Below are 71,521 nucleotides of genomic sequence, written 5' to 3' on the forward strand. Positions count from 1 at the left end.
TTATTCCTAGATATTTTATTCTTTTTATTGTGATTGCAAATGGGATTGTATTCTTGAGTACTCTTTCTGCTAGTTCATTATCATGTATAAAAATGCAACCAATTTTCTTTTTTTTTGAGGAAGATTAGCCCTGAGCTAACATCTGCCGCCAATCCTCCTCTTTTTGCTGAGGAAGATTGGCCCTGAGCTACCATCCATGCCCATCTTCCTCTATTTTATATGTAGGACGCCTACCACAGCATGGCTTGCCAAGTGCTGCATCAGTCTGCACCTGGGATCTGAATCGGCGAACCCCAGCCACCAAGTGGAACATGTGAACTTAACTGCTGTGCCACTGGGCTGGCCCCGAAATGCAACTGATTTTTGTAAGTTCATTTTGTACCCTCAAACTTTGCTGTAGTTGTTAATTATTTCTAATAGTTTTCTGGTGGATTATTTAGGGTTTTCTATATATAGAATCATGCCCTCCGCAAACAGCAAAAGTTTTACTTCTTCTTTTCCAATTTGGATTCCTTTTATTTCTTTTTCTTGCCTAATTGCTCTGGCCAAAATCTGCAGTACTATGTTGAATAGGAGTGGGGAGAGTGGGAACCCTTGTCTTATTCCTGTTGTCAGAGGGATGACTTTCAGTTTTTCCCCATTGAGTATGATGTTAGCTATGGGTTGGTCATATATGGACTTTATTATGTTGAGTTACTCTATACCCATTTTTTTGAGAGTTTTTATCATAAATGCAGGTTGGATCTTGTCAAATGCTTTCTCTGCATCTATTGAGATGATCATGTGATTTTTATTCCTCATTTTGTTAATGTGGTGTATCACATTGATTGATTTGTGGATGTTGAACCATCCCTGTGTCCCTAGTGTAAATCGCATTTGATCATGGTGTATGACCCTTTTAATTTATCACTGTATTCAGTTTGCCAATATTTTGTTGAGGATTTTTGCATCTATGTTCATCAGCAAAAGTGGCCTGTAACTTTCCTTCTTTGTGTTGTCCTTGTCTGCTTTTGGGATCAGGGTGATGGTAGCCTCATAGAATGAGTTAGGAAGTATTCTGGCTTCTTCAATTTTTTTTTTTTTTTTAAAGATTTTATTTTTTTCCTTTTTCTCCCCAAAGCCCCCCGGTACATAGTTGTGTATTCTTCGTTGTGGGTTCCTCTAGTTGTGGCATGTGGGACGCTGCCTCAGCGTGGTCCGACGAGCAGCGCCATGTCCGTGCCCAGGATTCGAACCGACGAAACACTGGGCCGCCTGCAGCGGAGCGCGCGAACTCAACCACTCGGCCACGGGGCCAGCCCCTAGCTTCTTCAATTTTTTGGAATAGTTTGAGAAGGATAGGTATTAAATATTCTTTGAATATTTGGTAGAATTCCCCAGAGAAGCCATCTGGTCCTGGACCTTTGTTTTTTGGGAGGTTTTTGATTACTGTTTCAATCTCTTTACTTGTGATTGGTCTATTCAGAGTCTCTATTTCTTCTTGATTCAGTTTTGGGAGGTTGTATGAGTCTAAGAATTTATCCATTTCTTCTAGGCTATTCAATTTGTTGGCATATAGTTTTTCACAGTATTCTCTTATAATCCTTTGTATTTCTGTGGTATCCATTGCAATTTCTCCTCTTTCATTTTTAATTTTATCAGAGCCTCCTCTCTTTTTTCCTTAGTGAGTCTGTCTAAGAGTTTGTCAATTTTGTTTATCTTCTCCAAGAACCAGCTCTTAGTTTCATTTATCCTTTCTACTGTTTTTCAGTCTCTATTTCATTTATTTCTGCTCTAGTTTTTATTATTTCCCTCCTTATGCTGACTTTGGGGTTTGTTTGTTTTTTCTAGTTCTGTTGGGTGTAGTTTAAGATTACTTATTTGACATTTTTCTTGTTTGTTGAGGCAGGCCTGTATTGCATGAATTTCCCTCTTAGAACCACTTTTGCTGCATTCCGTAAGAGTTGGTATGATGTATTTTCATTTTCACTTGTCTCCAGGTATTTTTCAATTTCTTCTTTGATTTCTTCCTTGAGCTAATAGTTGTTCAGTACTATGTTGTTTAGTCTCCACATATTTGTGACTTTCCCAGCTTTTTTCTTGTAGTTGATTCATAGTTTCATAGCATTGTGGTCAGAAAAGATACTTGATAAGATTTCAGTCTTCTTACATTTATTCAGGCTTGCCTTGTTTCCCAACACATGGTCTATCTTTGAGAATGTTCCATGTGCACGTGAGAAGAATGTGTATTTTGCTGTTTTGGGATGGAGTCATCTATATATATCTATTAAGTCCATCTGGTCCGGGTTTTCATTTAAGTCCACTATTTCCTTGTTGACTTTCTGTCTGGATGATCCATCCATTGATTAAGTGGGGTGTTGAGGTCCCCTACTATTATTGTATTGCTGTTAATTTCTCCCTTTAGGTCTGTTAATAGTTGTTTTATATCCTTTGGTGCTGTTGTGTTAGGTGTGTATATATTCATAAGTGTTATGTCCTCTTGGTGGAATGTCTCTTTTATCATTATATGGTGCCCCTCTTTGTCTCTCACTGCCTTCTTTATCTTGAAGTCTGCTTTGTCTGATATAAGTATGGCAACACCTGGTTTCTTTTGCTTGCCATTTGCCTGGAGTGTCATCTTCCAACCCTTCACTCTAAGCCTGTGTTTTTCATTAGAGCTGAGATGTGTTTCCTGGAGGCAGCATATTGTTGGGTCTTGTTTTTTAATCCATCCAGCCACTCTGTGTCTTTTGATTGAAGAATTCAATCCATTTACTTTTAGAGTGAAATTGATATGTGAGGGCTTAATATTGCCATTTTATCTCATTTTCTGGTTGTTCTATATTTCCTTTGTTTCTCTTCCCTTGTATTTCAGACTGCCATTTCAGTTTGGTGGTTTTCTGTGATGATTTTCTCAGTTTTTTCTTTATTTATGATTTGGGTCTCTGCCTGAATTTTTGTTTAGTGGTTACCATGAGGTTTCTATAAAAGATCTTGTACATAAGATAGTCCATTTTCTGATAGTCTCTTATCTCCATTAGCTTAAGCAGGTTTCATCCCTTTCCTCTTCCTCATTTAAGTTATTGTTGTCACAAATTATTCTGTTTTGTGTTGTGAGTTTTTGCCTAAAATGAAGTGTTTATAGTTATTCCTGATGCTTTCCTTCTCTTTATCTTTTATGTTATAATTAAGTGTTTGCTGACATATTCTGGTAGAGAGCTGAAACTTCTTGATTTTGTCTGTCTATTTATCTCCTTGCTCATGGATTTGTAAACTTTGCCTTTTTGTTTCAGGTATGAGGGCGTCCTTGATCATTTCTTGTAAGAGAGGTCTAGTGGTAATGAACTCTCTCAGTTTTTGTTTATCTGGGGCAGTTTTTATTTCTCTATCGTATCTGAAGGATAGTTTTGCTGGATGGAATATTCTTTGCTGGAAGTTTTTGTCTTTCAGTATTTTGAATATATCATTCCGATCTCTCCTAGCCTGTAAGGTTTCTGCTGTGAAATCTGCTGAAAGCCTGATAGGGGTTCCTTTGTAGATTATTCTCTTCTGCCTTGCTGCCCTTAATATTTTTTCTTGTCATTGACTTTTGCCAGTTTTACTATTATATGCCTTGGAGAAGGATTTTTTGCATTGATGTAATTAGGAGTTCTATTGGCTTCATATACTTGTAAGTCCAGTTCTTTCCCCGGGTTTGGGAAGTTATCAGCTATTAGTTATCTGAACAAGCTCTCTGCTCCTTTCTCCTTCTCTTCTCCCTCTTGAATACCTATAATCCTTATGTTGCATTTCCTAATTGAGTAGGATATTTCTCAAAGAATTTCATTTGTTTAGTCTTAGTTCTCCCTCCTCCTCCACCTGAAGTATTTCTTTATTTATGCCCTCTAAACTATTAACTCTCTCCTCCATAACATCAGCTCTGTTCTTTAAGGTTTCTAGATTGTTTTTTTTATCTGATTCATTGTATTCTGCATCTCCAGAATTCCTGTTTAGTTTTTTTTTTAAGAGCTTCAAGTTCTTTTGTGAAGAAGTCCTTCTGCTCATTAATTTTACTCCTGAGTTCATTGAACTATCTTTTGAATTTTCTTGTAACTCATTCAGTTTCTTTATGACAACTATTTTGAATTCTCTGTCCTTTAGATTGTAAATTTCTGTGACTTCAGGATTGATTTCTAGAGACATGTCATTTTCCTCCTGCTCTGGAGTGTTAAGTAGTTCCTCATGGTGTTTGATGAAGTGATCCTTTGCCAGTGCATAGTGGTAGTATCAAGTTGTAGATTCCACTTGCCACCGCTGGGGGGGGGAGGGGCAGGAGCTGTGTTTTCTGAACTTGCCAGGTCTGCTGGGAGTTGTGCCAATAGGGCTAGTCTGTGTTTGCCCACTGGTGGCAGCCACTAGGCAGGTCACACATGTATGCACAGGCACTCTGGTGCAGGTCTGCTGACTTGTCTGGGCCTGGCTAAGCTGGAGCACTAGGCAGGAGGTGGGGCGCACTTTATTTTGCACACGTGCAGGGCCTGCTATGCATTCACAGGTGGTTTGCCTGAGCTGCTGTGCTTGGTGGATGCATCCATGCAGTGGCTGAGCCACACCACTCAGTGTGGAGCATTCTTGTGAGCTGGGCTGCCACTCTGATAGTGAAAGCATTTGCATGCATGCCTGCCTGCTCCCCTGCCTCCTTTTACAGCCACACGCTGGCTGTTGTGTGAGGACCTGCAATCTAGATCACTGCTGTTGGGGAGAGGAAGGAGATCTGTCACCTCTTTCCACTGCTTCCTGGGATCCAGTACCCCTATCTTCAGATGTATGGCTGTGTGAATCTCTCAGACATCCTATTGTGCTTTGTAGGAAATCCTCTCTTGGTTAAGGAATGTCCGTTTGGTTGTAACTTAGTGGGGAAAGACTAAGGGAACAGCTCACTCAGCCATGATGCTGACATCACTCCAGAAATGTTATATTTTTATTGCCAATTTGAAAAGTATAAAGAGAAATCTCCAAATGTCAGAAATGAAAAACTCAGAACCAGAACTGGGTAGAGATGATGTGCCTTAGCAGCACACAGGGATTGCACACTTAGCTACAGATCCTGAGAGCTGAAGGCTAGGGTTCCACTCCACACTAAGGAGAAGGAGATGGGGCTTCAGTCCCAGCCAGGGGAGGGAGCTGGAACCAAGCCCCCTGCATAAAGCCTTGACGTAGGAAGCTCTGCCCCCTTCCATAAAAGGAGACTGGAAACACCGTGCCCGAGGGTTAGAGAAGTTGCAAGGAAGCTTGATGTCTGAAGAAGCCTTGGGTGGGGAAAAATGGCACTCATGGGAAATAGAAACCCCAATCTCTGCCAAATGCATATGGGGTTTAAATTTCTCTACCTCTATGTACAGGCACCTACTGAGATACGTTAACACAAAAATAGGTCCAGACCATTAAAATTCCTAGGTTTAGGCTGAAGCAAATTCAAAATAGCTCTGTAGGGATGCTATGAAACCTGGGCTTGCAGAATCCACTAGAAAAAAAAATCCCCGATGAAGATGCTCACAAAAAGTAACAAACCAAATGAGGAAGGAAATGACCAAAATAGAGAGTCAACAAACACAACAAACTAGAGAGAAGAGGGTAAAAACAGAACCAGCTGAAAGAGACTCTGAATTAGGATGATTAAAATAGACGTAAGAGAAGGAATAGAAGCCATAAGAAAAGAACCGAATAATACAAGGGGAAAAGAGTTTGGAGATCTGAAAAAGAACTATATAAAACTTTCAGAAATGAAAAATATAGCCATGAAAATTAAAAACTCCAAGGAAGGGGGCCAGCCCTGTGGCCCAGTGGTTAAATTCGGTGTGCTCTGCTTTGGCAGCCCAGGTTCAGTTCCCTAGCGTGGACCTGCACTGCTTGTCAGCAGCTGTGCTGTGGCAGTGACCCAGACCCACACACAAAATATAAGAAGATTGGCAACAGATGTTAGCTCAGGGCGAATCTTCTTCAGTACAAAAAAAAAAAAAAAAAAAACTCCAAGGATGAGTTAAACTACCTATTAGATTAGCTGAAGAGGGAATTAGAAGAGACATCTTGAGGACATCACCCAAAATGGAGTAAAAACGAGAAAGAGATAGAAAACCTAAAGAAGAATTTAAGAGAGATGATGTATAAAAAGAGAAAGTCAAGCATATGTCTAATAGGAGTTCCAGAAAGATTTAATAGAGGGAATGGTGGAAAATCATTATTAAAAATATTATAGCTGTATTAGGGTTCTCCAGAGAAACAGAACCAACGTATCTGTGTGTATATATCTATATCTATATAAGTTTGTGCGTGTGCATATATATATATTTACAGATATGTAAAATCCTATTATAAGGAATTGGCTCATGCAATTATGGGAGCTGACAAGTCCCAAGATTTGCATTTGGCAAGCTGGAGACCCAGGAGACCTAATGATACAGTTCCAGTCTGAGTTTGAAGGCCTGAGAACCAGGAAAGCTAATAGTGTAAGTTCCAGTTCAAAAGCCAGCAGTCTTGAGACCCAAAAGGGAGCTGATGTTTCAGTTTAAGTCTGAAGGCAGGAAAAGACAGATGTCCCAAATCCAACAGCCACTTGTAGGAGGAGTCCCTTCTTACTTGTGGGAGGGTCAGCTTTTTGTTCTATTCAGGCCTGATTGGACGAGGCCCACCCACATTAGGGAGGACATTCTGCTGTACTCAGTCTACCAATTTAGCTGTTACTCTCATCCAAAAACACCCTCACAGACACACCCAGGATAATGTCTGACCAAATATCTGGGCTCCCCATGGCTCTGTCAAGTTGACACATAAAATCAACCATCACAAAGGCTGATAATTTGCTGAAATTGAAGAAACATATCAAGACAGTCAATCAACCATTTCATAACTAGTCATACCCTGATGAAACTGCAACACTACAAGGCAATGGAAAAAGACAAAAGCCCTCAGTGAAAAGGGACGGATTACCAAAAGGGATGTTAACTACAACGACGGCAGACTTCTCAGCAGCAACAATGGAAACCAAAAGACAGGAGGATAATATCTTCAGAGTGTGGAAAGAAAATAAATCTCAAAACAGAAATTCTAGACACAGTTAAATTCATAAATGAGAGCCAAATTTTCAGACATTTTCAGACAAGCAAAGACAATGCGTTTACCTCACCTGAACTCTTGCTGAAAGAACCTAATGGATATACTTCAGTAAGAAGAAAATCCAATCCAGAAAGAAGATGTGAGATGCAAGGAGGGGGAGGCAAGTGAGGTGCTGGAGCCAGCTCACATTAGCACAGAGGACCAATGGTTAAAATTTCAGGAATTTTGAAAACTGGCTGTTAAACACAGTCATTATTACAAATTAAATTATATAAACTTACAATGAGATGAATTAGTCTAAAAATAAAGGTAAAAAATCCTCACAATGCATCACTCCTTAATTATTTCACTACAATTTCACTATCATCTATTGTCTTGAGGTTATTGCTATCTCCTGTATCCATAATGGTAGAACCACCATAGAATGCTATGCTACCGCGCATCTCTTACCATCTCTCTATTTCAGTGATGTCGCCTTGGCAACTTGAGTATTTACACCCCACAGATCAACAAATGCCACAAATCAGGCCCCCCCCCCCTTACCCCCTACAACATGAGAACAAGTTATTAAACAGCTATCAGCACACCTCTGGATACGAGAAATAATAGTTTCCACTCCTAGGTATAAATCCAAGAGATCTGAAAACATATGTCCACAAAAATACTTGTACGTGAATGTTCATAGCAGCATTAATGTATAATTGCCAAAAGGTGGAAACTACCCAAATGTCCATCAACTAATGAATAGATAAATAAAATGTGATTTATCCATACAATGGAATATTATTGAGGCATAAAAAGGAATGAAGTACTGATACATGACCCAACATGGACGAACCTTGGAAACATTATGCTAATTGAAAGAAGCCAGATACAAAAGGCCACGTATTATATGATTCCATTTATATGAAATGTCCAGAATAGGAAATTCATAGAGACAGAAAGTAGATTATTTGTTGCAAAGGACTGGGGATGAAGGGAATGGGGAGTGACTGGCAATGGGTATAGGACTTCTCTTTGGGATGATGAAAATGTTCTAAAATTAGATAGTGGTGATGGTTGCACAAATTCGTGAATGTACTAAAAACTATTAAACTGTAAAAGGGTGAATTTTATTGGCTGTGATTTATATTTCAATTTAAAAAAAGGACTAAAGAAAGGTAGGTAAAGAAATTGGTATGCAGGTTTGTAAATCTAAATAAATACTGGCTGTTAAAACATCTAATGGAGAGGTGAGTGGTTAAAGTAAGTTGGAGCTAAAATACTAAAAACCAAATCACTTGGAAGATAGAAGTGGGTGGAGGTCAGAAAGAAAGCATTCTAAAGATCCTGAAATCTTCACAATGAGCCAGAGATAGTGATTAACTCACCGATGTTCAGTCAAGTCTGCACATTAATAATGTAAGAACACCCACGGAAAGAACAGGATTAGAATGTATAACTTCCAAATCACTAGTGAGAATAAAAAGGGAGTAAAGAAAACAACCAAATCAAAAGACGACAGGATAAGAGAATAAAGCAAAGAAAACATACGGCAAACAAACAAAACAAAACAATGGGGGAAAATGTCCCCAATATTTCATAACAATAAGAAATATAAACCTGCTTAAGAAAAGACAAGCGTTCTCAGATCAGATTTTTAAAAATCCAGCTGTATGTAGATTGCAAGAATACGTTCATAAGATAATGACACAGAAATGTTAAAAGGACGGAGAAAAATATACTAGGCAAATACTAAGTGAAATAATGCAATAATAATAGATTTTAAGGCAAGAAGCATTATTAGGGATAGAGCCATATGCTTTAATGATAAAAGAGATAGTTCACCAGGAAGATACAATGACCCAGAACATCTCTGTACCAACTGGAAACACTGCCTCCAAATATGTAAGATGGAATTACAAGGAGAAACAGACAAATCCGTACAGTGGGAGATTTTAACACCTCTCCCTCAATAGCTGATAGAGTAAGCTGACAAAATATTTTAAGGCTACAGAAGATCTGAACAACACAACGACCAAGCTTTTTGCTTTCCGTCTTTCCGTGCTTACATTTCTAGGCCTTGAAAGTTCCTCGTCCCTGTTGCCGTACACAGTCAGCCGCCAAGCCTTGTGGACTCTTGTAGCACAGTGGATTGGTTCCCAGCCAACATGCTTTCACTCTCCAGCTAGTTCTTTGGCTCAGGCTTTGGTTGCCTCTTGCCTGAACGGTTGTAATTGTCCTTTAATTGACCCCCCTATATTTATGGAGAATTGCCCAAATGACATGTGGTTCAGTAGTTTCATTTTGATGCTATAAATTTTATCTTTGGATTAAGCCAGACCAAAGGTACTGCAATATTTCAGTCACAGTAGAATCACTTTTACTGAACTGAGCTCTAGTGTGAAGCTATTGGCTATCTGGAGGGATGGTAAAGATAAAATCCTGGGAAACTCCTCTGGCTGGTATATTATTCCAGGCACATACAGTATCCTCTTTATGAAGAATCTTGTGAGGAAATATTCTGAAATCTGTACTTGTCCTGTACAACCAGTTTGTATATATTTTATGGACACTAAATCTTGTAATGGATATTTCCACTTTGCTAGGGTCACTAGGAAACTCACAGCCAAATTTGCTGACCACTTTAAACAAGTATACAGAATAATAATAGCTAATATTTATGGAATGCTTGCTCTCAACCAAGCACTGTTCCAAATGCTTTACATTAATCCATTTAAACCCCATCTCATTCCAATGAGATAGGAGCATCATGATCCCCATTTTAAGATAAGGAAATTGAGGCCCAGAAAGGTTATGTAACTGGCCCAGGGTATACAGTTAGTGAGATGGAGAGCCAGAATTGAACCGAGGCAGTCTGGTTCTAGAGTCCATCCTCTTAACCACCATATGAATTACCTCTTTAAGTCTTAGGATATGCATGCCTGTGTGCTAATCACAGCCGCTGGTTCTATTAATTTCCTGTGCTTACACCGTTGCTTCCCACTGAAATGTAGTAATAGGGCCTAGATTTACCTTCCCACTTGAAGCAGCTACAAATCTGGACAAAATATATGAAACAATGGTTTTTTAAGACAGTGGCTATCAGGCAACTAAAGACAGTGATCCCTGAGAGATAGGAAACAAATGAGGCAAGCCCTACAAGCGTCCCTGCTCACCTCCCGGAGAGGCTTTCTAGGCCCTGGGGCTGAGAGAGCAAACACAGAGCCCAGTAGTTTCCCTGAGTTGAGGGGATGGAGTTAGGAGTCTGGGGAGGACAAAGTGGCAAGAGTTCACAGTGAATACCCCCAAAGAGAAGGGAGCTGCACAAGAAGCAAGCTCTGGCTATCTGCTAAGAGTTCCCCCCCAAGTCTTCAGCATGCAGGTGAGGAAACTCCCTGAGGCCAGAGAAAGAACCATCCAAAAGAATTAGAAGAGACAATTCTCAGAGATCACACAGGTCCAGTTCCTGTTCCCAACATTCAGAGGCAAGGCATGTTTCACAAGACATCAGGTGGGCTTTGCCACAACAGTGGGACAAAATTACCCTAGACTAATATTGTTCTGGTCCCATCTAACAAAGCTTAAAAGTAATAGCCAACAGCTGGTTCCAAAAAGCCAAAGGACCCATGCAAAAGGACCCAGAATGAGGAAAAAATATCACTCACTTGAAACTGAGTAAGATAGGTAGAATGGATAGATAAGGGCATTCAAACAGGTATAAACATATTCAATGTGACCAAGAAGCTAGAAAAAAGAGTACGCTTTTTAGTAAAGACATAGAAGATATAAAAAAGATCCAAATCCCAGTGGCAACAAACACATTCAGTACTCATATCTTGGTTTCTAAATACCATTCTCCAATAAAAGGACCAGAGTTCTTTAGAGAAATGTTTGATTGCAGATCTGGAACAGGGAAATGCAAGATGGTCCTGGAGTATACTATAGAACTAGAAAGTCAGGAAGTGCTCACAAAACAAAAGGATGGGAGCATGTCAAACAGACACAGAAGCCAACCTGAAAGAGCATTCAATGGCCAAAGCTTCAACAAAAGAAATAACATAGTACTGGATTATAATCCAAAATATTAAATAAATATACAAGAGTCCAAACTGATATAAATAAATGATTGAATAAATAAATAAACTGGGGAGAAAAGATAACTATCCCATATAGAAGAACTCCAAATAGTATATGCAGATACTGCCCCTCTGCGGGAGGTGGAACTTCATCACTACCCTCCCCTGGAGTGTGGCCTGAACTTAGTGACTTACTTCCAAAGGACAGAGTATGGAGAGGGAAAAAAAGTAACTTCACAGCAGGAAAATCTAGCAAAACTACCTTAACCAAGTGACTAAGGTTAACATCACCAATGATATCATGTGCCCTCTAATTTGATGTAATAAGAAAGACACTTTACCTCCATGTGAGTCTTTCCTCAAACCCATAACCCCAGTATAATCACAAGAAAAATGTCAGATGAACTCAAATCAAGGGATATTGTATAAAATACATGACTAGTACTCCTCAAAACTTTCAAAGTCCTGAAAAACAAGAAAAGACTGAGAAACTGTCATGGGTCTGAAGAAATTAAGGAGACATAATAGCTAAATGAAATGTGATATCTTTAACTGATCCTTGGAATGGAAAAAAAAGACATTAATGGCAAAACTGTTGAAATCTGAATAAAGTGTGGAGTTTAGTTAATAGTAATTACAAATGTTGGTATCTCATTTTGACAAGTGTACCACAGTAATGTAAGATAATAAAGTTAGGAAAAACTAAAGCTGGATGAGGGCCATATGGGAATGCTCTGTATTATCTTTGCAAATTTTCTGTTAATCTAAAATTATTCCAAAATAAAAAATCTATTTAGAAAACCCAAGTCAAACTTCCTGAGATGGAAATCACAATATTTGAGAAGAAAAGTATACAAAATAGGATTAAAACAGATTAAACATTTCAGAAGAAAGGATTAGTGAATTTGGAGACACAGCAATAGAAACTATATAAAAAGACACAAAAGAGAGGGGGGAAAAAGACAGAAAAAATTCAGCAGAGCATCAGTGAGCTGTGGGACAACTTTTTTGTTTTGAGGAAGATTAGCCCTGAGCTAACTGCTGCCAATCCTCCTCTTTTTGCTGAGGAAGACTGGCCCTGAGCTAACATCCGTGCCCATGTTCCTCTACTTTATATGTGGGATGCCTACCACAGCAGGGCTTGCCCAGCAGTGCCATGTCTGCACCCGGGATCCGAACTGGCGAACCCCGGGCCGCCAGAAGCGGAACGTGTGCACTTAACCGCTGCGCCACTGGGCCGGCCACTGTGGGACAACTTTAAGTGGTCTAATATAAAAGTAATTGGAGTCCCTAAAGGAGGCAGGGGCAGAAAAATATCTGAAGAAAAAACGGCCATAAACTTTCCAAATTGATGAGTACTTTAGGTCCTGAAATCCAAGAAGCTCAATGAATCCCAAGCACAAGAAAAATGAAGAAAACTACACCAGAGCATATCTTTTTTTTTTTTTTTTTTTTTTGGTGAGGAAGATTGGCCTTGAGCTAACATCTGTGCCAATCTTACTCTATTTTATATGCAATGCCACCACAATGTGCCTTGATGAGTAGTGCTAGGTCCACACCCAGGATCTGAACCTGCGAATCCTGGGCTGCCGAAGCAGAGCACACAAAGTTAACCACTACGCCACCTGGCCAGCCTCAACCAGGGCATGTCTTAATCAAATTGCTAAAGTCTCTAATAAAGAAAAAGTCTTAAGAGCAGCAAGAGAGGAAACAGGGCATACAGAGGAACAAAGATAAGAATTACAGCAGACTCTTCATCAGAAGCAATGCAAGCCAGAGGACAGTGGAGCAAAACCTTTAAGGTACAGAAAGAAAAAAAGAATTGTCAACTTATAATTTAAAATACCTTTCAAAGACAAATGTGACAATGGGGGAAGAACAGTCTTTTCAATAAATGGTGCAGGAGCAACTGGATATCCACAGGCAAAAGAATGACGTTGGACACTTACCTCACACCATATGCAAAAACAAACTCAAAATGGGTCAAAGACCTAAAACTATAAAACTCTTGGATGAAAACACAGGGATAAATCTTCATGACTTTGGATTTGGCAATGGTTTCTTAGCACCAGCAACCAAAAAAAGTAAATTGGGGGACTGGCCTGGTGGTGTAGTGATTAAGTTTGTGTGCTCTGCTTCAGTGGCCGGGGGTTTGTGGGTTCAGATCCCAGGAACAGACCTACACACCGCTCATCGAGCCATGCTGTGGCAGCAACCCACATATAAAATAAAGGAAGACTGGCACAGATGTTAGCTAAGGGACAATCTTCCTCAAGCAAAAAGGAGGAAGATTGGCAGCAGATGTGCGCTCAGGGCCAGTCTTCCTCACACACAAAAAACTAAAAATAAAAAATAAATTGGGCTTCCTCAAAATTAAAAACTTTTGTGCATCAAAGGACACTATCAAGGAAGTGAAAAGACAAACCATAGAATGGCGGAAAATATTTGCAAATAGTATATCTAATAAGAGTCTAATATTCAGAATATATAAAACACTCTTACAATTCAACAAAAAGACAAACAACCCAAATAAAATATGGGCAAAGGTCTTGAATAGGCATTTCTCCAGAGAAGATATACACATAACCAAAAAGCACATGGAAAGATGCTCAACATCATTAGTCATTAGAGAAATGCAAATAAAAACCACAATGATATTCCACTTCACACTCACAAGGATGGATAATAAAGAAAAAAAGAGAGAGAGAAAATGTGTTGGCAAGAACATGGAGAAATTGGAACCTTCACTTCATACATTGCTAGCGGAAAATTCAAATGGTGCAAGCGCTGTGGAAAATAGTCTGGTTGTTCCTCAGGAAGTTAAACGTAGGATTACCATACGACCAAGCAATTCCATTCCTAGGTACATACCCAAGAGAATTAAAAACAGGTGTTCAAACAAGAACCCGTACGTACATGTTCAGAGCAGCACCACTCATTAATAATCAAAAGGTGGAAACAACTCAAATGTCCATCAATGGATGAACGGATAAACGAAATGGTATAACAAACAACCAAGTATTATTCAGCCACAAAAACCAGTGAAGTACTCATGCGTGCTACAATATGGATGAATCTTGAAAACGTTATGCTAATGAAAGAAGCCAGACACAAGAGACCACATACTGCATGATTCCATTTATATGAAATTTTCAGAATAGGCAAATTCATAGAGCAGAAAGTTGATTAGTGGTTGCCAGGGACTGGGGGTACAGGGGGAATGGGGAGTGCCTGCTTAATGGATACAAGTTTTCCTTTTGGAGCGATGAAACTGTTCTGGGACTAGATAGTGGTGACGGAACTTGATAGTGGTGATGGTTGCACAACACTGTGAACGTACTAAATGCCACTGAAATGTACACTTTAAAATAGTTAAAATGGTGAATTTTGTTATGTGAATTTTGTCACAATGGAAAAAAAGCAATTACCATAAAAGTCTCTTAGTTATCTATCAAACATTTATTGAAGGCTTCCAGGCAAGCTTTATTCTGGATGCAGGGAATACAGAGAATAATCAGATGTGATCTTGGCTTTTGAGGAGTTCACGGTTGGTAGGGGAGGAAAAACATTCTGCAAACAATTAAGTGTTATAGTTTCCTTGACATCAGAACGTGCACTGCACACTGGAGGCGGCTGCTTTACCCAGGGGGTGCGGAGAACAGCCATGGCAAGGCTGAGGCTTGAGAGCTGAGTAGGATGGCAGCACGGAGGGGTTCTGGGCAGAGGGGGTGACTTGAGCAAGCTCAAAAAGCGTGTCAAAAAGCCTCTAGTCTTCAGCAAACTGTATACCAAATAGCACATATGCAGCAGTGTAGAGGATGGACGACAGGACAGTGAGGTGACAGGTGGGTGACTGCCCCTGTCTGGTTGCAGTAGGTGACACTAAGAGATGTGAGGGGAATGACACAGACCTGACTAGATGCGAGGGTCAAAGAAAGTGTGACTCCCAGAGTGGACCACGTGGTGGGTGGTGGTTACTGCAGGTCCCCAAGGCAGGCCTGCAGGACATTCTGTTCTCAGGGGACATCACACTAGAATTTACCCTCCACCCCCATCTCATGTATTTACTATTTTTAATGATTTTTTTTTTTTGGCATTTGAAACCCACTTCCCTTTTCTTTGGGCTTCCTCTGTTTTCCTGTTTGAAATACATGTTACTACGGAAATGTCATGGCACAGTATAGTGGCATTTACAAGAGAAGTGTAAAGAATTTTCAGAGCATCTAGAGACACAAGTCTATGGTTTATGAATCTAAATCCTAATGATGTGATAGTGTTCATGCCTTCAGATACTGCGCCATAAATATAAACACACCCGGAAATTGGAGACAGCAGAGAGGAGATAGTGGAGAATTTTATTAGGATTTATGTGCCCAGATTTTAAAAACGTATATAAGAAATATTAAAAACAAAACATAACACACTACTTGGGAAGAACATCTGGAAACAATGAATGACAGGATGCCAACATGTACTTATGAATACACATGTACTTATGAATACACACCTCTGGAAGTACCAGGGGGCCTGGACGCTACCAGGAGACTTGGAAAAACCTCTGTATCACCTTCTACAACATAAATATGTTTCCAAAAAATTACATGTAAATCAACTGTTGGTAAATCATATTTATCAATGGAAAATTGACTGCTATTTTAAAAATATCTTAAGAATGTACCTTTTAGTAAAGGAAATTGTTACCAATGGAGTAATGGAAAAAAAGTCACTGGACTGAGTGAAATTCAAGGTCCTTCATTATTATCCTGGCTCTGCCACCAATTAGATGTGTGATTCAAGAAAAGTCACTCAACCTCCCTGAGCCAATTTCCTCATCTAATCTGGGTTGTAATTCTGAATTTTCACTTATTAGCTTCTTAAAGCAAGGTATGGGGGTACTGGCCCACAGCCTAACATCCAGTTCTTCTGAGGGGTAATACTTCACTTTGAATCCTTGTGAACAGGACTCAGGGCCCTTCTTCCTAAGAGGAGCCAGGGACCATAGAACCAGCAGGCCAGTTACCACTGATCTGTGTGCCCTGCCTCTTGATACCCGACTTTCTCACTCCCACAATCACCCTAGGTGTCATGATTCCAACTTTTTGTTCCAAATTCTTTTTTTTTTCCCCTGAGGAAGATTTGCCCAGAGCTAACATCTGTTGCCAATTTTCCTCTTTTTTTGGTTGAGGAAAATTAGCCCTGGGCTAACATCTGTGCCAATCTTCCCCTGTTTTGTATGTGGGTCATCACCACAGCATGGCTGACAGTGGTGTAGGTCCATGCCTGAGATCTGAACCTGCGAACCCAGGCCACTGAAGTGGAGCATGCCAAACTTAACCACTAGGCCACGGGGCCGGCCCCCTAAATTCTTTACTAAAGCTTGTTCCTCGCACTGTCCTCTGGGAAAGATTGACAGTCTAAGATAGGAGCCTGTTCTCAGTTGTCTCTCGACCTCTGGCCCTTTCCCTATCCCACAAGGCTGGACACTGCCTCAGGGCAAGGGCCGTACCTTCTGGGCCTAGTACAGGTCCAGGCCTGAAGAAGGAATTTGGAGAATGACTGTTCACTGGATCTTTTTGAAGGAGGAAGTTGAGCCACAGGTGGGTCTGGTGAAATACCTGAACCCTAGGGGCGAGCTTTTGGTTGCTCCTTTAAACATTTCTGAACTTGCCAAATTTTCTACAAAAGGCAGAAATACCACAGGCCCCCTTACCCATGGGGAATACGTTCCAAGACCCCCAGTGGATGCCTGAAACCAGGGATAGTACTGAACCCTATATATACTATGTTTTTTCCTAACTAACGGGTTAAGGGGCAGGTAGTATATACAGTGTGGATACACTGGCCAAAGGGATGATTCATGTCCTGGGCGGGATGGAGTGGGATGGCGTGTGATTTCATCATGCTTCTCAGAACATCCCACAGTTTAAGACTTATGAATTGTTTATTTCTGGAATTTTCCATTTAATATTTTCAGACTATGGTTGACCACAGGTAACTGAAACCATGCAAAGTGAAACCACAGATAAGGGGGGGACTACCATATAAACAAACCACAAGCATTAAATCCTCCTTCTCCCGACTTTTTGTCAATGCCCTGGTCTCCCATAAATAATGCAAACTTTGCTCAGTTCTCCAATGTTTGGAATAGGACCTAGGGCACACATCTTTTCTTCAAGAGAAACAGCCATTACAGTCTCCTAGTCTGTTTTACTTAAACAGCAATGACACTATGCATTTGTCCTTGTGGACCTAACACCTGCCATCCAGCCCCGGGCAAGGACCTCTGCCAAGCGGCTGAAGAAAAGCCCATTTATCAACAGAGTTTAGGCACCACCTTGATTAATCCGCCAGAGAGGAAGTACAAAACACAACTGTAAGAATTCTTCTGTCTTCAGCTAAAACAGGTTTTGCCTTTATTAGCCAGCAAGGGATAGACGGCAATGGGTCAGGCTTTTTGCCAATTACTGCCATTTTGTAGGATAATTCAGGAGCTGTTAGGAAGACCAAAGAAGCAAAGGAAATGACTATCTATTGAGTCCTTACTACAGGCCACGTCTTGTGCTGGACACCTCACATACATTATTTAATATAAGCCTCACAGCTAATAATCACTCTCTAAAATACTACATTTCTACTCATTTATCTTATTTTTCGTCTGTCTCCCCCATTTCGATGTACGCCCAGGAGGAGGAACACTGTCTTGTTTATTGCTATATCCTCAGTGTCTAGCAGTGTCAGATACATAGAAGCACTCCATCAGTATTTGCTGAATGAACAAAACAGACAACTCCACAAGATAGGTGACGTTATTTTCCTTTTATAGGTGAGTAAACTGAAGTGCTCCGAGGGTGCAAATGAACGGCCCAAAGTCACATGGTTCGTTAAGGAGCCAGAACTCACACCCCAGTCTCCCTCTTGTTCTTTCTAGAGACCAAGAGACACAGACCTAGACTTCGGTCTTGAGGAGCTCTTCCAGCTGGACACACCTATAATCTCTGTGCCTAGGAAACGTATTCACTTCGCATGCTCATTTGGAAGTCTGAAATTTTACCAAGGAGCTATATTTGGCACTGTAACGACAAACATTTTGCTAAAGCAACAATGAAGGACACATTTTCCCAACATAACAACAATTTTATCCATGGATAGACACATCTACATCCTTTATCACTTTAAAATCCCATAATGTGATTCCTCTTCAGACATAAAGAAAGAGCATAGTAATCCTGGACAGCAACAAAATAACATCCGTAATCCTTAGAGTTTTATCAGTTACAACATTAAGATGACTAACGATCAGTGTGTGGTATGCTCCGTGCGGAATACCAAGACTCCCGTGGGCCTCCACGTTGCCCGAGGGTCCCAGTATGGGGGGAGGTAGACGTGCAACACGGGAAGCCATTCCTATCCTAAGAAACTATACGGAAGGCTCAAATATTCTTCAAGGATCAGCTGCAATAAAATTCATCTCGAGAACATTCATTTTGTATGAGAGAATGCAAAAATGAGGTTAATTTTACCTAGGAGAGTATTTCATAGCGTTTCCCGTTTGTCCGAATACACTTGATCCACTTGAGCTTTTACCTACCTAGGACTACACGACAGGAGCACGCCACTCGTGGCGCCTTCTCATACCACTCCGGTTTTTTGTAGGAATTCTGACCGCATGCCCTTCTCCTCGGGGAAGGCTCTTCTCCTTTTTGTCCCACTCCTGCTATCAACACAGTATCTATCACACAGCCTCTGTGTCGACCCAGCCAGTTAATTGTTCATTGACCAAACTCAGGTTTGGCCTCACTCTCTCCATTGCCAACTTTTGGAGCTCTTGTTTTACTCTGATAATAAAAGGAATAATATTTTGGAGAAATATTCTTTAAAAGATAAGAAACAGGACAATTTAAAAAACACTCATAATCCAGCCACCCAGAGTTAGCATATCCTTTCTAATCATTTTAAAAACATTTTTGGATTTACATATACAATTTTGTACATCACTCTTTTCACTTAACATCATAAGCATTTGCTACGCTGTTTTAACTCTTCACAAACATTAACTATGACAACTCCATCACAGTCTATTGCATAGTCATACTCTAACTTACTTCACCGATTTTCTACTGTTGGACTTCTGGATTGTTCAGCATAAATTCTGCTCATATTTTAGACTATTTCTCTAGGATAGATTCCCAGAAGTGGAATTTGAGGATCAGAAGACATAAACATTTTTAAAGCTCCTGATAGATATTGCCAAATTGCTTTTCAGAAAGCTGTTGCCAATTTACACTTCCAACATTGCCAGTGTATTTCTCTACCAATACAGATCCGTCTAAAGGAGAATAAAATTTAAGTGGAACATACAGTCCTCAAATTATTAATGCAGTTGGAGAGGCGTTATGACCACAGCGCAGAGGCCTGTGGCAAAGGTCAGACCTATTTCCAGGTTGGCATTAACAATGAGTTAGTGTAAGCACATGGAGCAGAAGTTTTGCAAAAGTAAAGAGTAATATAATTAGATGTCAGACTGTGAGATTGAAGGCCTATGTCTGTTTTGTCCATTGCTGTACCCCGGCACACAGGACAGTGCCTGGCACATACAGCCACTCAATAAAAATGTGTTGAATTAACACAGAATCTTCTTTTAGATGCATTTTTGCAGCAGCTGTAGGATTTAGTCACTCCTGGATTCAAGGGAAACATGACTGGCTGGATTAAACACACTTGTAAAGGTCTGTTGAATCTGGAGATTCCATTCCAACTTCGGAAAATCAATTTAAATAAAGGTGACACAATACAGTTGTCTTTCGGGGAAAAACAAGTAAAAACACCTAAAAGGACATACCCTTGGAAAAATTTGCAAATTATATATATATATATATTTTTTTTCTTTACATGCTTGTAAAGAAAATATAACTCAGTGAGTTTGGTCACTTTCATAGGTGACAACATAAACTTTTCAAATGCTGCCCATGGTCAAGGCAATTTGGAACCACCTTCAGTTCATTCCTTTATTGCTAGTTGTAACTTGGCACCATTTGCAGTATTGCCAAAATTGTTTTTTGAGATATTACAAGGACATAATATAGGTAGTAGTTTGTCTAATATCATTTTTAGTCAAAGACAGCACAAAACTCATTTTGTGAACCAGAATATGGTCAAGGTAAAATAATCAATCATTCGGCTTTAGTTCACTCTCCTGGCACCAGAAACATTCCCTTCAATATTGCACAATTTCTATGTAGTCAATTGTCAGATGCTGCTGGCTCAACAGTCAATCATCCATCATTTTATATACACACTTTATATACACTAGACCAGGGGTCAGAAAACTATGGTCCATGGGCCAAATCTGGCTCAACATCTGTTTTTCTACAGTGTGCAGGCTAAGAAGTCTAAGAATGCTTTTTTACATTTTTAAGTGGTTGGGAAAAAAATCAAAATATTTTGTGACATGTGAAAATTATATGAGATTCAAATTCCAGTATCCACAAATAAAGTTTCATTAGGACACAGCCATGCTCATCTGTTTCCACGTTAGCTATGTCTGCCTTTGCAATAAAATGTTGAATAGTTACAACAGAGACTCTATGGCCCACAAATCCTAAGACAGTTCCTTTACAGAAAGCGGGTTCTTGGAGGTACTGAAGTTTCCAACTGTAGGTTTTTGTTTCTGGATATAAATACTGGGAGAAGGGTGATGCAACTGGGACAGTGTTTGCAAGGATCTGATAAGGCAGAGACCAGAGAAGATAAATACACAAGGGTTACCTTATATAGGATGTAAAGCCTGGTAAAACCTGAGAGGTCTGATCTAACCAAGAAGCCATTAGAGAACGCAGGTTATATATATGCAGTTCCAGCAGCAAAGGAACCTCTTACTAATTGAGCCACATGGGACCCTGGTGAAACCCAATACCAAGGAGCCTAGTGAGACTTGCTGGCAATGATGTCTACAAACAGCAGGCTGGCTGGGCAGTTTATGTGATCCAGTGACAGTCAGTTCCCCAACAGTACCCTGCTCCCTTACTAGATGTCCTCAAGTCATTCAGCATCCAGACTTACTGGGACATCTCCAATGGCAAGTGTGAATTCTAAGAAGCGAATCTGAAAAGAAGGCTCTGGAAAGCAGGCCCCAGGTACGTGTTCTTCCCAAACAACATTTCAATGAATATTCAGAGCCAGGGGCAGAATTCAGAAGACTGCAAAACTATCCACATGTTTTTCAAAATCAAAGATTGGTGAACATTTTCTTTCTGTATTTGCTCATTACCAGTGGGACAGGTGGAATAAGGTAGGGCGGGGTGATGGGTGGAAGAATTGGATAAAACCAATGATGGGATGATCCTCCCTGGAAGGTGTCTGTTCCTTTTAGACTTCCAGCATATAACATTCCATGTGGATTTGGAACCAGAATGGGGAGAGAGAGGGAGATCAGCCAAAAAGCCAAAGACTGTCATTAACTGATTGTGTTGAGCCAGAGAATTGTGGTCAAGGTTTAGAGATGGCCAGCTCTCCTCCGGTCTTACAGAGCCAGGCTTCCTCTCCTACCGTTAGCTGGAGCTTCTCCTGCCAGGGAAGACACAGTCACTGGGAGAATGGGATTTGGATATTACATCTCTGAAAAACGTTCATGACTCCTGAGCACCACAGCTAACCAACTGCCCCCTTAAGAAACTACTAACACTGGTTGCCTCTGGGGAGTGGAACCCCTGCTGGCTAAGGGTGGGAGGGAGCTTTTTTCTTCCTTCTACGCCCCTTATAAAAAACAAAAACAGGAAGACGATCCCCCACGTCACCCCACCCCGCTTCTTGAGGACAGAAAGGCAACCTGGGGCCAGGGCAGGCACAGACAATTTCCTTACTCAAGACTATAGGGCTGAAGTGGGGAGCCGAAAGAGGCAGCCAAAAATCAGAGGGGAGAGGAGCTGCAAGTTCGTGGAAATCATGACCAAAAGGGCGATTCCAGATCAGCACACCAAAGTGGCCAAAAGCAGCTGCTGGAGGGCGGTGGGTCCAGAACCGGAAAACAAAGCACCAGGAAAGCAGAGGAGGGAGAGCAAACTGAAGGAGAAATAATCAACTGAGAGGTGTTTGAGAAAAGCCAAGGACAAGAGCCTGGTGCGTGATGATGGGGAGAGCACAGAGACTATAGGATCAGGAGCTCAAGAGGCCTGGGGAGCAGGTGCAGGCCAGGGCAAATTTCTATCAGCAACAAAATGGATTTGGTGGGTGGGCACATAAGGGCCCTGTCATGTAACTCTCTTGTCTGGAGACACGCCTAGATCATGTTCCAGCCTGGGGTTTACTGATGCTGAGCAGCCATGTTGAATGGTTTGCTCTGGACAAGGGTTAGGGCAGTAATTTTACTTCCCCCAAATATGAGGCATCTTAGCATTTACTATCTTATTGAATATTTTCTTGGAAGTCATGCAAATGGGCAACGACTTCAAGTAGTTAAGTTTGACCTGACCTCCATTTGGGACGTGATCTAAGATAATAAATGACATCCTTTTCATTATAGCTACTTGGAACAATTTGAATTCACACTCCTGATTACCTGCTTCTGGTTGCTCTGTGTCCAAACCCTGTCTGGGCCAACACAGCTTCTGGTACCCTACGCTCCAGCATGGTCTTGGTCTAGCATCTCTGGAAGGGTCACTTCAGCCCTGTTCAGAACAGGAATAAATCTAGCAGTAAATTCTCACAGGACCTCTGTGTTGTAATCAGGTTGGAGATAATACCTATAGGTACTTTGTGGGATCCTGGCTTGGGCCCAGGAGCACACAATTCGGCTACAATTACCTCTGGGCCTGAGCAGGGATTAATATGAGGTTCAGCCACAAAGTTGCAATAGCCAGTCGTGACAGCTTTGTTCCAGAAGTGCAGTGTCCCTGGTGGCAAGTGCCTGTGGGGAACCCAGGGTCTCTTCTGATGTAGGAAGACATAATGGTCCTGAAATATAATGTCTAGAAATTACTAAGTAGGCAGAAGTCTGTAAGCTGTTGCTGGTTTAAGAATGATCTTGCACAATTATCTTTTATTTGTAGGATAAGGTCTAGGTTTCAGGATGCCTCAAAACTGACAGGTATTAGTGGGGAACTCGTAATTTTTTGAAGGGGATAGAGACAATGAAAGAACAGAATTAAAAATAACTGTGTTGAATAAATAAGTGTTGAGCCTGTATACTAACTTACTAGTTAAATAATAGGAGCTGTTTTGTGTAAAAATCCCTGGGTAAAACACAGATATTGACCAATCCTGTGAAATGCTGTTACTAACCATCCCCCCGAACCCCCACACCTCCACCAGACATTCTGAGATGTTTCCAGTCTATGTGGTATTATTTGGAACCCACTTGGGAAAAGTTCCATTCCATAAATCCTGGCAGAGGAAGGAAGAGATGAAAGAGTTTGAACTTGTAGAGACTGTTTTGAGGGTTTGATGGGAAAATTCAATAATCAAATAAGTGTGTTATTATAAACCTATCCACAGACACAGGGGAAGCAATTTATAAACTACTGGCGTAGAGTTGGGGGCAGAGGACAGGAAGCAAATTATCCCAAATTGTTCATCTTGTGCCACATCATTATCTTCCTCTTTAGACTCTGCTATTTCAGCCAAGAATGCCATCATTTTCCTATTGTTGCAGGTTCGAGGCCTCATACTGTTCCACCCGCCAGGGACGCTTTCCCTAACTTCCTAGCTCCTTGTCTCATTCTTCCTTATGGACCCAGTTCAGGAACCACCTCATCCATGAAGTCCGCCCAGCCCTGGGTGATCTTGTTGATCGCGCTTCATAACCTCACACTGTCAATGCCCAACAGTGTTCTTAAAAACTGCAGGTGCTCAGAAATCACCTGACAACGTTGGTGTTGCTTACTAAAAACAAGCTGCCGTCTGAGAATCAGCACGGAGGCAGCACACTCCCTTAATTCAAGGTCTAGAGTGTCACCTGCTCTTCCTCCTCACACATCACAGCCTGGGCCTAAGTCCCCTGGTTGGTATTTTCTAGGACCAGATCCTTCTGTTCCAGCAGAGGGGATACCCAAATGGGGGTGGAGGGGGTAGAGTGCAAAGCACAGGACTAAAGGGAAGCAAACCCTGTTCTTCCGTGAGGGTCAGGTCTGTGAGAAGATCAGTATGGGTGTCCAACCCTTGAGTTCTGAGGGGCTCCCACTGAGTCGCTTGGGCTGGAGTGGCCCTGAGCATTGCTCACTAGGTCAGCATGCCACTGCCTTCTGTACCATACCTCAGGCCCTGACTGTGAAGCAGGTTGGAACAGTAGGCCTTCTTTTGGGGTCCTCCCAGCAGAGTATGCCTCCCTGGGCACAGACAGACAAACTCCAGGAGGTCCTGTTCCCACCTTGCACTGGTACCATCCCCGGAGGCAGAATGTTGAGAACAAAGGAACAGGACAGCCACAACAAGCTAAGGTCTGGGCAGTGAAGAGATCCAAACTTGTTAAGCAAAAGAAATCAAGAACAAGCAAGTACCAGAACTCAACAGCCAAAAGCTCTTCCAAGTTGTGGAGAACAGCAAAGAAGATCGCTCAATAGTCCAGCAAAGAGTACCTAGGAGGGCCATGACATGTAGGGAGGAGTGGCAGAGAAGACGGAAAACAGATGAGCAGCAAATGAAGGTGCATAACGGGGAGGCAGCTCTCCAGCTCAGGGTCAGCCACCGCACATTCCTTTCACCACGGTGTGAACCAATCCTGAGCTGCCCTGGTGGGAAGGCTTGTTGAAGATGAAGCCTGCAGAAGCTGGCTGGTAGGGCAGTGGATTTTGGGATGAGATACAGGCAGAGGCATTTCCCCACCAGCTTCGCACTGGAGATGACTCCATGTTTCAGAACTTGTCACCTTTTTCCTCGTATGTGAGCCATTTCTCCCAGTTTCCTTTGAAAGATCAGACCGAAAGTCAAGTTTTCGAGGTTTAGGCTCATCCTTCAAAATATCCGCTATAACTTTTGCAGAAACTTTCCTCATATTCAGGTTTTCTTTCAGAATGAGTCTAACGGTTTCTTTATCTAAATTTAACTCTTCAGCCATCATTCTCACCGTTAACTGCCTGTTTGAACAAACCAAGTCCCTGACCTTCTGGATATTTTCATCAGTCCGGTGGGTGACTGGACGACCACTTCGGGCATCATCGCGAACATCTTCCCGCCCTTCTTTAAACCTTTTATGCCAGTCAAAAACTCTGGCCCTTGACATGACTTCATCCCCAAAGGCTTCTTTTAAAAGATGGTGGGTCTCGCTTGCAGACTTGTTCAATTTCACGCAAAATTTGATACTAATCCTTTGTTCTAGATAGCGGTCGCTCATTTTGGCACTTAACACAGGAACGTTAAAAGGCCACCACCGTGAAGGGAAGACAGAGGGACCAATCTCTAGAGGGCTGCAGGTGGAACCATGTCGCTATTCTTGCTCCTCTGGAAGCCTCCCCAGAGAGGAGTAATTGCTTTTGAGTTTTCGCCCCACAGCTTGCAGTCGAGGCTGGGGATGACCGTTCTGAGTCGCTAACGCGGCCACACAGTAGCTGCAAAGCTGGGGGAAATGGAACCTCCTACAACCCACGTCTGCGTCCAACTCCTGCACGCAGATCTGCCGGGAGTGTGCAAATCAGTCACCAAGGTCGTCCCGATTCCGAGGCCCTTAAGAGTCTACGGCGATTTCTGCCATGGAGGCCTAAGTGGTGGCAACGTAACCAAGCAAGGAGAGATGCACCGGTGATGTAACGTGCAAGCTCGCCCCAGAGCTGCAGAAACCCGCGCACGCCCAACCTACCGGAGCGGCCCGGGACTCGCCTGCTCCCGAGTCCCGGGAGACACGACCGCATGCGCAATCACCTCCCATCGCGGGGGAGGCCGTGCGCAGGCGCAGCGCGGCAGCCCGCGGCAGGCCCCGCCTCCGCCGCGCCACGCCCTGGCCGGCGCGCTTCCTCGCGCGTGCCCGCCTGCGGAGGAGTCGGCGGAAAGGAGGGGGCGGGGGAGGAAGGCTGAGGGAAGAGAGGGCACCCCCGGGCGCCGGGGTGCATTGTGGGAAGGAGGCGGCAGCGTCCCGGGCGGGCGGGAGGTGCACCAGCGGCGGCGGCGGCGGTAAATCCTCCCGGCCGCTCACAGCACTGTGGAGCCGCGTCCCCAGCCCGGCCTCGGACCGCGGCGCCCCTCCTGCCCCTCGCGGCTTCTCGCCCGCCCGCCCCTCCCCCGGCGCGCCGGCCCTGCCGAGCCGGCCGGCCGGCCTGGCTCCCCTCCCCGGCCCCGACGGGCGGGCGGGCTGCCCTGAGGAGGCGGGGAGGGGAGGGCTGGGCCGGCCGGCGGGCGGGCGACGATGCCGAACTTCTGCGCTGCCCCCAACTGCACGCGGAAGAGCACTCAGTCGGACCTGGCCTTCTTCAGGTTCCCGCGGGACCCGGCCAGGTGAGCGGCGCGCCGAGCGGGCCGCCGGGCCCACCTCCGCGGGGCGCGCTCCCACAGCCGGCGCCGCGGACTCCGGGGCCGTCGACCCTAGCCCCGGGGCGGGCGGGCGCCCGAGGATCTCGGAGCACGTGCGCCGCGGGGGCTCGGCGCGGAGGGCGCCACCCGAAAGAAGGAGCGAGTGGGGCGGCGCGCGGGCGGGAGCGGGGCGGGGGGCTGGTTCTCGCCCTGTTTAGCGTGCTGTGTGACCTCGGGCAAGACCCTGTCCTCTCTGGGCCTCAGTATCCTCAGCTGTCAAAAGAGGGACTCGGGTTCTTTGATTGTGGTCACCGAGTCGCTTCCCTCTCCTTCCCTCCACCCCCGGGACGGGGTTTCTTTTTGGAGTCCGGCCACCTTCTTTGATCTCAAGTCACAACGACTCCCTCCTTGGGACTTGTTCCTGGTTCAGATTCTGACTCTGACCGTTACTCGTTATCTCGCTCGGTTCTTGTGGGGATAACGGCGCGGTGGGGGGAGGTACGCGTGCGGGCATGGCAATCACTATTGAAACCTCTTCCTTGAGGCAGCCCACACGCTCTGGCTTATGTTTAGAGGGTGGTGGCGTGGGGCCTGCGTTGGAAAGGCTGAGGATATTTCGTAGGCCTGTCGTTGATTCATTCATTTCGCCTCAGTACCTACTATGTGCCGAGCAGTGTTACGCGCCGGGAATTCAAAGGTGAATGAGGCAGTGTCGCTGCCTGCAGAAAGCTACAGTCCATTCTGGAGACAGATCGATAGGCTGGCGATAATGATATAGCACGCTGTTTATTTGTTAGTTCCGCAAAGGTTTATTAAAGGCCTACTGTGTGCAAAGCATTGTTCTGAGCACCGAGAGTGTACAGATGAGCAAATCAAAGACCCTTCTCTCTGGAGTTTACCTTCTAGTGAGGGGGATAGACAAGTAAATATACAGTGAGGCAGACGGTGATGAGTGCTATGCAGAAAGAGCAGATGTTGCGGTAGGGGAATGAGGAGTGGCAGGGGAGGCACAATTGCTACTTTAAACAGGGTGGTGGATGGAGAAGGCCTCACTAAGACGGTGAATTTGAGCAAAGACCAGACGTAGGTGAGGGGGCCAGCCATGGAGATGTCTAGGGGAAGAGCATTGCCAGAGGTGGAAAGTCAACGCAAAGGCGGGGCGTGCTTGTCAGCAGTACAGCCAGAAGTCCCTGGTCTGCTAGAGCTGGTTTAAGGAAGGAGGGAGAGGGAAAAGGTGAGCCCAGAAAGTGCGTGTGTGGCTATGGTAGGGGCACATTGTGTAGGAGGTCACAGACCATGGGAACCGCTGTGGGTTTTTTCTGAGTGGGATACAGAGTCCTGGAAGGGCTGGGAGCAGAGAGGCGTCTACTTTAAATAGGATTACTGGCTGCTTGTTAAATAGATTGTAGGGTAGCAAAGGTGAGAGCAGGAAGTCCGGTTAAAGGCATTTGTGATAATCCAGGTTAGTAGGGGAGCAGGTGGTTAAGTTGTTGCATTTGAGATAGGTTTTGAAGGTGAAGCCACCAGGATTTGTTAACGGTTTAGATGTAGATTGCAAGAAAAAAAGAGAAGTCAAGGATGACTCTAAGATGTTTAGCCTGAGCATTTACTGAGCTGTGGAAGACTAGGAGGAGCAGATTTGGTGGAAGAATATTAAAAGTTTGGTTTGGGACGTGAGAGGTTTGAGAGGTCTGATAGGTTCAGGAATAGATGTCTTTCCATACCATATCCAGACGTGAGCTCAGAATGGCCCACATTTACATCAGTGACCTAAATATTTAAGAGCTAAACTGTAAAAAGGTACACAAGTCCGGAGTTTAGAGACTTCTAGATTGGAGATTGTAAGTACGGGTGTTCTTAAAGGCGTTTAAAGCCATAATGCCGAGTAAATAAAGCAGGGTAAGTCCAAGGATTGAGCGCTGGGCTGTTCCTGTGTTTAAATTTCTGGGAGATGAGAAAGGAAAAGCTCTGAGGTTCTCTGGGAGCAGAGAAGAGGAGCATCTTAATCTGACTAGGTCTTACCTCCTTCAGCATTATCTTTACCCAAATTTAATCCCAAGGACATTCTTGGGAGTAAATTTTGCTTATATGCTTATATAGTGGTGCATATTGAGGGCACCACTAGTCAGTTCTGGACCGCAGGTCATTTGTGTCCACATGTAGTGAATATGCTTTTCATTATAGTCTTTAGGGGAAGTATGGCGTATAGGGCCTACAGTCTCAGATCTGGAAGGAGTCTTGAGATCTAGTGCAGTATCCCTTGAAATACTGGGATTCCCTCAATAGTAATGGCTTTTTAACCTTTTTTTGGGTCACTGTCACTTTTGAGAATCTAACATAAGGACCTTTACTTGAGAAACGACGTACTCACAATTTTGCGTTCCACCATCAAGGTATTTATGGACCCTTTAGGGGTCCTGTGTGTTCCTGACAGTTGGCCCTTTGCTGAAACACCTCCACTGATGGTTCTCGGCCTTGTGAGGGGAAACTTGAGGATTTTGGACAGCTTTGGCGTTTGTTTCTTCCTTGTGTAGAGTGGAAATACGCCTCCCTGTAATTTATGCTTCGGAGGTCCTAGTTTTGTCCCCAGGGTCACACTGAGCAAAGCTGTGCCCTTTGCTATGTAAGAACCCTCGGAATATTTCAACACCAAATCACAAACTTTTCTTAACTCTTTTTTTAACCATCTTTATTGAGATATAATTTTACATACCATACAATTCACCCATTTAAAGTGTACAGTTCAACGGTTTTTGGTATATTACATTGTTAATTTTTAAAACTTTGGTAAAATATATATAACAAAATTTACCATTAACCATTTTTAAGAGTATAGTTCCGTGACATTAATTACATTCACAATATTGTGCTACCATCACCATCTATTTCCAAAGCTTTTTTATTACCTTAAGCAAAACCATTAAGCAATAACTCCCTCCCCCCTCTAATCTTCTTTCAGTCTCCGTGAATTAGTCTGTTCTAGGTACTTCATTTAAGTTGAATCATACAATAATTGTCCTTTTATGTTTGGCTTATTTAACGTAATGTCTTTAAGGTCTTAACTTTTTAATCCAGATCCAGTCTCCTCATATGATAGGATTTCAAATTCTGCTGTATTTGACAGTTTCTTTTCCGTCATGTCCAGAGTTAATTACAATAAAGAAGTAGTTTCCAGAGGTGATTATTGAATTAATATCAGTATTATTAGGGTTATTAGTTATAACTAGTTTTTTTTCCTGTAAATGGGTTGTAGGGAAGGTTGATAAAATGTGACATTATCAATTTACTCTTCAGAAGTTAACGTCATTAACAATTTTAAATGTATTTAATGTTATTAAATAGTACATTTCCCATTCATCGTATTTGCAAATTCCATGCACACTTTTAGAGACAGCTATTTAGAAGTAATTTAAAATTCAAGAGTGTAATTAATAAAGGGTGCAGGGTGGAATTTCATACTATATACCTCTTTTGGTTTAGAAAAAGTGGCATTAATGTGCTTTTTCTTTTAAAAAAAAAATATGAAATAATAAAATCAGCTCACTTTAGGGCAGTGGCAGGGAGGTCAGAGATTACCTAAAATTAAAGTAAAAAATAGCCTGAAACTTGATTGCCCTGGGGTGGCTTGGCAGGAAGCTGGGGCCGGTGCGTAGTGGAGCCCGTGCCCAGACGTGGTGCAGGCACAGGCAGAGCTGTGAGTAGCTCCTGCTGGAGGGAGCTGGGCTTTGAAGCACTCTTCGCCCTCCTCAGGCAGTGAGTACCAGCTCACCCTGAGGTGGTGAGGTCTTCCAAAGTTCTTCTGGCAGGTTAATCAAAGTTTTTTGAGAGCTGATGTATTCTAGCTTGGAAAATGGTAAGTGGTAGTTTTCCAGGCACTCGTGAGGGGTCCCCAAGAGCTTTTCAAGGAGGCCACAAAGTAAAACCTATTTTCATAATAACACTGTTGGTACTTGCCTTTTTCGTCCTTGTTCTCTCAGGAGCATGCGGTGGAGTTTTATTTATTTGTTGAGGTCACATGGGTTTATAACGTTATATAAACTTCAAGGGTGCATCATTATATTTTGACTTCTGTATAGACTGCCTCACATTCACCACCAAAAGTCTAGTTGCCTACAGTATATCTCAGTAAAGTGGATCCAGTGGAGCTTTTCAGGGGCTGCATAACGTAGAATAACATCATTTTTCAGGGGCTGCATACTGTAGAATAACATCATTGCTCTGGTAAGTTGTGTATTGCATTTTCTAAAATTTCCTAAGTATGATTATTCAGATGCAGGTGTTTGGTAGACATTTTCTTGGAAATAAATGAAATAAGCCTGCCACTTCAAGTAAAACAACTGACTTTCAAGCATTTAAGCAAAAATTAGAATTTTGGAAAGTTTATGTGCATGACCTTGAACTTGACAGCTCCCTATTAAAGACTTTTCTGATGAGATCAATGGTGAGATTGATAAATGTGACTTTTAAATATATTGTGTAATGAAGTGTGTTACCATTCAGATGGTCTGCATAACTTTCTGAAGTAATGTTTTCCAAATTGACCCATTCATGATTTTACAAAGACAAGCGTGGATAAAAGCTGTATTCAAAGTGCAGGATAGACTAATGGATTTCACTATGACAGTGCTCATTGGTCTGGTTTCAGATTCTGCATTGCAACAGATCCTTAAAGGAAGCACCACCTGTGGAGTTTTTGTGTAGTATCAAATGAGAACATCCACAATTATGTGGGAAAAGGAGGAATATTTTAATAACCTTTTTTAACTGCATGTCAGTTGTGAGGCCAGATTTTATTCATCTGTTTCAACCGAAACAACATATGGCAACAGATTAAATGCAAAAGTAGATGTGAGGATCTAGCCACTATCTTCTCTTAAGCTGGACAGTGAAGAGATTTGCAAAGATGGAAAAGAATGTCATTCTTTTCACTGACTGTTTTTTGTTTGTTTTGGGAAATATAGTTATTTCTCCTTAAAATGTTATGTATGTTAACATGTAATGGGGTTGCTATTTTTAGTGAATTAATAAATATTAAAAAATTTTCTCAGTTTTAATTTCTATAATGATAAATATTGATAGATAAAAGCCACATAAACAAAAACTCTTTGGGTCCTCAATAATTTAAGAGTGTAAAGGGTCCTGAGACTGTGAAGTTTGAGAATTGCTTCTGTAAAATATCTTAAAGTACTTTAATAGCATTTCATTTAATCCTCCAAACAGTGCTGTGAGTTATAATAATAATACTTCTTATAGAATACTTCATATTCTGTGTGCTAGGCCCTATTCTATGTGTTTTATGTACATTATTTCACTTAACCCTCACTGTAAGTTTTGAGATAGTCCCTGGTTTCAGATGACCAAAGCAGGCACAGCGAGGTTAGCTGACTTGTTCAAGGTCCCACAAGAATATCTCAAACCTCAAGAGTAGGATAAAATTTGTAGTATTACCCAAACTTATTTGCCCATGAAGCCTTTTTTTAATAAAGGGAACAATTCTTTGACTAGTATTCCTTGGAATATGTTTTTGGAAATGCTGCAGTAGTAGGAGATCATTGAAAGAAAAAATTAAAAACAAAATGTAAAAAGGAGTGGTGAGTGATGGTTGAATAGTACTGAAAGGGTGATTAAGACGAGGGTAGAAAGTGTCCATTGGATTTGGCGGGATGGAAGTCATTATTAGTCTTGAGCAGTTTCAGTGGGAAAGGAATAAAACAGAAGCCTCCTTTGAATTGATTAAGGAGAGAACGTGGGAAAAAGTGGGTACGGTGAAAATGGACTCAAGCTAGTTTTGCTGTGTAGAGGATCAAGGTAAAGGGGGTTTTTAAGTGGGAGAACCCAGGACATGATTATACCGATGGTAATAGTATAGGAGGGTAAATATAGGATGTTGAGAGACCATGTACAGAGAGGTTGAGGAGCCTACCGTACCTGGGGGTGTGTGTATGTATATACATACTCCTGCACATATGTGTACACACATCTGCATCAGGAAAAGTTTCCCCTCAAGAGATGACATTTCAGCTAAGATATGAAGGCTGATCTTTGCATAGGCTTTCCTATGCAAAGGAAGTGAAAAACAACAAGAGGACGATACAAGGCTGAATAAACAGCATGGGAACCAGCCCCAGGATAGAAGTGATCGCAGTGCGTTCATGAAACTGAAGTAAGGCATGTGAGGGGCAAAGAGAGTGGAAGGGTGGTGCCATATAAAGATGGAAAGGTAGACAAGGTCCAGATTGTGTGAGGTCTAAGACATGTGAGGAGTTGGTTCCTTACCCTAAGAGTAATGAGAGGCCATGAAAGGGTCTTAAGCAGAGAAAGACATCTCAAATAGACTTTTTAAAACATTTACTTGGCAGTGTGGAGAAGGGTTAGAGAAAGGCAAAAGACAAGTTTGGAAGTAGATGGATTTGGGGAGTCGTTCCCACTCTGCTAAGGGAAAAGACTGCAGAGTCTGGAGTACGAGGCACAGAACAATGACAGGGAGAGCTAGGAAAGGGGAGACAGTAAAAAAAAGAAAAATTTGAGAGATAATTGTTTAAGTATGTATATGCTTATGTAAGCATATAAGTGTGTATATTAAAAGACTTATTGTGGTCATATGTAGTTTTTATAACTTTACTGATGTAAAACATATACACAGAAGATCACAAATCCTAAGTGTATATGACTTGTAGCATTTTCAGTGACATGTCCATGAAACTTTTGCCCAGATTAAAAAAAAAAATAGAATATTACTAACATCCCAAACTCCCTCTCCTCTGTGGCCCTCTTAGTCATTGTCCCACTCTCCCCAGTGGTAGCCACTGTCTGACTTCACACACGTTAGATTAGTTGATTATTGAGCAGAAGGGGAAGAGTGAGGGAAGCAGTTTTATTGATATATGACATACGTAGAGAAAAGTGCAAAATGGTAGTCTAGAACTTGATGAATTTTTACAAAATGAACATACCCAGGTAGTGTTCAAGGTCTAGCATTACCAGCACCTGAGAAGCCTCCTTTGTGCCCAGTCCTAGTTGTTACCCCCTGAATGTATCCACTCCTCTGACTGTCATCACTGTGTTGTGGGTCTCCAAGGCCACCCTCCGTATTCAGAGCTTCACTGGAGGGACTCACCTGACTCCGCATGTCATCGGACTCCCAGCTAAGGTTTATTACAGTGATGCAGTAAGAACAGGCATCTGGACCGTGAGGAGAAAAGGCACAGGTAGAGATGGGGGCATCCATGTTTAGGCTTCCTTATGTTCTCTCTTTCCCGTGAGGGGTCCCACAGAGCCCACTTTTCCCCAGCAGTGAAAATGCAGTAACATGTGTGCCACATTTCTGCCCAGAGAAGCTCATTAGAGACCTAGTGCCCAGAGTTTTTATTGGGGTCTAGTCACATAGACACTCTCTGCCTAGCATTTACTAATATTCCAGGCTCCCGGAAGGAAGGCAGGTGTTCAGTATAAATCAGATGGTATTCACAAACAGTTCAGACACAGTGAGCCACCTTATCAGTTAGGGAAAGTTTTGTGTCAGTGTAGGGAACTATTTACCAGCCAAGTTCCCAGACACTAGCCAAAAGGCCAACCTTAGAAACAAGGCTTTCTAAGGATAGCAGTCTCGGGCCTGCCGTGTTAACTCTTTTTCTGCACAATCACCATAGGTGAGTTTTGCCTATTCTTGGACTTAATATGAAAGGAATCACATAGTGTGTACTCCTGGCTTATTTTGTGTTACAATATATTTGTGAGATCTAGCTAGTTTGTTCATTCCCATTGCCAAATAGTGTTCCATGTGTAGTAGTATACCACAGGGGCCGGCCCCTGGCCAAGTGGTTTAGTTTGCGTGCTCCACTCTGGCGGCCCAGGGTTTTGCTGGTCCTGGGCGCGGACATGGCACCACTCATCAAGGCTATGTTGAGGTGGCCTCCCACATAGCAGAACCAGAGGCACTCACAACTAGAATATACAACTATGTACTGGGGGGCTTTGGGGAGAAGAAGAAGGGAAAAAAAAAAAGATTGGCAACAGATGTTAGCTCAGGTGCCAATCTTTAAAAAAAAAAAAACGTATACCACAGTTTGTCCTTTCTGCTGTTGATGGGCAAAGCTGTTTCACCTTCCATCAACATTTGGTATTATCTCTTTTACATGGTAGTCATACTTTCGGGTAAATGGTAATATTTTGTTTTGGTTTTAATTAATATTTCCCTGATGACTAATGAGATTGAGGTTTTTTAAATGAGCATTTATTTTTCATATGTATTGGCTGTCCGGATAACCTTTTTATTGTGAATTGCCTGTTCAAGTCTCTTGCCCATTTTTGTACTGGGCTGTCTGATTTATTTGTAGAAGCTCTTCATATGCATTTTGGCTATGAGTCCAATCTTGGATATGTGTATGTATTGCAGATACCTTCTTCTATTTGTGTGTTGCCATTTCACTCTTAAATGGTTTCTTTTAATGAAGAAAGGTTACTAAGTGTAAAGTAGCCTAACTAATTCATCTTTTCCTCTGGCATTTGTGTTTTCTGTTGCCTTCTTTAAGACATCTTTGTCTGCCCGAGATAGTGGAGGTAGTCTCCCATGTTATCCTTTAGAGGCTTTATTGTTTTGCTGTTCATGTTTAGATCTACAGTTCACTTGGAGTTTATTGTGTGTATGGTGTGAAAGTTGGGGTCAAGATTCATTCCAACTGACTCAGCACTATTTGAAAAAAATTTGTGTTCACTGCTGTGCACTGCTACCTTTGTCTTAAGTATCCATCGCTCTCCATTTTGTTCCATTGTTTTATCCCTGTGCCAAGACCACACTGTCTGAGTAAGCGCTGTAGTAAATCTTAATATCTGGTAATGTAAATCTTTCAGTTTAAGATTGTCTTGACTATTCTTGGTCCTTTAAATTTCTGTATAAAAAGTTTTGGAATCATCTTGTCATTTCTTTTCTGTGTCTCTCTCTCACACACACACACATACACACACACAGACATGCACAAAATAACTTGCTGGGATTGTGATTGTGTTGAATCAGTAAATCAATTTGGGAGAATTGATACCTTTAGAAGTCAGTGTACCAATCCATGAATATCCCTCCATTTATTTATTTATTTACTTATTTTTAAAGATTGGCACCTGAGCTAACAACTGTTGCCAATCTTCTTTTTCTTTTTTTTTGCTTTTTCTCCCCAAATCCCTCCAGTACATAGTTGTGTATTTTAGTTGTGGGTCCTTCTAGTTGTGGCATGTGGGATGCCGCCTCAACGTGGCCTAACAAGTGGTGCCATGTCTTCACCCAGGATCCAAACCAGCGAGACCCTGGGCCGCAGAAGCAGAGCACACAAACTTAACCACTCGGCCACGGGGCTGGCCCCTCCCTCCACTTATTTAAAATATTTTTATATTAGAGGCCTTGCAAATCTTTCACTAGATTTATTTCTAGGTATCTGATATGAGAGACGTAGATGTAGTTAATTGGGCTGTCTGCCCAGTCTGCACTGTTTGAATCTGGGCGCTCTTGGTATCAGAAAGCTGTTTCAGCATAGTTCAGAGATCCTACAGACAGTAGTGTTCTGTGTGAAGCTCTCCAGAGATTCAAGAATTAAAAAGCAAAGTTAACTGTAGCAATGTGGCAAGTTATTTTATAGTGAGACAGTTTTTATACTAAATATTTGGATGTTGAAACATGAAGTGTTTATAATTATATTGTGCAGCTATATAAAAATATGAAAATATGGGCATCTTAGGCATCATTACTGTGGGCAGTGATACTTCTTGGTCGGATGAAATGCTGTGCAGTTTAGGTGTGGTTTTGGTTTAGGTTAGATAATCACATTTCCCCATAGCTTTACGTATTGAGAGTGGAGGGAATTAAGTGTCCGGGTGTGTGGAGGGGTGAGTTGGAATGTTAAGACATATGAAAATGTACTATGATGTAATTATAAAGTATGTTTTCACATTTATGACGCTGTTTATTCATGGCAGAATAGAAACTTGAGGAATGAAGGAAAGATCTAGTTTATAACCTTTAGGAAATTACTTAACATTTTTGTGTCTTCATTTCTTTATCTACACAAGGGGGCTAATAATACTACCCCCTATGGAAAGGACTTAGAGCAATGTTTGGTTCATAGTAAGTACTTAGTAAGCATTATTATTATTATTATTATTTTTTCTGCAGATGTTTAAGCACCAAGAGGGTATGGACTTTGTCTTGTTTACTACCTTCAAAACCTTCTGTGTACTAGATTATGTAGACATAATCCCTGCATTTATGGAGTTGGCAGTCTAGTCTGTATGTATCATTGTAGGTAATAATCATGTTCATAATACAAATGAATACAGCTGTCATGCTTCCATAAGAAACTCTAGTTATTTATAGAACATCTACTCACTAATTTTCTACAGTGACACTGTTGTTTCATATACTTGTTTAAGTTGAAATCCTGAGGGGAATGTCAGGCCGTTGGCCTCATGGTTGTGCAGCTTTTTACTTGTGCTATTGATGATGGAGTCCTCTCTGATGCTAGGGTGTCCTGGGAGTTAAAAGACTCAGATTTAAGTTCTGGTTTTGCTGCTGATTTTGTACATGACTCTGAGCAGATTACTTCTTAACCTTGTCTGTAACTGAATGTACTAAATGATTTCTAGGATTTCTTCCAGCTCTCATTTTGTTATTAATCATCTTCTTCAAATGATGTTATGTTCTGCAGGTAGAGGGGAGCAGGAATCCATTGTCCATAGTATATAATTGCCTTAAAACTGAATGCTGAAATTTAAACGTTGAGCTCATATTCCATAATTGTATTTTTGTTTTATTTATAGATGCCAGAAGTGGGTGGAGAATTGTAGGAGAGCAGATTTAGAAGATAAAACACCTGATCAACTAAATAAACATTATCGATTATGTGCCAAACACTTTGAGACCTCTATGATCTGTCGAACTGTAAGTAATAGCGGGGCTTGGTTTTTTTGTTTTCCCTCTCTCTCACTCACTCAGTATCTGGTTGGAAATGTAAATCTTTATCTGTTAATGGTGGAGGGTATCCTTACACCTGGCCACTTTTTTTTCTTCTTTTATTTTAACAAGACAGATTTAAAGCTGAATAGTATCTGTATTGTTCTTAAAAACTTTTTTTTTTTAACCCCTCTATATCTGATGCCCCATTCCTACTCACCAGAGGTAGCCACTTTCAAACTTCTGTGTAGCCTTCAGAAAATTTTACATTGTAAAAGTATGTATTTAAGGTAAACTTGGCATTTTTATTTGGAGCAACTTCTCTAGAGCTTTTTTATGAGTGAAATCTTCCTTGAGGAACGGAGCTGTTTGTTTTTATATATATTGTTATGTGCTTTTTATGTGCTAGATACAACAGGAAGCAAATCATACAATTAATGTGAAAAAACATTTCCATCAATAATTTGCAATTTCTTATCAAGACCTGGGTCTCTCAGCCTTACTGCTGTTAACTGTGAATTTGGCCAAGTCACTTCCCCTCTCTGGGCCCCAGTTTCTAATGAGGTTAAACGGCATAATTCCTGAGCTCTAGAATTTTTAACCCTTAGTGATTGTGTTATTGCTGTGATTCCTAAAAGGCACAAATAGGGCAGATTTGACTGAAATGAAGCAGCCTTGAAACACTTTAAAAACTAGGTAGGAAGACAGTTTTGTTAAATAGCTAATATATTCTTGTTCAGGTATAACTACTGTATCATCAGATATTGGGATAGACATAAACTTGATTTGAAGGTACACTATATGTTGTTATGCAGCAATTTATTTTGATATTTTTTTCAGATACATTTTGCAGAGGCATCAGAAAACTAAAGAATGATTGGGTTATTTTATTTCTCAAAATTAATTGAAGCAGATACTTGTGAAGTCATTGGGAGGTGAGCCAATTCCGGTTCAACAGTTTAATCACGAATATTTGAGGGATATTTTTGCCTTGCTTTGTTAAGAGGGTCATAACGATCAATCAGAATAAGAGATTTCATATGTTTAAAAGGCAAACTACTTTTATGTTCTTGACATTAAGTAAAAATATCCCAAATTATTACTTTAAATACACAAGCCATATGCATTTTTATATTTTTATTTTAGTAATAAATAATGGTCTCTTAATTAGATAATTCCAACAAGATTAATGTGAAAAATTTAAGATATAGTTCACTCATATTCTTGCTTAGTCAGAGCATAGAACAGAAAGATGAGCTATTTTCGCTTTTTAAATTTCCACATGATTCTTCCTTCTTGAATAAATTAATGCAAATGAGAGAAAATGTTCCTTCTGCACATGTAGAAGATACTGCTATTAAAAGCTGGATTATCTGGTATCTGTATCCAAATGTTGAAGAGTTTTGACTTCATTAGTTTGGCATTTAAGGTTTCATCAGTAGGCATTTGTGGCTAGTTCAGCCAAAGCCAAATATTACCTTCGATGCTAGAGTAAGGTTATTGCTTTATGCTTAAACCTTAATTCAGCAGTTGAAGGTTAAATCTTGGTACTGAGTTAAAATTATCACATACATGAATTGAATATAGCCCCTTTTGGCATGCGTACTTAACAAAATTTATAAAAAGTCGCATGTTTATCATTCATATATTCTGTTTTCTGGTCTGTCATATCTTTGCTTTATCGGAAATTAATTTTATTTGAATTTTTAAAATTCCTTAGAATGTTTTATCTCTCCTCTCCTTGTTTAATAATTGGTAAGATATAAAGAGTTGACTGTGTGTGAATGTTTGCTTTTTGAGATGGTTGCTAAGTGGGAAAGATGAAACGCTTTGGGTAGAGTATAATTTTTGCTCCCTTCAATGTTTGTTTCCCTAATGAATTCCTGATTCAAACTGCCTAGTAGACTCAGGATAATGGGCCCAGCACTAGAATCTGAGTATCATTGAGTTATAGATTTTCAGGGTTGGCCTGGTGGCATAGTAGTCATGTGCTCCACTTCAGCAGCCCAGCGTTCACGGGTTCTGATCCCCAGTGCAGACCTATGCACCACTTGTCAAGCCATGCTGTGGCGACGTCCCACATACAAAATAGAGGAAGAATGGCATAGATGTTAGCTCAGGGCCAATCTTCCTCACCAAAAAAAAAAAAAAAAGAAATAGATTGTCTTCTTTGTTTTCTGTGAGGCATGGGATTGAACTAGAAAACACTGAATCTGAATAAAAATTTTTCCCAAATGTGTTTAACAACTCTTTGGATAAAACCTCAGATAATACGTTGCTTTTAATTTTATATTTTTCCTTCATATCTTCCTAACCTTCCTTCCCTGGGTGAAAAAATATAGGAGTTGTTATTTTTGCTTGGCATATACTTTGAACGTGCTTTACTAGTTAGCTTTAAAACAGTCATTGCTCTCAAGGAAGCTTTTTAAAATGAAGCGTGTTTTGTCTTTATCAGTGCAAATTCAGGAAGAAATTAAAGGCACTGTTTCTTTGGACTAGCTAGGGGGAGTGTAGTAGCAGTTACTCATCTGTTACTCCACTTCTTAATAAGCTTGTTGTCCCTGTGTGACCTCCTCTGGGCTGACTATGGAAGACTGTCACCATCCAAGTATGCACCCAGCTTCTAGCCAGATTGGATTAGGTTAACAGGAGTTAGGATAGAGGATGGTCATCTCTCAATGATAAGAACTTTAGGATTAGAAGGGAATTTAGAAATACCTAGTTTAGTGTTTGCAAAAGTGTGATTATGTATATCACTTGTGGTGTGAGTGATTTTAAGTGGCATACAAATCAATTTTTATTTTAGAAGTTTTATAATATGTTTTAAAAATATAACTAGCCCATCAAATCATTATTTTATAGTTTTTATTGCTTAAGACAATGTTAGCTATAAAAGGGAGTGGATTATGTGCAAGTACAGATGTGGTATAACTGAAGTGGCAAACGTGATCACTATTAGTATGTGAGTAGTTCCATTTTGGGAAATGTTGATCTAGTTCAATACCTGAATTTCCTTCTGAAGAGGAAGCAACCCCAAAAAAGGGAAAGTATTTGGCCCGGGTCTCAGAGTGAGTCGCTGTTCCTCGGTCCTGGGTCTCCTGGGTCCTAGTCCAGTATTATTTCGCTGTGCCTGCTGCTTCTTAATAATAGTAGCAAAAGTGGAGGGAACAGCAGGTAAAGGAGGGAAGAATTATTACAGACATACAAGAGTATAGATTATTTGAGAAACTTCCGTGCCTGCTGTAGATTTTGTGGGCTCATGGAAGGGCAGAACAGGTAAAGTAGCTGGCAGGGTGAATTAGAAATATATATGCAAAATGCAAATACATTTTGTTTTTTATGCCTACTGTCAATTCAGTTCTTAATTTATAATAGTAAGATTGACAGAAGGGCAAATACAGAAAGAGTTAGAAATAATAAGCCGATCTGGACTGACATGATCAATTCTGCAAGTCTCTACACTTTAGAGCTGGAGTTGAAGGGGTACTGGGGAAATCATTAACGTAGAATTTTATTGATGTGTAATACATTCTGAAGGACCGTGTCTGAATTAACACATTTTTCTTTTTCAGAGTCCTTATAGGACAGTTCTTCGAGATAATGCAATACCAACAATATTTGATCTTACCAGCCATTTGAACAATCCACATAGTAGACACAGAAAACGAATAAAAGAATTGGTATGTCAATGTGCTTTCAGCTTTCCCACCCCTCCTGAATACTATGAAATCAAATATAGATGCATTCACATTAAAATTGAACACATTACTCTATATTTCAAAGGTAGCATTATGGGAAATGAATGCTGTGGTTAATATTGAAGTAGCTTGGATGTAAGATGATTAGATTGTTTTAGTATTTAAATTGGAAAATCTCCCTCAAATTTAGCCAGTTGATACTCACTAACTTGGGCCAAAGTGTGCTTTAATTACAGCCCAATGGCTTCTTTCTTTCCTGGGAAGAAGGAAAAAACCACTACCTTTTCTTTTGTAGTAAGGAAAGTAGAGCTGAGGTATATTTCCAGAATTCAGCACAGAGGGATAAAGAAAGGGAAAGTATAAAAGTGAAGACATGGATAGTTTTACTAGAGATAAGGGTTCTATCATTAGTAAGTACTGACGGGGTTTAGAAAAGCTTTTAAATCTCTGTATATGGCATCACTTTATGCATGTTTTTATATTCCTTTGATAACCTTTAGTTCTAATGATTGAAACCAGCCTGGTTTTTTGTTGACCTTAGGTGAACAAAATTAAGTTACTCGGACTCCTCGGTCCATGGCTCTCTGTCTTCATTGCTGCCAGCAAGGCCCTTATTCTGTTTATCCTGCTTTCACTTTTACCGTTTGCATTCCTCCTCTTCTGTTGGTATCCATGCTACTGTATTTAATATGTCATTTCACTCCACCTACTATGTACTTTTTTTTAAGATACCATTTATCTAATTTTCTTTGTTTTCTTCTATGTCTACCTTTCATATTTAGATCTTTGATCCACTTGGAGTTTGTATGTATACTGTCCAGTAGAGATATAATTTTGTTTTTCTCCTTATAGAGAACCGGTTTTCCCGACATGGTCTTTCCTTTCCTCCACTCATGTAAGATGCCACCTCTGTCATTTGCCAAGTGTACATATATGCAGAGCTGTTTCTGGGAGCTCTCTTATTCTCTTGGAATATTTGGAACAGAACTGTTCTGGGAATTCTCATAGATGAAGGCAGACACTACACAGCAGTCCTCCACATCAGCTTTCTTCTTAGGAAGGTGTGCCAGGGGTGAGGAGCTCCACTGCTTCCCGTCCTTTAGCTGTCATTTCCCTTACTCTGCCTGCCAGAGAACCTCAGATACCTTACAACAGGCACAGCCTTCCAGATCTGCCATCCTTGTAACTTTGCATCCCACAGGATAAGGAGGGAATGTTCAGGTTGGCTAGGCTGCTGACATTTCTTGTTACCAGTGTCATGTCCCATGCTGCCCTGCAGGTACCCTGCTGTCTCCAGCTGTCACTGGTACTGCTGCTTTCCTGCCCCAGAATAGTGATAGGGTGGGTTGTGATCTAAGCATTGTATTGGGTTAGAGGGAGAGAAAAGGACACGACTGGAAAGTTCTTCCTCAGTCTAACCCTCTATTTGCCACTTGGCCCTCTCTGTTGTATGCATCCATTTCTCCTCCATATCAGCACTGTGTCCCTTTCTGCTTCCCAGGGATTTCTCATAGCTTTTGTGTTAGATTCTGAGATCCTGCAGTTCCTTCTTACATGGCATCCCCCAGGTTAGACTGGGGGTGGGGAAGGCATGATTTGTCTCCCCTTGGATTTGACCCCCAAGTAACATGGTATACTTTCATGCCTTTTGTTAGCCAGTAAACACTTGTAACCCAAAGTTACAGTGATTTAGGTATAAAGTAAGTTAAATGATGTATTCTTTCCCCTCTAGTATTTTATTATAAGCTTGGAGTCATTAGCAAATTATTGTTTTGGTTTTCCTGTCATCTGTCTGTTTGAAGAATATATTCCTTATAAAGAATTTATGCTCTTGAAAGAATTAAATTTGACTCAAAATTTGCTTTTTACTTGTGAGTCTATGATGGTATACTGCAGTTCAGTTTTCTTTAAAGATGGCTTTTCTTTTTTTCTTGTCATTTAGAGTGAAGATGAAATCAGGACACTGAAACAGAAAAAAAGTAAGTGATAGTGTTAATGACTCAACTTCTGAATGCCTTTTAAAAAGGCCTTGACCTGGTAAGGACAAATAAATATGTTTTATGTCCAAAACCTACCGTGAGAATGATGTCAGAGTGTGTCAGGCGTTGTCCTGTGGTCTGGAATTGTCTGTGAGGTGAAAGTCTTAGTTCAGTTTGGTCTTTATTGAATACACTGTGCCATCCACTTTGCCTTCTCTGCACTAGGTGTTCTCGTGTGGTATGCGTGGCAGACACGCAGACCGTGTCCCAGCGTAGGGAAGGAAAGGCAACAGTGAGGATGTGTAGGACGTGATAAGTTCTTGGTAAATGTTGAAGGAATAAGTGCTGTGGGACACTTAGCCTTATGGAGGGTTGGAGTCACAGTAGCCTTTCTGCAGGTACTGATGCCTGAGCTGTGTCACCAAAGGATGAGGACTAGAAGTCGTTTTGGTTTTGTTAGTTATTACTACTACTCCTCTATTTCCTCCTGCTCCTGCTATTACTATTATTCATGTAACTTTTTATTGAGTGCTTTCTGTGTGCCACGTCGTTATTCCAAGTGCTTTACTTACATTAATTCATTTTATTCTCAGAATAGCCCTGAGGTAAGTTCTATTATTTTCCCCCTTTATAGATGAGGAGACATGGACTCAGGCACAGAAAGGCAGGAAGGGTATTCTGTCCAGAAATAGAGTAGCTTGAAACATGATGTCAGATTTGGGGAACTGCACTCATTTATTGTTGGAGCTTCTTATAACTCATGGGGGTTAGAAAGTGAGCTTACAGAGACCACAGGAGCCAGGATTTGTAGGGTTATGTGTCTGACTCTGGGCAGGACCCTTAACCTCAGGGCTTCAGTTTTCCTATCCAAAATGAAGAGATTAGGTGAAGGTTTCTAATATTAGCCCTGAAAATTGCATGAATATACTTTATGTTATATTGGTTTGTATAACAGTCTCATCGCCCATATAAAACGATAGCTTAATGTTTTGATAGAAACAGCATTAGCTTGGACCTTGGAGCCAGACAGGCTTGGATTTGAATTTCACCTCCATCCTTCTAACTGCCTCTGTGACCTTGGACAGTTATTTACGGTCCTCATTTGTCCAGTGGAGTTGATACCACCTACCTGTAAGAGGGAGTAACATGATACACATAAAATGCCAACACAGTGCCTCAATAAATATTATTTCTGTCCCCCTTCCTTTTTATGAGAGCATAGACTGTCTGTTATTACTCTGTGGGTGTGCTGCACCTTGTTGTTAAGTTTATAAGAAATCCTTCCTCTCTTGTAACAGCATTTACATGGAGGATTAAATATATCTGTTCATAGTATTTGTCTCCCACAGCAGAGTGTGAGTGTCTTGTTTTAATCTCTGTATCCTAGTCTGTGGTCCAGTAGGTGCTGTGTGAATGCTGAATGAATCATTTGTGGATTTCAAATATTTAACCAATCAAAAGTGTAATCTTTTTGTTTATATATAGTTCCTCATGGGCCTGTTTATAAAATTAATCCTTTGCTTTTTCAGTTGATGAAACGTCTGAGCAGGAACAGAAACATAAAGAAATAAACAACAGCAGTGCTCAGAAGCCCAGTGCAGAAGAGGGAGGTGAAGAACAGGATGAAGACATTTTACCTTTAACCCTTGAAGAGAAGGAAAACAAAGAATACTTAAAATCTTTATTTGAAATTTTGATTCTTATGGGAAAACAAAACATACCTCTGGATGGACATGAAGCTGATGAAATCCCGGAAGGTCTCTTTACTCCTGATAACTTTCAAGCCCTGCTGGAGTGCCGGATAAATTCTGGTGAGGAGGTTCTGAGAAAGCGCTTTGAGACAACAGCAGTTAACACGTTGTTCTGTTCGAAAACACAGCAGAAGCAGATGTTGGAGATCTGTGAGAGCTGCATCCGGGAAGAGACCCTCAGGGAGGTGAGAGACTCTCGCTTCTTTTCCATCATCACTGACGATGTCGTGGACATAGCAGGGGAAGAGCACCTGCCTGTGTTGGTGAGGTTTGTTGATGAATCTCATAACCTGAGAGAGGAATTCGTGGGCTTCCTGCCTTATGAAGCTGATGCAGAAATTTTGGCTGTGAAATTTCACACTACAATAACTGAGAAGTGGGGATTAAACATGGAGTATTGCCGTGGTCAGGCTTACATTGTGTCCAGTGGATTTTCTTCCAAAATGAAAGTTGTTGCTTCTAGACTTTTAGAGAAATATCCCCAAGCCATCTACACACTCTGCTCTTCCTGTGCCTTAAATATGTGGTTGGCAAAATCTGTGCCTGTTATGGGAGTGTCTGTTGCATTAGGAACAATTGAGGAAGTTTGTTCCTTTTTCCATCGATCACCACAACTGCTTTTAGAACTTGACAATGTAATCACTGTCCTCTTTCAGAACAATGAAGAACGGGGTAAAGAACTGAAGGAGATTTGCCATTCTCATTGGACAGGCAGGCATGATGCTTTCGAGATTTTAGTGGACCTCCTCCAGGCGCTTGTTTTATGTTTAGATGGTATAAATAGTGACACAAGTATTAGATGGAATAACTGTATAGCTGGCCGAGCATTTGTCCTCTGTAGTGCAGTAACAGATTTTGATTTCATCGTTACCATTGTTGTTCTTAAAAATGTTCTATCTTTTACAAGAGCCTTTGGGAAAAATCTCCAGGGGCAAACCTCTGATGTCTTCTTTGCAGCCAGTAGCTTGACTGCAGTGCTGCATTCACTAAATGAAGTGATGGAAAATATTGAAGTTTATCATGAATTTTGGTTTGAGGAAGCCACAAATTTGGCAACCAAACTTGATATTCAAATGAAGCTCCCTGGGAAATTCCGCAGAGCACAGCAAGGTAACCTGGAATCTCAGCTAACCTCTGAGGGTTACTATAAAGAAACTCTGAGTGTCCCAACAGTGGAACACATTATTCAGGAACTGAAAGATATATTCTCAGAACAGCACCTCAAAGCTCTTAAATGCTTATCTCTGGTCCCGTCTGTCATGGGACAGCTCAAGTTCAACACGTCAGAGGAGCATCATGCTGACATGTACAGAAGCGACTTACCCAATCCTGACACGCTCTCGGCCGAGCTGCACTGTTGGAGAATCAAGTGGAAACACAGAGGGAAAGATATAGAGCTTCCATCCACCATTTATGAAGCCCTCCATCTGCCAGACATCAAGTTTTTTCCTAATGTTTATGCACTGCTGAAGGTCCTTTGTATCCTTCCTGTGATGAAGGTTGAGAATGAACGCTATGAAAACGGGCGGAAGCGTCTCAAAGCATACCTGAGGAACACTTTGACAGACCAAAGGTCGAGTAACTTGGCTTTGCTTAACATAAATTTTGATATAAAACATGATCTGGATTTAATGGTGGACACATATATCAAACTCTATACAGCTAAGTCAGAGCTTCCTACAGAGAATTCAGAAACCATTGAGAATACCTAAGAGACTTTTGAAGTAGGCTTTCTCTTATATTTGATATTTGAAAAAATCTGTAAGAAATTTGAAAACATCTTACAGAAAATCTGTAAGGTATGTGTAGGCCACTTAATCACTGAATATCTTGACCTATAGGCCTCCCATTGAGTACATTAGCCATTGATAATCTGCCTATTTAGATGGCTCCTGTTTCAACTCTCGTGCTTTGGAGACCTAACTGTTCTTCCAGAAGATAGCGTTGAAAGTGCCGTGTTACAGTTCTGCGTGACCTCTGCTAATGGCACTTGGGAATTGTTTTAGTTAAGTCATTTTAGACATCACATTTATTATCACTGTGGATCCAATTGTCAGGTATTGAGTTATCAGTTTTTTGAAGAAATAAATTTTGAGGAGGTGTGGGAGGAAGGAATACATTTTTTAAAATGTTACAATGAAGCTTACAATTGACCTTTGAATAGTAGGAGTTTTACGTATGTTGTTAAAAATCTGTAATGGACAGTTAAGGGAATTACCAGACAGTGAGAAAAACATGTGAACTCACCAAACAAGGATTTCAGTGTAGATTTTCTCTCTCTTAAATGAACTTAAAAGAACAGATTACAGTTAAAGTTTGGATGGAAGAGCCTGCCATTGTTGTTCCACGTCTGGTTGTTGCTGTTTACATTCCCTCCAGCTCCATAAGCTTTTCAGCGGGTCTCTGTTGAACACCTCTGCTTCATGGTCAGCACAGGATCAGAGGCCATGGATACCGACAACCGATGTCTCCGTCTTCTCTCTTTTTCCATGACTATATCTACTGCCTCGTCTTGATTTATAAGCAACACCTGGAAAACCTACAAAAATACACGTTTTGTGGTTTATCTAGGAATAATACAGAAAATATTGCTGTTATTTTTGGTGAAGAAAATCAATTTTGTATAGTTTATTTCAACCTAAATAAAATGTGAATTTTGTTTAAAGTTCAGGTACATTATTTTTGGTGGGGACAAAACAGATTATTGTGGTAAATTCTCTTTGAAAACATTTATCACCTTCACAATTGAAGATAAATTTTTTGTTTGTTTTTGGTAGATGGTTTACTCCTTGGGGTATATAAAAAGATGTTTTAAATAAGAAATGATTAAATATAAGGTTTATCTGACTGACTTTTTTTAATATTATATATTCTATGGCCCATGATAGAAACTGTCACAATTTGTGTAATTGTTGCTGGCTAAAATGTAAATGAATGAATATAATTGCAGAAATGTCATGAAGTATTTTATATTGGGATAAGTTAGTGTTATTGAGTCTCAGGAAACAGAATGGGGTGCATTTGTGGAGTGCTGGGTCTTAATGACAGCTGGCAATGCGTTTCCCTGTCATGGACAAGCCTGGCAGAAGTGTCAGATCAGGACACATTACCTCTGTGGGTTATAAAAAAGGTAACAGAGTTTATCTTACAGCCAGAGCTCTGAAAGATGCCTGCCCTTGGCAGAAAGAACTGATCAGGTTCATGATGGCAGGATGACAGTGAAGGAGACACAGAGCTGGCCGTTTAATACCTGCATCCAGTTCTTAGAACACTTCAGAGTGGTGTGACCTCGGCAGATTATTTAACCTACATGTTTCCTCAACTATAAAGCCACGCAAATGGTTGCGCTTTGAGGGTTAGATAACTTATCATCAGTTGCCTGTTACTGCTTATCAACATCCCAAAATGTAGTGGTTTAACAAAACAGTTTATTGTTTCTCACGGATTTGTGGTTTGGTTAAGTGGTTTTTTTGCTAGTCTCATCTGGTCTTTCTGTTCAGCTGGCAGATTTGGCTGGGGGCAGGGGGCCACAGCTGAGTCTCTCCACGTGGCCCTTTATCTTGGGCTTATGGCATGCATGGTGCTCTCAGTAACAGGAAGGCAAAGGCAGGAGCTTCAAAGCCTGGCTCAAGAACTCACAGAACGTCACTGTCACCACATTCTTTTGGTCAACGCAAGTCGCAAGCCCGGCCTAGATTCAAGGGATGAGGAAGTGGACTCCTCAGTTTGATGGGAGGAGGTGCAAAACATGGCCCTGTTTTCAGACTGCCCTATCAATCCATCCAGAACATTCATGCAGCGAGCATTGGTTAAGCTTTCAAGGTGCCCATCATTTGTTTTTCTAATCTCTGTATGTTCTCTAAATTAATCTGGGAGTTTATTGAAAGCTTAAAAACCATAATTTGTTGAGGGGCATTTTCTCAGTCTGATCTCTGAAGGTAGATTGAGTCAACAATGGTAGTCTCCCCACAGATGAGACAAAGATTGTCGTTTTTGCAAGGTTAGATAGTTAGAAAGTGGTAGCCTAGTGACTGTTCCACAAATATCAGTTCAGTGCTTACTGTGTGCCAGGCGTTGCTGGCAATAACATGCATTTTCCTATGCGTAGAGTTCACAGCCTAAGAGTTGGCCCACAGACTACAACTGTACTCATTTATAACTACATGTGCACTTGATAGAGTTAAGTGACCAGATTTATTGAAACTAAAGGGATAGGCATAAAAACCTACGCATCTTTTAAAATCTATCATATCTAAATAGTTTGACAAACATAATAGAAATATATTCAAGATTTATATCTAATTGGAGGAATTTTTGCTTTTGACATATCTCCTCATTTTGGGGGAAAAAAGTTACACAGTTGAAGCCTAACATGATTTGTTACCTGTAAAATAAATGAGAACAAATGCTTTATTAATATTAATGTAATTTTCATTTAATTCTTAACAGTAACCCTGTGAGGTAAATAGCAGTTGACTGAGTTGAAAGCGACCCGTCCTCTTGAGGCCAGTTCCTCTGCAGTAACTGAGTTGGATCTGGTTTTTGTTTCATGTTAGGGACAGCCACTTTCTAAGTACTATTTAAAGTGAGTAATTCATAAAACATAGGAAGATTGCACTTAGTGTTTATTAATATTTATATGATACTTTGAATATTTCATTCAAGTTCTCAGAAAAACTCAGGCAAGTATTATCCCCATTTTTCAGTTGAGAAATTGGTCTCACAGAGGTAAAGGAATTGCCCCAAATGAGATAGCTAATAAGTGCCAGAGCCAGGTACTTCAATCCAATCCTTCAGTCTTAGAATTGATTTTGAAAGCCACTTCATTCTTAAGGTTTGTAGAAGAACTATTTGCTTTACGAATAAGCTCTTTTTATGTTCTTGCTTTATCCATTGCCAGCTTTCAGCACAGCATCTCTAAAATGCATTCATTATAGTCGACGTGGGTTCTTTGCGAAAAAATTGAAGCCTAAAACTTCTGAGACTTTACAAACTAGATGTAGAAATGCTGCCACCTTTGTTTGGCTGCCAAGACACGACCACAAAGGACTGTAGATCCACGTCATTTATTTCACGAGAGTGGGTGCAGCTGTCTTTTTGCTGTAATCAAATGCTCCTCCATAGCCAGCTTTTTGTGGCCAGAAAAAGCAAAGTAATTTTTAGTACAGATTAGCATAAAAATCTCTACTAGATCAGTTTCAGGAAACAATTACTGGCTTAGAAACAACAATAAGTGTGATCTATAGGTTGGCTAAAATGGCAGTTAATTTCCAGACCTTTTAAAATGCCCCTTATTTCTCACCATGAATGCTATATAAATAGAATACATTACCTACCACTGTATTTGGTTTCATAAATTATTTGGACAGGGTGAACAACAGACTTCAAAACTAAGTAAAGGTAGTAAATCTGCCCTTTTTAATGAGTTTGAGTTTACAGTAGTAGTTTAAACATCTGGAAGTTTAAAGTCTTAATTCATTCCAAATGTTCAACAAGGATATACTGCAAAGAGGATATTGTAATTGGGGGATCAAGAAAGCTACTATTGACTCAAATCTGAAGCGTTTCTAATTTTCTCTATACACATTAATCACGTAAGACTCGAGAGGCTGACAGTTCAAAAAGAGTAGAGATGGACCCAAATATTCAAGTTAGCGTGCTGATAGAAGAGTAACTTTTAAAAGCGGGTATAGTTGTAACAAGCATGAGGTTTAAGTGCTGTTAATGAGCACATCTAGGATGCGGCCAGGTAGTGCTGCTGCATTCTATGTTTTGTGGTTCTTTGCTTATGGATAGGAGGTGGGTTTTTAAAAATTGTTACTATTAAAACTGGTCTTAGAGGAGTCAAACCTTTGACTTCTTTGTTTTTGTTTTTGCTGAGGAAGATTTGCCCTGAGCTAACATCTGTGGCAGTCTTCCTCCACTTTATATGTGGGTCGCCACCACAGCATGGCTGACAAGTGGTGTAGATCTGAGCCTGGGATCTGAACCCACGAACCCAGACCACTGAAGCAGAGTGTGCCAAACTTAACCACTACACCATGGGGCCAGCCCTCCAAACCTTTGACTTCTAAATTGTAATTTTGATTAATGTATCTTGTAATCCAAGAATCTGGTCTGCAGCCAGCATCTAGTATGATACCAAGCATTCATTTAGTGCACACTTGAGTCCCTACTGGATACTTGTCAGGTGTTGGTTTAATTTTCTTTTTTTTTTCAAAGATTGGCACCTGAGCTAACAACTGTTACCAATCTTCTCTCTCTCTTTTTTTTGTTCTTCCCCCTCCAAAGCCCCCCAGTACATAGTTATACATTCTAGTTGTGAGTGCCTCTGGTTGTGCTATGTGGCATGCCACCTCAATGTGGCCAGACAAGCAGTGCCATGTCTACTCCCAGGATCCTAACCAGCGAAACCCTGGGCCGCCAAAGCAGAGCTCATGAACTTAACCACTTGGCCACGGGGCTGGCCCTGGTTTAATTTTCTTATAGCAGAACAGGGTTGTGGCAGCAGGAAGTAATGGTCATCATGTCTCAGTAACAGCTGCTGCTGACAAAGTGCTGCTATATCAGGGCTGTGCAAAAACTCTTTGCCTGTATGATCTCATTTAAACTTCTCCACCCTATGAAAAAGATACTATTATCCCCATTTTTTCAGGTGAAAACCTAAGGATGAGAAAGTCATACTATTAGTGAAAGGTGGACCCAGGATTCTAACATGATGTGAAGATTTACAAGTCTAATTTGTTGTTTCTTATGTTTGCTTTTCATTCTAATTTCAAATGTTGTATTGAATGCCTGTAGTGGTCCATCTCTTTAGCCTCAGGCTGGAGGCTACGTGTCATAGACACAAACATGCATGAGATGGAGCCCATGCCAGGGATGCAAAGGTAAATAAGGTTGAGCCCATAACCTCAGTGAGCTGAGTCACATGTAGGAGCCAGACTCGCAAGTGGGGATCTGCCAGGAGCAGGGCTAAAGGTGGGATGGTGGCATAATTGGTTGTCCCATCAGGGCATGCCACAACTGGAAGGACCCACAACTAAAAATATACAATTATGTACTGGGGGGCTTTGGGAGAAAAACGAAAAATAAAATCTTTAAAAAAAAAAATAGTGATGCCAGAACAACAGATAAACTGCGACTATCCAGAGCTAACCAGGACTTACGGTCACCCCAGCTAGAGGAAGACCCGTGGTGTGATGAGCGGAGAGGAGAGGGCCCAGCTAAACCTAGGGTGCAGAGTGAGACATGCTTGTCCCTGTCATCACCCTTACACCTCGCTCAGCCGTCAGACCGCAGCCTAGGTGTCACTTTCTCTGAGGGCTTGCCCGTCCCTGAGCTCTGAGTGAAGTGGCCGCTACATGGGCTCCTGGGTTTGCCCGGCTTGGCCCTTCCGCTAGGTGTGAGCCCTGTGAGAAGCTGTGTGGGTCTGACGAGTCTCCCAGTTTGTAGCTGAGAGTAGATAGTCATGTTGAATATAGGAAGTCAAAGGGTAGGCAACAGCCTTTGCAGAAACAGCAGTATTTGTTTTCCCATAACGGTACCTCATTTAATTAATGAGTGATAATGGTATATAGAACTAAGCCAAATTCACCACCAACATTGCCAGTAAGAAGTCCAGTTAGGATAGGTTTGAAGCCACTGAGAAGCTGACGTTTGCTAAGAGTAGCTCCACCTTTGAAAATGGTGTATAGTGTGGGACTTCATGACCCCAAATGTATGATACTCAGTATGCTATTTAAGGTTTTGAAGATAGCTGATTAAGATCTAATGTTTGTTCCTTAATCCAGTATTTTACATATTAAAACTGTAAAATCTGCATGGTAGTAGAGTTTTAGAGCTGGAAGGATTCTTGGAGGCTGTAGACAACCCCTCATTTTACAGAAGACTAGACAGGACAGCTTGCTGAGGATCACACCCCTCGGTGGCAGCAGAGGCCGGGGGAGAACAGAAGAGTCTCGACTGTGCTGTGCTCTGTCGTACCACACAGACGTAACCGAAGATGGAAAGCCTGGAAGAATCATTTCTTGGCAGGTGAGCAGTGTCCACCCTTTAAACTGTTATTAATGTAAACGGTAATCCCATAAGTCTGTCAGCTTTATAGGAGAGAGATTTATTAAGCAGGCCAGGGTCTGGGGTGAGTTCTTGGCACATTTCTGTTTTGCATTACCGTAAAATTTTGGTTTTAAAAATATTTGATATTGCTTACATCTTATTTGGCAAATTCCTATTCTTGGTATGATTATTTTTCTTTGGAAGAGTACATGTGGTTAGATTGTGGATTTGCAAAACCGTTTTCCTAAAAAATGAGATGTTGAAAGCTTTCCATATAATTGCATCTTGTGGGATTTGGGCTTCCTCTTGTTAATAACAGCTACTATATATTGAGCACTTAGACCATACACCAGGCACCATTAGGTGCTTCATGTGAATCGTTTAGGCTCACAATAACTTGATGCAGAAGGCGTTGCTGTCCCCATTTTATGGATCCGAGAGTGACTTGTCCAAGGTCCTTCAGTGGTCGAGTGGGATTCAAACCATGACCAACTGATTGTGCTAGACCAGGCTGCTCCTCAGAGTGGAAACACTCACCTTTTTAGAAATGTGTATGAAAAGACTTGGGGGAGGTACACCAAAATACTAATGTTCGCCTCTAGGCAGTGAGTATGAGGAATTATGAATTTTTCTTCTTTGACATTTTTGCTTTCCAAATTTTCTATAATGTATATATTTTTCCCATCTTGGAAAGGATTAAATACATTCTGAAATAGAAAATTCAAGATTAGTTACCTGAAAAGTTTTCTTCCAGAAGATTTGTTAGTACTTTTCAGTTCCATTTAACACACATCATGCCAGGCATTATGCCAGGTGTTTTGGCTACAAAGATAAGACATTGACCCTGGTGGCAAATTGTTGGGCTGCTAATTCTTCAAGGCCCAGCTCAAGTGTCCATCAGCAGTGTACCTCCACTTCTTCCCCCCATTACTGTTCACCACCTCTGCCGTTCCCACCCTAGTCCCAACCACCGTCATCTCTGTCTTTCCCTCCAAGTTTATTTTCTAGCCGACAGGGGGAGTGACCATGGCTCCCCTCTCCTCAGACCTTTCCAGTGGTCTTAGACCAGCATTCAAGCCCCAGCCGTGACTAAGGCCTGGCATGGTCTGGTTCGTGTCAACCCCTGGTCTCCTAGTCAACCTCATCTGCTAGTCTGATTCTTGTTCACTCTGCCCAGCGATTATGTTTTTCTTCTGGTTTCTTCCACTCACCAAGCTCATTCAGAGAAGCTTGTTCAAGACCTTTACACTTGCTATGCCTTGAAAACTGTTAACCCAGTTAGTTCCTAGCTCACTTTTTGCGTCATTCAGATCTTTGCTTAAAGATCTCCACAGAGAAGCTTTCTCTGACTATCCTTTCAAAATTAGCGTACCTTTACTAGAAATGACTTGTGTTCCCACACTAGCATGTAAGTTCTACAGGGGCTGGGACCTTGTCACGTTCACTGCGGTTGTGTCCCACAGCCTGAAACAGTGCCTGGCATGTAATAGGTGCTCCGATCTTGAATGAATGGACAAATGATGAGTTCTGGGACCGATGGGAAATTTGGAGTGGCTGGAGGACTGAGGGGAGAGGAAAGCAACCAGAGATGAGGATGGAAAGGCATTTGGGGCCTCCCAATCCATGAAAACCCTTGAAATTCCTGCTCAGGAGTTAGCCATCACCCTCTGGTCAGAGGATTCCTCCAAGAGATGCTGAGCCTAGACCTCTTGCCTGTGTGAACTGGCAGTAGGAGTGGAGCCCTCGATGGGTGAGATGTGTACGGCAAAGGCCAGCCTGCAGTTTCTGGGCATGTTTTAAAAATGAGAGAACACGGTTGAACTGAAAAGCAAACCCCACATTGGTCACTGTTAATCATAATTAATAATGTCTGTAATTTGTATAGTCTTTCTTCCAAAGTGTTCCAAGTCTTGAGACATGATCCCTTTGGTCCCTCCCAGGCCCTGCCACAATAACAGCCTTGGCATGTGACTCACCACCCTCCCCTGCCATATGATACCCTCCTATTTATCACCCGTCTTACCCCTTCCTTTCCAAGTCAAGTAATTTCTGCCTTGTTTTTTTCTTTTCCTTCCCTTCTCAAACCACAACCCATATAATTTTCATTGCCCTCTTTAGAACCTGCTTGTGTCTCGACTCCAGCCTTTTTATAGAGAAAGGGAACAGACCTGAACAGTGTGGAGGGAGAGAGGTGCACTTTTAAATTACCTCTGTTATGGAGTGGCATTTTCCTCTGGACTGCAATTCCTTTTCCAGCTTTGCAGTCTCCCTGGAAGATAGATGATTAAACGCCAAGGTGGCTGTTCGTGCTTTAAAATCATTGGCAGTCTTAGTGCTCATTTGAGATTAAGGTCCCTGCCCATAGTAGGAGGTTTATCAGTGTGCTTAAGTGATAGAATGAGAGTATTGATTTCTGCTGCGCTTCATATAATGGCGCTTATATTCAGGAAGGAATTTAATATTTATTGAGTGCCTCCTGTATGCCAGGCACTGTGTGAGATGCTTTATGTGCATAATCTCATTTAAGACTCACATTTTGATGAGGTTGATATATTATCCCCATGAGAGAACTGGGTTTCAAAGAAATTATTTGCCTGCGCTAGCAGTCCATGTCTGTCGGAAGCCAGAGCCCGTGTCTTTGCCCTGCGCTGCGCAGCCAGCCTCAACCCTGCCACAGCCCTTGCAAGTGCACCAAGGGCCGTCACAGATGTTGTGTCATTTCAGTATTCACAACAACCTGTGACTGGCCAAAATGCAGCGCTGCTGGCACTCTGCTGCACGTCTCCTTTCCTCCAGCTCTGGGGCTCTCTGATTCAGAGTCCAGTGCTTAGGGCAGGGTCCTGTGCTAGACGGGGGATTTGACTCCAGCTCTAGAAGAGTTAGAATGTTGGTGGGCTATGCCGGAGGGGCCGGACCACAACATCAATAAGAGCAGGGATGTGGGTGCTCTTTCTTTTGGGGAAGGCTGGAAGAGGTTGCTGTCCCTTTCCTGCTGGTAAGACTGGAGGCAGGCCTGGCCGGGACCTGGAAGCATCAGTCAGAGAAGGGGCAGAGTCGGACAGACCAGCATAAGGAGGAGGGGAAAGCAGAAGTTTGGTGTGAGAAGATCCAGTCTGAGCTGTCACATGGGAGTGGTGGGGCCTTGGGTGAAGCGCCTCACCTCTCTGAGCCCAGATGTCACTGTGTGTATCATGCAGTCATGGGCGAACCTCACCGCAGCCTGCAATGCCACTTTCTCCAAGGGAAGGCTTAGCTAACCTGACTGCTAACCAGCTGGGTATGGTAACTCTCCCAGACAAGCAGGAAGTACTGATGTGAAGAACCTGGACACACTTCTCTGACCTGCCTTTGAGAGGGAGGCTGGGCAAGTTGCTGCCCCTCTCTGAGCCTCAATTCTCTCATCTGTAAAGCAAGGATGCTAACGTCTCTAATATGACTAAGGAGAATGTTTAGTCAGCCGTATACTCTGTCATGTCACTGAAATGCTCTGATAGAAAAAAAGCTAGGGGCCGGCCCCCTGGTGTGGTGGTTAAGTTCGGCACACTCCACTTTGGCAGCCTGGGTTTGCAGGTTTAGATCCCAGGTGCAGACCTACACAGCTCATCAGCCATGCTGTGGCGGTGACCCACATATAAAGTAAAGGAAGACTGGCACAGATGTTAGCTCAGGGCGACTCTTCCTCAGCAAAAAAAAACAAAAAAAAACCACAGAAAGAACGATAAAAGCTTCTAGATGAAATTAGAAAAGGAGCTTCATGCCAAAGGACCTGGAAAGGCTTCTTGGAGGAATGTGGTGTGAGCTAGGTCACAAAGGCTGGACAGGTGTCCTCAGGGAAGAATGCAGGGTTTGAGGGTTTGGGTGGACAGCTGGGCTTGGGGGACCAGGCATCCTTCTAGTACGGAGAGGGCTACTGTTCTGTCTCTTTCCTTCCTATCTGCGTCTCCTACATTCATAGCTCCAGCCCTCGATTCTCAATTCTAAGAGGCCATTAGTTATGAAACACACTTTTAATTAAATAGCAGCTATTAGGGGAATAAAAAATATTTCTACTATAAACATACATTGGTTTTAAGTTGCATCTCAATTTCAAAACCATTCGATTGTGGGGAGAAATTCTGTCTTAGAATTGAGAAAATAGAGACTATGTCACTTCAGAATGAATACTGCCCAAAAAACGTCGTCAGGTGGACCTTGAGACTGATGGTCGTGTTCCTCTTCTGCCACATACTAGCTTTGTTATTCTGGGCAAGTTGCTTGATTTCCCGAAGCATCAATTCCTTTTTCAAATGGTCTGTAAATTGCCTGGGCATGGGAGGTGAGCAGTTAAGGTTGTGTGAATCTGAATGTTGATTTGTTTTGGAAAGAGGTCTACAGAACATAGTTTGTCTAAAACTAGGGGTGGCCATATTTTTAAAAACCTGTATATTGTCATTTTAGGATAGTATAACAGAGCAATGGTTCTCCACCAGGGGCAGTTTGAGCCCCCAAGTGACACTGAGCAACGTTTGGAGGCATTTTCGGTCGTCACAACTGTGGACGGGGGAGCTACTGGCATGTGTTGTGTGGAGGCCAGGGATGCTGTCAAACATCCTACAACGCACAGGACAGCCGCCAGCACAGAGGATGTTCTGGCCCCAAATGTCCCTAGTGCGAGGTTAAGAAACCCTGACACAGAGATTAAGAATGTTGGTTGTGGAGCCCAGCTATCTGGATTTGAACCCTCAGTCTGCCATCTACTAGCTGTGTGTCCTTGGGTCGCTACCTGACCTCTGTCATCTGGGAGAGGAGTAATAACCATTTCTGCCACAGGGGGTGGTTGTGAGGACTGCTAGGACCCACTATAGGTAAAGCGTTTTGGAGACTGGCTTCCGGGAGGCACCCAGTAAGTGTCCGCTCTTATTTTAAGCAGTTGAATAAGCACTAGGCTTCTTGAGGTGACCAGTACCAGCACCTCAGATAAGTTCCTTAACTCCTCGTGCCTCAGTTTCTCCACTCTGTTAAAAAATGTTGTGGCAATCAGATGAAATCAAGGATATACCAGCACTATGGAAACAGTGGAAAATCTTACAAATACCCTTGTATCCTTATGATTGCCTCACACTCCAGTAAGAGAATGTGCTGGGGTGAAGCAATAAACTCTCCTGGGCCAGGCCGTAACTCAGCAGAAGGGACAGCCAGAGAGAGGAGGTGCTCAGAGCAGCACGTTGCAGGCCCAGCGGCGGCTTGCGCCTTAAGTACATCCTCAGCTGTGAGTCCAGGAAGTCGCCTTTATTGCACTGTTATGTGCAAACCGCGTCCAGCCTCACATACCACTTTCCCCGGAGGAGTGCTTGGCGAACCAGCATGCACGCCTGCTCTGCAGGCTTCAGCTCAGGGAAAACAACAGCTCAGATGGAAAGAGTGCCTTGGCCGGGGACGTGTTCCTGCTCCACCTCTGTCTTCTCCGGCCCCAGTTTTCTCAGCTCTCAGATGAACGAATCTGGGTTGCTGGCCGGGACTCCAAGGCTTGCTGGAATCCTCGCTCTAACCACACAGGACTGAGTGAGGATTATTATCATCTTTAACGATTATATTAGCAAACAGTAATCTAGCAGGGATTGTGGCAAGCAAGTTACAGAAATAAACTCGTATAATTCTCAGAACAATGTTGTGACACTGGGAGTATTATGGCCTCATTGCTGATGATATCACTGAGGCTCAGAGACATTAAGCAACTTGCCCAAGAACGCAAGTCACTCTTGACCACCACGCTGCAGTACCCCAAGCCAGCACGTGCGGAGAGGCTGGCAAACACGAGGCACTTAATATGTGTTCACTGAGTTTAATGAAAGCATGCCCAAGGGCAAATCACAAAGTAGCCTGTCCCTCTCCCAGCTCAGCCCATCCCTGCCTCTCACGCCCTCTTCCCCTCTCCTCGCCTGGGCTCCCTGGGCCTGCCCACTCTTGCCAAGAGCTCTCAGCAGCAAGTCAGACTGTTCTTTAAGGCACTTTCAGTGACAGCTGCGGAGACTAGCTTTTCCCACTGTTCTGTCTGGTGAGCCTGCTCTGTGCCAAGCACTGAGGGGGGCTTGGGGACACAGAGCTGAGTCACCTTCAGCACCTGCTCTGAAGGGGTCCACATCTGTGGGAGGTGGGTGGGGGTGAGAGGGGAGACTGACGAGTAAACTAGCCGGTTATAAGCAGAATAATGAAAGCAAGCCTTGGAGGCTCAGGGCTCAGGGACATCTTCCCTGAGGGGAGGGCAACGCCGCTTGTGACACTCGCTTACCTGTTTGACGTGGTCTGGGCAGCAGCTGCCTTCTCCCACACATCCCAGTCCATGCTTCAGTTGGTGCCCTGACACCACACGCTGGAAAACTAAGAAGCAGTCTCTGTCAAGCAGCTCAGGATCTGCACTGAGAGAAGAGAGAGAAAGAAACTGCTGCTCATTCCCTCCTATGTGCTAGGGACTTCCATCTACTTTATTTAACATTATACTCATAGGTAGCCGGCAAGGTAGATAATACGCATTGTGGAGCGAGGGAAATGAGGTTCAAAGAGGTTAGGCAGTATGCTGAAGGTTCCAGAGGAAGTTGCACATCAGGAAACTTGCTCATAAGGATAAGCAGGTCAATTGGGCTCTGTCCAACTTGGATCTCTGTGCATGTCCACCCTCTATGACCCCTGAGAGGGGCAGTGTGGGGGTGTCCAGTGGGCTGCAGAGTCCAGGTGAGGAGTGAGGGCAGCCCAGTTTCTTCAGATCCCTACAGGTTCTCTGGTCAAGACAACTCGGGGGGAGCCCATCTCCCCTGGAGTGTCTGTGGGGACAGTCTAAAGGGCAAGAGTACATGATATGGCAAGACATCCCCAGACCCACATGCAGAGGTGGGCGTTTTTCTCCTGGGGCTTCAGACGGGCATGAGAGCCCAAGGGAGAGGCTTAGGAGAGAGGAAGCTCCCGCTGTCCCTGGGACTGCTCAAGAGCAGGCCAATAGGCTGCTCTGCAAGCAAAACGCTGCCTGCACCGCACACGCTGAGTACAATGGTGGACCATAACCGGCTGCTGCCTCCCCGCTCATTGCCCCACTCACAACCACCCCCATCCCTCTAACCCCCCACGCATCCACCCCCATCCCTTCCTCCTCCCTCCCTCTCATGTTCCTCTGTTGCACTTGTAGTTTCCTTCTTTCAACAACTGTCTGGGGACACTTGTCAGGCATCTCTAGAATTTTGCCAGGATCCAAGAAGCCATCATCATGGTGCAGAAAACATGAGACCTGAGCCTTGACGAATGAGCTAGAACTCTGGCAGGCAGAAATGGGTTAAAACGAAGAGCAGTCCAGATGGAATGGTGTGAGCAAGGGCAGAGAAGCTGTAAAATCTGGGAGAAGTGTAAGCTATAGTTTGTCATCCGCTTTGGCAGAACAGTGTTTCCCAAGAATATATGACCGCAGAGTATCCCACAAGATCAGGGACCTGAGGAATGGGCTTCAGGAAACGCTTTGGTATAGCGTGCGCATGCGCACGGCAGAGCACAGTGAGGGTGACAGCTTCGTGCTTGCTCCCAGAGGCGGTGGGTCTCAGCATCTGTTCCACGGAATAGTGGCCCCCAGAGACTCTGTGGGAATGTGGTCCTGCAGTCAGCGTGAGAAGCACCACAGGCAGCGTCTTCCTCGGGATTCACGAGGCACAGCAGCACGTGAAAGACCATCTCACCCCAAATCCTGCAGCAAAGACACTTTAACTTAACCCTGCATGGACCACACTCATTTCACCACAAATCCCTTTGTTCCAGGGAACATCTTTATCTGGGGGACAAGGGATTAACTTTGTTTTAAGTTAATGAATTTACGGTATGAATACATTTCAAACAGAGCAAGGGGGTAAGACCTGAGTAGTTTTCCTCCCTCCCTCCCTCGGCTCCCTCGGACTCCCATTTCCTCCCTCCACAAGTAGTCGTTGGTGGCTCCTCTGCATCCTCCCAGGGACTCCTAGGCCACACGGGATGTGTGTGTGTGTTTCCTTTTCAAAATGCAGATGGAGACGACTGATAAGCACATGTTCCATCCCAGGGATGTGTCGTGTGTGTTTAGCCATCCCTCTAGTGATGGGCATCCAGGTCATCTCTAGTCTTTTGTTAATCTAATCAGGGGTTGGCAAACTGTGGCCTGCTGGCTGAGTCCCGCCCACTACCTGTTTTTATGGCAGGGAGCCCATATGGTCCTCAAGCCTAAAATAGTTACTCTCTGGTCCTTCATAGCTCGAAGCAATGCTGCAACGCACCTCCTTAGCCGTGACTGCAACCCGTGCAAGCAGATCCCTCCTAAATATCGTCCTGTTTGATCTAAACCTATGAGGGCAGCATAGCTCAAAAAGTGCATTTCACTGCTATTTCAGCTGATTTTTCTTTTGTTTTGAGTGAGGTTAAACATCTTTTCATAGGTATAAAAATGTTTATTTTTCTCTTTTTTGTAAATTTTATTTTTTTTCCAATGGGATAAAAACTATGATCAAGGTATTTTTGTTATTGCTTTATAAAAATATTAAGGGAATTAGCCTTTTGTCTGTCTTATGTATAAATGTTTTCTCGAGTTGCCATTTGTCTGACTTTGTTTATGGGCTTCTTCACGCAGAAATGATCACTTTTCAGTGAAGTGAAGGTGGGTTCAGGTGCCGACAGCAAAGGAGGGTGGGGGACCTGGGCTAGGCAGGCAGTTCCTGTTTCTGGAGCCCCTACCCTGTTGCAGGCCCCAGGAAACCGGTGATGAACAAGATAGGCAGAGACTGTGCCCTGCTGGCGGCGATGGGCAGAGTGGGGCAGTGCTCGGTGAGAATGTCACGGGGCACCGCCCAGCCACACCTGAGAATGAGGAGGGACTCCCTCGGGGTCCGCACTGCAGGGGGAGTCCGAGCAGTGCCTCATACGAGGCCAGACCGCAGGAGACGGAGGTGTCAGAGTTTAGGTTCCTGGAGCCCAAGCCCTCCTGGGTGGTGATGACGCACTGGCACGCCACACCTGGGTGTAGGGGGCAAGGACAGAGTCCAAGGAATCTCTTTGAGTCTCTGAGTGGACAGAAAGCTACTCTACAGGGGCCTGCCCAAGGCAGAAGTTTCATCTGTTCGTACAGAGGAAGAAAGTGACTCTCAGGGCTGAAGCCATCCCGCCAGCAGAGCCGTAAACCGAGGTCTGCGTGCTTAGGACTGGCTGGGGTTGTGGTGAAGTGCGGCTCCAGGAGCAGGAGAGGTTGGGAAGCCAGCGCTGACCTCTCCTGGTGCGGAGGTCTCTCCCTGCCCCTCCGCAGCCCGGGCCCTGTGCATACCTCTCCAGAGAATCACGGGAGAGAGGACCACACGTGTAAAGACAGGGGGCAGCCTGGGAGGGGAAGCAGGGGCTGGAGGGAGATGTGACTGGAGAGAGGGGTTGAGACCAGACCCTTGGGCCTTGAATGCCAGGCTAACAGGGGTTAGCGATTACTGAAGGTGATGGGGCCACGGAGGCTGGGAGCTGCTCCCCTGCCTGAAGCCCCACCCCCAGGGCTCCTTGCAGGCGATGACAAGGATGAGGGGGAGCAGTGGGGAGAGCCAAGAGCTCACAAAGGTTCCGCTGTGCTTGGCCAGGGCCTCCGCCAGGGCCTTCCTGCCTGCTTGCTCAGAGGGAAGGACCTGATTTAGAAAGGTGGTTGCCGAGGGCTCAGGGCCAGGCCCGCTGGCTGCCAGCCCAGCCCAGCACCCCCACTCCAGCACTCCAAGCTCCCATCCCAGGGCCTCCTCATTCCTCTTTATTCTGGTGCTCCCTCTTAGACCAAGCAGGATTCCACAGCCTTGAACTGAGGACTTAGTGCCAGGGGCCAGTGCTCACCGGAGAACCTGGGGAGGACCTGCAGGACTGGCCCAATGGGCACTTCATGGAGAAAGAAACGAGTGACGGCTGCACTTCACCGAGCGCCCACTGTGTGCCAAGCACTGGGCGTTTATAGGGTTCACATTTGATCCTCTCACCAACCCAGCAAGGTGTTACTATCTCCATTTTACAGATGAGAAAAGAGAGTCCTGGAAAGCTAAGTGACTTGCCCAGGGTCACATGGTAAATCAGTGGCAGGGCCAGAATTCTAACTCAGGTTGGCCCAGCCTGTGAATCTAATCTCTACTTAACCCCTACGCTGCTTTGTGCAGGAAACCATCCTGTGTCTTGCCTGTGTCTGGCACAGAGTGGGGGCCCATAAACCTTGACGGTATCATACACTTCCTCTGCCAAAGCTTGTGAACCTCATAGCAACACTTCAGCGTCGGTCATGTTCCTCTCGATTTAATCGTAAGCTCAGAGAAGCTGAGCAACTTACCCAAGGTCACACAGCTTACAGCAGAGGGTAGGAGAAGTTGGGGGAAATTCAAAAGAGGGGGGTGGGGTGGGGCAAGCTAGCCAAAGGAAGGACAGGAGTTTTCCAGAAGCCCGGAGTACCTACTGGAGACTGGGAGTGTCCCTGGAAGCTGCAGATTTGAGGGCCGAGTAGGGGGGCTTCTCATGGAGCATTCAGCCCTGGCCCTCAATGGGCTCCCCGCTTCAGGAGAGCAGCGCTCCCACCGCCCGGCTTGGGATGCCTGTCCAGCCGAGTGCTCCCCGGGGGACCCTCCCAAGGAAGGGCTTCACGGAGCCTCTTCCCTCTGCTGTCAGGTGAGGGCAGCCGGACTAGGTCTCTGATGTTCTTTGTTAAGCAGTGGTGCCTTTCTTTAAAATAATTAAACTAAACCTTCATAGTCTTTCATCCATTCAGCAAATACTTATTGAGACATTCCAGGTGCCTGGAACCTATGGTGGAGTGGATTTTCTTCCTACTCTAAGGCACTCTGACACGTGGGAGAGAAATTAAGGGTCCCGACCCCTTTGCTCAGGGTGGGAATTGGCCACCTGGGCTGCCGAGGGTCCCTGTCCTCATCTGGGGCCCGCCCCCCACGGAGCTGACCTGAAAGGCTCAGTGAAACTTAGAGAGATTCACACACCCACAACCGGCCATTTCGCAGACGAGGGGACAAAGGCCCAAAGAGTAGACCTGCCGAGGGTCCCTGAAGCAGCCCCGTCACGGCATCATCAATCAAAGAGGCTTTGTGGGATCCTGGAGACTGGGTGTGTCCGTGAGGGGAGGGAAGCAGGCTGGAGGCACGGCCTTCCCCTCCAGGCGTGAGAGAAGCCGGCTTGCAGAGGCCAAGCCCCCCCCCCCCCCCCCCCCCCCCCCCCCCGTCCTCCCCTGCCTGGCAGGGCCTTCCGCACGGCCGCCCCTCCCCTCCCGCCCCCGCCATCCTCTGCCCAGAGCCAGGGTGTCAGCTTGGGTTTGGTGACAGCAGCCCTGAAGGAGGTGTTGCATGGCTGAAGCCCTCCATTGTAGAAGCTCTGGCATCCTCCACCAGCCCGGCCTCGCCAAGTTGTCCTCCTGCCAAGCGAGAGGGCGCCTGGCTCCTGAGGGGGACCCTCGCCAAGCTGGTAACTTGATCCTCTGCAGCCCAGCACCAGCCCATCTCTGGCCACCAGAACCGGAGCCCGGAAGAGCTTAGGGCAACATAGCGGGACCTGTGAGCAGCTTCCAGGGTCTGGAGAGGCGGCCGCCAGGAGCCCCAAGCCAGGGTGGGCGGGGAGAATACGGGGCTCACAGGCCAGACCAGGTGCTAGCCTCAATGCTTCACCAACTTGCTGTGTGACTCTGGGTAAATCACCTCCTCTCTCTGGGCCTCAGTTTTTACATAAGGGGAGTCTGACAGAGGAGTGGTTCCTAAACATTTGTGTGTGGACTGACTGGCCAGGGTCTCTGACAAAGGTCTCTGAGGTCTGCAGCGTCCCCAGATAAAGGCTTGACTATCTGTGCTGGGTGATCAGGATGCCCGCTGGCTCGGAGTCCCACCACCTGGCTTCCTGCCCCTTCAGCGGTAGGGTTGGCAGGGGCTGGTAGCTGCTGTCTTGGTCCTCAGCCTCTCTCAGCTCTCCTGGAACAGTGGCACTCCATTGGGCGTGGCTTCCATTTCCAAGAGAACCAAGAGAAACAGGGTTTTCCTTAACAATTGTGATAAAGCTTGAGGACAAGCTGGACAGGGCCTCCCAACCACATCCCTACCTCGACAAAACCGGCATGGGAGTGATATTGCAAAATAAAGCTTTGATTGTTTCTTCCCTGGATATTCTTTATTAGCACACGTGGAAATATACCACTGCCCTTTTTTAGAAGGAATGACTGTCACTTATTGGGATTGTGCCTTTCCCATTTTATAGCATTAAAATGTTTTTTTTTTTAGATGCAATGATGGTGTAATAGCCCATGGTAGCTCCTTGAGTAAACTTTTACAAAGTTTGGCACACAGAATAGTCACACTCACGAGTGTCCAGCTTGATGCATTTCCACTAAGGGAACACGCTGTGTAACCACCACGCAGATCAGGAAACAGAACATTGTGATAGCTCTTTTTGAAATGTTCTTTTCCGAGCAAAATAAAAAGTTGGTCTCCCTGTTCTTTCCTAAAAATGTACCCACCTGTAAAAACCTAAAATTTGGGGGCCTTCTGGGCTAGATGACCCAATATCTGGTGCAGTGTGAGCACCCTGCAGTTCTGGTGGGGCCCTTGCAGCTGGCGTCTTCAGTGATGTCCCAACCAGAAGGAGGCAGGCCTGGCTGGGGACCCTGCCTGCCCAGTCCTGGGGGATAGGGAAAATCCAGAAAAATGTCCTTCCAGCTGTGGGGTTCAGCACTGCTGGCCGTGGGAAGCCAGGGCCAAGGGACAGTGAGGAGTTGTGGCTTTGGGTGGTGACTCGTTCCCCCATCCAGGCCTCTCTCCACTGCTTTTCATTAGCCATCACCCTCCCCTTCCGCCCACCCGCCCTCCTGGACACCCAGCATCCTTGGGGGCTCTTCTGTGCATCATCATCGCCGTCTCCTCTCCCCCCACTCCATTCCCAGGTCAGTCCTCTCAGACCCAGGAGATCATTCTCTACCTCTTTTTTCTCTTTATTGATATATGGGGAAATCCCGGCACCTTTCCTAAAGGTTAAGAAATTTGTTCAAAACCCCATGGCAGGCTGGGAGTCCAGGAGGCCACAGCTGCTCCACCAAGGCAATGGGCGTTTACCAAGGGTCGCTCTGTACCGGACACAGAGGTGCGGGTGCGTCTAAGGAGGAAGAGCCTCTCTCTTCAGTGAGTACTAAGCATTATTCTGTTCGATAAGTACGTGTCCAGCCCTCGCTAGGGGCTGACCACTCATGCATTCTGCAAATATTTATTGAGCAGCCTCTCTGTGTCACTTGGCTGAAGTCACTGTCCTTAGGGAGTTCACAGCCTGGTGGGAGAGATGAAGCCAGACAAAATATCTCCAGGTGAAGCCAGGCAGTGATCACGGTAATGAGGGGGCATTGGGGGAGGGCGAAGGAAGCATCACAGGAGGTTGTGGGGACGGTGGACGGCTTCCGGAAGGCTGGCATTTGAGCTTGCCCTCGGATGCAGTGCATTCCACCCACTCAGCTCAGCTCCCCAGACTTCCCCAGGATGTTCCCCTCCTGCTAGCATTTCAGAGTTGGTCAGGGTTAGCTAAGCCTTCTGAAGTGACTGTCCTCCCGCCACTAGTGGCCCTGGCTTAGCGGCTTGTTGTCACTCAATTTTTTAAAACTTTAGTTGTACATGCACGTGATTTAGAAAGTCTGCAAGAGTTGTAATGGAAAGTAACAGTTGCCCTCCTCAACACACACACATGCACACGCACACACACATCATCATCATCATCATCATTTTCTGCTCTACAGAAGCAATTGCTTTCAATTCTAAATTATTTGCTTATATTCCTACTTCTTGATTTTTTAGTTTGAGGTCTCTCTCTCTCTCAATCTCTCTCTTTCTCCTTGCTCTCTCCACACCCACATGTCCATTTTGTGTTCCCTGCCATCCTCCCAGTATAATTACATCATGAGTTTGGTTGGAAAAGCGTTCACCGTTTGCATTATTAGGCCACATAACTGCTGTTGACAAGTGAGCTATGTAATAGTCTTTGATCACTTTTCCTTTCCTGCATAACAAATACAGTTATGTAATCTCCTCTCAATGTGTTTAAATGCTTTGGATAGTCTACCAATTTCATCTTCCTGAAGGAATCTCTTCTGGAGTCTTCCATCTTGTTCCAGTCAGGATTGGCTGCTTTCTACTGCACAAGCATTGGCCTGCCCCCTCCTTGTGGTGCCTTCTCTTCCTCAGATGCCATGTCCTCCTGTCCTCGGTTTACTCACTCATTTCTGCTGAAGCACATCCTTCAGCAGCTTCCAGAGATAGCGTGCAGAGACCTTCCATGACTAAATATGTCATTATTCTATCTTCACCCTTGATCACCATTTGGCTGGGTATAGAATTTTGGAATGGAAATCATTTCCCTCAGAATCTTTCTTTTTTTTCTTTAAAGATTGGCCCTGAGCTAACATCTATTGCCAATCTTCTTCTCCCACCCCACTTCTTCTTCTCCTCCCCAAAGCCCCCCAGTACATAGTTGTATATTCTAGTTGTGAGTGCCTCTGGTTGTGCTGTGTGGGACGCCGCCTCAGCATGGCCTGATGAGCGGTGCCATGTCTGTGCCCAGGATCTGAACCAGTGAAACCCTGAGTCACTGAAGTGGAGCGTGTGAACTTAACCACTCGGCCCCAGGGCCGGCCCCTCCCTCAGAATCTTGAAGGCACTTTGCCATTGTCCCCTAGTTCCCATCTTGCTATTGAGAAATCCAATGCCACTGTGATTCTTACTCCTTTGTAAGAGGCCTGCTTATTTTGGTTTTTCTTCTATCTGGACGCTTTCGTGATCTTCTCTTTGTTCTCAGCGTTCTGAAATTGTGATGTCTTGGCATCAGTCTGCCTTCATCCACTGTGCTGAGTCCTCAAAGGGGCATTTCAGTCTGAAGCTCACGCAGTTCTCTAACCCTCTTCCTAGATTTCCTGTTATTCCGATGTTGAGTTCCTGTGACTGGCCCTCTAGTTATCTTGTGTTTTCTGTTTTCCATCTCTTAGCCTTTTTGCTCTATTTTCTCAAATTTCTTCTCCTATTCTTTTGAGTTTTTCATTTTCTGCTGTCGTAGTTTTAATTTCCAAGAGTTCTTTTTTGTAGCATCCCACTCTTGTTCAGGGATGCAATATCTTATCTCTTAGGACATTAATGATAATTTTCTCTTTGAAGTCCTCTGCTTTTTGCATGGTCACTATCTTCCAAGCTAATTTTTTTTCTTCCTGATGTTAGTTTTAACCTCTTTCTTATCAGAGGCTTTCCTCAAAGGCTTACTCATCCTTTGCTGTCTGCTCATATTTAAGAATCAGACACTAAACCACAGACTTGATCCCCTCTGATCATGATGGGGCTGTGTACATGGACTTGGCTGGGCCATTCCATGTCTTTCCTGTTGAGCTAGTCAAGAGAAAAGCTCCTCCAGTCTCCTGCCTGGAGGGTACTATCCTGGCAGCCAGAGTTTGGGTAGCAGAGTGGAGGAAGAAGGCTAGAGGCTTCAGGATTGGGTACACAAGTGTTCACTTGCTTCCCATTGTCAGAGTGCCCCCAGAAGAGACATCCTCTGTCGCTCTCCTGAGAACAGACCTTCAGTATTCCAACAGGTGGGGAGAGCGGCTGGGAGTCTGATTGCTTCTTAAATAGATTTTCAAACAATTTTCCTGTTTTTAAGCTTCTCCACCCACCCAATTTCCAGAAGTACCTGGTACAGCCAATTCCGGACCCGTTTAAGGGTTTGCAGTGTAAACTGGGCTGCTCTTCAACTTTCTTTATTGCCTGTTTAGGCTTCAGTCAGTTACCATTCTTTGTTGGCTGGGTCTGGTTTCCAATATTTTGATAAATCCCTTTCCTGTTGTTTTAGTTGGTTTCAGGAAAGACCACAGTGTGTGTCCAACTTGCTATCTTTATCCCATTTCAATTTATAAATGAACAGCAACACTTTTCAGAGCAGGAATTCTCTGATGCCAATTTACAGAAGTAAACAGAGTGTAACCAGAATACGGAAGTGGGTCTACAGGGCCCTTCCCTGCCAGTGCTTGACCTGTTAAGACCTTTCCTGGCTCTAAAAGCCCAGGTCAAAAGCCATCCCTTGTGATGCCTTCCTCAGTCTCCCAAGCTTGTGTCTTGTTCTACCTGAGTTGGGCCTACTGAGTGACAGACATTGCAGATCCTTACGGACATTATTCCATTTAAACCTTTACACTTCATAGCTATAGAGGCTCAGAGAGGTGGATTCAGAGACCAAGATCCCACAGCTAATGAGTGACGGGACCGAGATCTGAACTCAGGTCTGTCTCCATCACTCAGCCCCTCTGACATTATGGCTACGTTGAGGAGCCCCAAAGGAGAAGCTCGCATTCTGGTGGAAAAATGGCACATGGACTGTAAAGTCAGCCCCAGGCACGGGAAGGGAGTACAAACGGGGGTGAAGAAGTTGAGTGGCCTGCAGTCCAGAGGAAGGAGGGCTTCCTCCCAAGTGACTGAATCAGGGAGGGCTCTCCAGAGGAGGTGGCATCTGAGCTCACCACCACCTCCACTTCAGGCTGGTTTCTCTCCTTACTTAGAGGATTGTCAGTGACATGAATAATGGTGGTGGTGGTTTAGTTTGCAAAGATCTCCTTGATATTACAGAACATCACGTGCTGAATGTTATCTCCATTTTAGGCAAGAGGTAACCAAGGCACAGGTTAATCACCAGCTCCTGGTTACCCAGAGGAAAATGCTGGTTCCAGGATTCAAATCCAGGCTTTCCAAGTCCAGGCTGGCCGATTCGCCGACCCTGTGCACACCTGCTTTATCCCACCATCAGCTGAGGAGTCTCCCTATTCCAACTCCTCTCTTCACCAGTGTTTCACGATGTGTGGTGTACAGCCTGCTTGTTTTTTAAAGCCCATTACTGGGTCCCACTCTAGACCTACCTAATCTCTGGGGGACAGGGCCGGGCAATCTGCATTTTAACAACTGTCCCCGTGATTCTTGTGCTCAGCTCAGATTGAGCTGGCCTCCGCCTACAGTGATGCCAAATGGCGCAGCGGGCAGAGCGGGGACCCTGGAGTCAGCACTGCCCTTCCTCGTTCTGTCTCGGAACCGCCTCAGTTTCCCTCCTGTGAAGGAGGCCTATTCACGCGAGGCTCCGAGGGCAGAAGGGCCGCGGGCTGCCACCCGGGTAGCAGGGGAGCTCACACCTGCCTCCCTCCCCCGCCTCGCTCCCCCCTCCCCAAGCTCCTTCCCGCCTCCATCCGCCCCCGCCCGCCCCCGGAGGGGGAGGAAACAGCTGGGGGCTCTCGGCTTCCAGACTGCGGTCGCGTCCTCATCAGCTGCGGACTGGCCCTCAGGTTGGGGGCTCGGGGCGCTTTCCGCACGCGCCGACCCCCCGCCGGGGCCGCAGGGGACCGGAGCGCGCGGCGCTTCCCGCCCGCCGGGCAGCCGCGGCCCCCGCCTCCCTCCTACTTGCCCTCCAGCAGCCCATAAATATTCCCTGCGCCCGGAGGGGGCGGAAACGGACTTTCCAGCGCGCCTCCAGGCTCTGGCCACCTGCCCCGCGCGGATCCTTGCAAAGAGAAGTCTGGACGCCACTCAGCGCCTCTCCGCCCGCCCCGTGCAGTCCGAGGGGCGCATGCGCGGCCCGGGACCCGCGGCTGACCCGGGAGCCCCGCGCCCAGGCACGCAGAGCTGCGGGGGGAATCTGCAGGGGAGCTCGCCACTCCACCCAGGCGTCAAGGAAGGCTTCCTGGAGATGTTTAAGCTAAACTCTGAAAGATGGAAGAATACATGGATGGAGCGAACAGAATATACAAAGACCAAGAGGCATTTGGGGAAATTAGCAGTATTGTGTGTCACTGAAGTATTGAGTTCAAAGGGAAGTGTCACAAGACCGGGCTGGAGAGAGTGGCAAGGGCCCATCCAAGCAGGGCCTTGTAAACCAAGCAGGGCAGGCGCTGTAGGGTTCTAAGCAGGACGTGCGATTCCGCCAGAGTATTGACTTTTAAGAAAGAGCACTCTGGCTTGGCGGGGCGGGGGAATGGAGGGCTTGCAGGGACGTGGGTGAGGAGTCTGGAGACAGACGTCACGGTGCCTCCAAGGTAGCCGCGTAGCCGCGGTGGGAATGGAGGAAAGCGGATGGAGTGGAGAATTTCTGAGCGGAATGGAGCAGACTCACTGATAGACTGGATGTGGGCATCAGGAAGTGGGGGATGGGTGGGTGGCCCAGCCTTTCCCAAGTAGGATGGCGCCTCCTCCCACAATGCGTCCCTTCCGGAAAATCCTCCTCCCTCCCTGTCCCTCCAGCTTGAATTCAAGGCCTCGCTTAGTGCCCTACTCCACCACCTCCAGGAAGCCTTCCCTGCTTCCTTACGGATCTCAGAACGTCAAAGCTTGCATTTGGTTATTTGCTGTCTTGGATTGTTCTGGAATTAATTTGTGTGCATCAGCCTTCAAGGGAGGCGGCATGGTGGTTAGGCTCCCATTAGAATCCCAGCTCTGCTGCAGACTTGCTCTGTGACCTGGGAGAGTCACTCATTCGCTCTGAGCCCCACTTTCCCCGTTGGTTCAATGGG

At 43.8% G+C, this 71,521-nt stretch overlaps 2 protein-coding genes across 4 annotated transcripts; one reads left to right on the forward strand and one right to left on the reverse strand.

Moving 5' to 3' along the window:
- Positions 1-24,616: 24,616 nt before the first annotated feature.
- Positions 24,617-25,596, reverse strand: GVQW3 (GVQW motif containing 3). Its single transcript, XM_070624086.1, has one exon. The coding sequence runs from the start codon at positions 25,450-25,452 to the stop codon at positions 24,820-24,822; it is 633 nt and encodes a 210-aa protein (XP_070480187.1). The 5' UTR covers positions 25,453-25,596; the 3' UTR covers positions 24,617-24,819.
- Positions 25,597-26,189: 593 nt separating this feature from the next.
- On the forward strand, positions 26,190-47,590 carry THAP12 (THAP domain containing 12). Of its 3 annotated transcripts, XR_011541140.1 has the most exons (6): positions 37,363-37,485; positions 38,338-38,432; positions 41,070-41,177; positions 42,048-42,090; positions 43,138-43,174; positions 44,704-44,746. XR_011541140.1 is itself a non-coding variant. In XM_070624085.1 (5 exons), exons 1-5 carry the CDS (start codon positions 26,458-26,460, stop codon positions 46,635-46,637), a joined length of 2,289 nt encoding a protein of 762 aa, XP_070480186.1. In that variant the 5' UTR covers positions 26,190-26,457; the 3' UTR covers positions 46,638-47,590. The 3 variants fall into 3 exon arrangements, 1 of the variants encoding a protein (XP_070480186.1); XM_070624085.1 differs by lacking the exons at positions 38,338-38,432; positions 42,048-42,090 and adding an exon at positions 26,190-26,546 and having other exon boundaries at positions 37,365-37,485; positions 44,704-47,590; XR_011541139.1 differs by lacking the exon at positions 42,048-42,090 and having other exon boundaries at positions 43,138-43,232.
- The last annotated feature ends 23,931 nt before the right edge of the window (positions 47,591-71,521 follow it).

Source organism: Equus przewalskii, chromosome 6 (genome assembly GCF_037783145.1).
Source record: "Equus przewalskii isolate Varuska chromosome 6, EquPr2, whole genome shotgun sequence".
Taxonomy (NCBI): Eukaryota; Metazoa; Chordata; class Mammalia; order Perissodactyla; family Equidae; genus Equus; species Equus przewalskii.

Bases quoted from the DNA above. Each gene is read 5' to 3' on its own strand.
- GVQW3 (XM_070624086.1), bottom strand. From the start codon at position 25,452: ATGAGCGACCGCTATCTAGAACAAAGGATTAGTATCAAATTTTGCGTG.
- THAP12 (XM_070624085.1), top strand. From the start codon at position 26,458: ATGCCGAACTTCTGCGCTGCCCCCAACTGCACGCGGAAGAGCACTCAG. The intron at 26,547-37,364 runs GTGAGCGGCGCG...TTTTATTTATAG, and splicing joins TTCCCGCGGGACCCGGCCAG to ATGCCAGAAGTGGGTGGAGA. The intron at 43,175-44,703 runs GTAAGTGATAGT...TTGCTTTTTCAG, and splicing joins GACACTGAAACAGAAAAAAA to TTGATGAAACGTCTGAGCAG.